Below are 70016 nucleotides of genomic sequence, written 5' to 3'. Positions count from 1 at the left end.
TGATGGTAAATTATATTTAATGTAATTAATCTCATCTTCAATCTATTATTTTGAATCTTGACTCATTCATTTGTAGAAGATACTTGAATTTTGTATCCAAAACCCATCATTTTCTACTTCAAAAATCTTTGTTTTTTGGTTTGGATGTTGAAGTAGATAATGTTAGTTATATGAAGTCTGTTTTGGCGACGAGTGAGCACCTACTCATCTTATTTTAATGAATCATCATTTTGTATAAATCAAATTATTTCTAATAATCTTAAGTATGGTCTTATGTTTTGAATTATCTTTGGTCCATATAACTTGTAATTGAATGAGAAATTAAAAGTTAAAATAGACTTGAAGAGATATGATTTTTTTCCAATGGTTTTATTCAATTAGTCCTACATCGCTCAAGGATGGAAATGACTTGAGGTTTTTAACCAATGGCTACTCTAGAGTGGGGCAAAGTATGTGGTACACCATATGGGAACCACACACATACACACGGACAGGCGGCGACTACCACCACTCAATTATTTTTTTAATTTTTTTTTTTTGCCCTTGTATTTGTACTTTAATTTGAGATAGTTTGTAATTTTAACTAATGACATGCCCCATTTGCCTTCACTCCCTCTAATCGCCCACCGGCCCCCTAATCTTTTTGAAGGTGATATTACCCCTTGACTTGGGCCTTCTCTCATAGATTAATTGAAAATGATCTAAATACTATTTTCTTCAACCTCTAACAAGAAAACTCTATATTTTTTCTCCAAGACCATTCAATTCCAAGCTCTTTTCAACCTTACCATTTACCATAGTTTGCCCCTATTACAAGAAAATCATGACTCTGTTCCCGCAAGTTGCATCGGGCTCAGCTCACAGGACATGGGATGAGAGGTCATGGGCCCCGTGATGGTTTTGTCTAATGATAAGTATCTTTTTATACAAAATTCCTTTACGGTGTGTTTAATTAGGCATAAGTTGAATTTCATTTTTCTACCTGTACTCATAAGAAAATGAAATTCATCATAAATTTTCATCCCTATATCAAAATCCTATTCTCTTTTATTCTTCTTATTCTCCACCTCTACCACCATCATCAATGTTGTCGCCACCTCCTCCTCTTCTTCTTCATTTTTCTTCGTTCTCGTTCTTTCTTTATTATTTTCCCTCCACGTCCACTTTCGCCATTACCTCATATTTCTCCCTTTATTTTATTTTATTTTTTTCTTTTTCCTCCATCTGCCCCAACCCTATCATACCCTTAGGTTTGTTAAATATCTTTTGTGTCAGGTTCAAAGACTTGATCTTTTTATTATCCTCTTTATAACTGTCCAACGTTCCAACACCATAGAGGACAACGGGATTCGTGTGATACATGTCACATACATGTTGCTATCCGTTGAATTATAATAATCTATAAAAGAAAGGGTTCCTCTCTAAAACAAACACATAATCTATCTTTTTTTCTATTTTTCTCTAGTATAGCGACGTGATTTGTGGTTAAGAAAAATCTCGTTACCACTTATATTTGGAGTCACCACCATGCAAGTTTTGAAATAGGTGTGAATGGGCACCCAATAAATGGTTTTTTGAAAAGTCATTTTTTTTATAAGATTGAAGTGACTCGCTAGTGGATAAAAGTTTGGTCTACCTAGAGTCTAGGAAAAGTGGTTCAATTAAATAGTGGGAAAAGTGTTTGCCACCCCACTCTCTCACTCTCTTCGCTCTAAGGTAATTATTTATTAACTTGACCATCTTTTAAGAAACAAATGTAAGATAATGAAGTGCAAGTGCAATCATGGAACGAGGGATGCACGAGTATGATAAAAACTTAAAAGTAGGCGCATATAGATGTAGATTTGGTGTATGCATGTAATCTTCCCTCATATCATAAAGGGGGTGTCGATGATTGGGGGGTGTCACATGTGATCACCATATATAAAAAAAAGACATCCTTGGCATGACTATGCCTCGAGAATGTATGCATAAGGGTAGTATTATGTTGTTTTAGGTTTTTAAGGACATTCTATTGGTAGAATCCCTTTAGTAGCATTGCCTTACGATTGCAAGCATAAATATGGCTAAAATTTTAGTGATTCACCTCATAAAGAGAAGACATCCTTTATCATCATTGTCGTGAATGGTGAATACACATAAAATATGTGTACATGATGCACGATACAATGGCAAGGGTAGGAAAGGCTTCAACCCTCACTTTGTTGGTCAAACCGCTTGCGCATTTCATGCACAAGATTGAAGTTCAACCTACAGATGGTGTTGAAGGGTATTTCATCACATCCTATGATTTATCTGAAAAGAAAAACAAATGAAGTAGGGGGGTAGATGGGGTAGAAAGGGGAGATAGGGAAATGCAAAGGTACTTAAAGAAAACCTATCCTAACCCACCTTAAATACTTGGATCTCTAGATTGTTCTTATATTTTCTTTTTTCAGAGTCTTTAATGGAGTTTTAAAGAGGAGAAATGTGAAGATAGAAATAATGTTAGAGAGTTTGAAAGCTATGATAAAGTGGTAGGATTTTGGAGTGGTTTTGGCATAAGTTGAGGCAACATGAAATTGTGTCTCAACTCATGGGAAATTGCTCCTTTCTATAGAGCTTCGGGATCTTTTTGAAGATATGAAAGTCAAATCCTAAAAACAATTGGAAAAGACAAGGATTTTGCATGAAATTTCTCATAATTTCTAACTTTTATGAGGGCAAATGTGGAATTTGTCTTAATCCTCTTAGATTATACCATATGGACAAACCCACATGGGCTATGCCATGTAAGAAAATCTTGATGGTGGAGGAAAAATCAAGTGGTATGTGAAAAGTGATTTTGAGAGAAGAAATAAGGGAGAAACACATGGAAAAGTGAAAAGTAATTTTTTTGGAGGGCATATGAAAGAAAGAAAGATACACATGGAAAGGTGGAGTAATAGGTGAAAAGTGGTATTGGAATGACAAACGAGAGAAAAACATGTAGAAATATGAGCTTTGATTTCCTTGTAAATATATCAGAAAGTATGGGCAAATAGATTTTTTAAAATGAGTCATCTTAGACAGTGAAATGTGACATAAATGACCAGGTATATGTACTTTAGTGCTTTTTACCTTTTAAGGGTAAAACTTTATTCCCATGTCTTTTGACATATTTATAAAAGTATTAAGCACTCTTCGAATTTTCACCTAAGGGGTGTATTAAGGGTATTTCCTATCAAATGGTTGACCCACCAATAAAAAATTAGTAATAACCCACCAATGAAATCTTTCCTCGGGAAATGGGCTCATGGAATGATTTTTGGAAGGACCAAGGATAAGGTCCAAGTGTAAAGTTTAATAATTCATTGGTCAAATTGGTTAGGTTATTGGAATTTGCATTCTCTTTGCGCCAAATATCCACTTTTGGGCTTTGTAAGCATTTTTGAGATGAGATGAGCCATTGGATTATATCATTCTTGTTTTTGTGCCTTGCACCTCAAAGACAGGTCATATCTAAGGCTCCCAAAGCCTTTTTATTGTTTGAGCTTGCATTATTTGGGATGTTTATATCAACAAAATGACCGGCTTCTTTTGACTTTTTCTTATTGTAATCAATTTTCTTTATTGGGCATACAATCTTTTTTATTTCTTGAAGTACAAATCATCAAAGGGTTCACAGATCCATACAACAATGCTTGTTGGTCAGAGATAGGTCGTTGTAACTTGGGAGGTGGTCATAATTTATTATCAGCATTTTATTCACAATTGCAATGGTGAATCTCACCTTAAGAGCAACAAGCAAAGTTTGTGCCTCGATCTGCATAATCGATAAGTTTTCACCTATTTTTGTTTATTTTTCAGATAAAATGGTTGAATATAATGTTGGATATATCTATTTGAAAATCAACATTTGAGGTAATGTTTTCTTCATTTAATTATATTTGTTCTTATTTAGTCAATTAATCAATCTATTTCAGTATTTCAGATCCAAGTTACAGTAAATAGAACCTTATGGTTGAAATTTTTGAAGGATGAAATAGCCTACTCTGAATGTTCAAAGTCAGTGTAAAAACCCTACATTGTCCAAACTTGGACAAACATGAGAGGCAACTATAAACACCCTAAATTGTTCAAATTTTGTCCAATTGTCCAAACATTAGACAAAGTTTGGATCAATTTACTTAAAATTAGTGGACTAGAGCCCAACAAAAATTCAATGAAAGTCTGATTCACTTATCGCACCTAAAGTCCAACACACTATATCGGACCAAAGATATTTCTTCCAGATTTTATGGTCCCCATTAGCCACTTGTCTTCTAGAGCCTAAGTTTGCTTTATACTTTCCACTTGCCTTTTTTCATTTATTTTTCACTAACAAATTAAGCAATCAAGGGTGTTTTTACCCCTCTAACCTTTCTATATTATTTATTACTAAATCCAACAATGCATTTAGGCTTGGATTTTACAATTTTACCTCTACCATATTGAAATTTTCTCAATAAAAACGTGTTTTCCAATGCAAACAAAAAAAAAATCCTAGGCTAGTTCTAGAATTTATTAATTGACTTTTTGATCCCTCAAAAAAGTTATAGAAGATCTGGATGAACATTTACCATCATAGCCCTGGTGATCTTGATTAACAATACATGAAGTGACAAATTACTATCAAAATCATATTGTGGGAGGTATTTTGAGTATACACTATCGGTTCAAATGAAATTAAGTACAACTTGTGATGTGTGGACCATTATAATCTCTACGGCATCCTAGAGAGCCTATAAATAAGGGGGGTCTCAAGACTTTCATAAAATAATTCCTTAGCTTAGAAACTCTGAAAAAATCTAATCTCATTCTCCCACCCTTGCGAGCTTTCTACCCCTCTCAAGTCTTTGAAGCAAAAGAAGCAAGGCAACAAAGATAAAGTATAGTGTAATATAGGCATAGTTTCTTAGGGATTTCTCATTCTAATCATTTTTTTTATAAGTCTTGCGTGTAAATCACCCTCCAACGTTATCAAAATCAACAGGTCAAGCCTTTTTGGGGATGGCCCTTGAGCAATGAAATCGAAAAAGGATGGAGGAGGGGTACCCAAGATTTAAAACCTAAGCTTTTTCATAAGATTCATCCACTAAATGTGAGATGAGTAGGCCCAAGATCTCTTTCTAGAGACAGACACATTTCCCCTTGCTAAGATAAAAAATCCAACATGTGAAAATTTTGCATTCATAAAGCAAAAACTAAATCAACATTTGAGGTATCGTTTTCTTCAATTAATTATATTTGTTCTTATTTAGTCAATTAATCAATCTATTTCAGTATTTCAGATCCAAGTTACAGTAAATAGAACCTTATGGTTGAAAATTTTGAAGGATGAAATATAGCCTACTCTGAATGTTCAAAGTCAGTGTAAAAACCCTACATTGTCCAAACTTTGGACAAACATGAGAGGCAACTATAAACACCCTAAATTGTCCAAATTTTGTCCAATTGTCCAAACATTAGACAAAGTTTGGATCAATTTACTTAAAATCAGTGGACTAGAGCCCAACAAAAATTCAATGAAAGTCTGATTCACTTATCGCACCTAAAGTCCAACACACTATATCGGACCAAAGATATTTTCTCCAGATTTTATGGTCCCCATTAGCCACTTGTCTTCTAGAGCCTAAGTTTGCTTTATACTTTCCACTTTGCCTTTTTTCATTTATTTTTCACTAACAAATTAAAGCAATCAAGGGTGTTTTTACCCCTCTAACCTTTCTATATTATTTATTACTAAATCCAACAATGCATTTAGGCTAGGATTTTACAATTTTACCTCTACCATATTTGAAATTTTCTCAATAAAAACTTGTTTTCCAATGCAAACAAAAAAAAAATCCTAGGCTAGTTCTAGAATTTATTAATTTGACTTTTGATCCCTTAAAAAAGTTATAGAAAGATCTGGATGAACATTTACCATCATAGCCCTTGGTGATTTTGATTAACAATACATGAAGTGACAAATTACTATCAAAACCATATTGTGGGAAGGTATTTTTGAGTATACACTATCGGTTCAAATGAAATTAAGTACAATTGTGATGTGTGGACCATTATATCTCTACGGCATCCTAGAGAGCCTATAAATAAAGGGGGGTCTCAAGACTTTCATAAAATAATTCCTTAACTTAGAAACTCTGAAAAAATCTAATCTCATTCTCCCACCCTTGCGAGCTTTCTACCCCTCTCAAGTCTTTGAAGCAAAAGAAGCAAGGCAACAAAGATAAAGTATAGTGTAATATAGGCATAGTTTCTTAGGGATTTCTCATTCTAATCATTTTTTTTATAACTCTTGCGTGTAAACCACCCTCCAACGTTATCAAAATCAACAGGTCAAGCCTTTTTGGGGATGGCCCTTGAGCAATGAAATCGAAAAAGGACGGAGGAGGGGTACCCAAGATTTAAAACCTAAGCTTTTTCATAAGATTCATCCATTAAATGTGAGATGAGTAGACCCAAGATCTCTTTCTAGAGACAGAGACAGCACATTTCCCCTTGCTAAGATAAAAAATCCAACATGTGAAAATTTTGCATTCATAAAGCAAAAACTAAGAGAAGACTCTTCTATAAGCCTATCTTCTTTTTTAACATTGCCAATATATATATATATTATATATATATATATATATATATATATATATATTTTTTTTTTTTTTTTCTATCATAAATAACATTTATTTTCTTGCATTTCCACTACATAGCATATTTCTCACGTTAATGAGATTATATTGCTAAAAACAGTGGATAAACCTAAAACAGTGGACTAAATTGGGACCAGGGTGAAGCTAGAAAGGAGTTGGTGGGGGCAATTGCCCCAAAAAACTTTGAGACACTCCTATATTTTCAATTAATTACATGTCCCATTTGTCCCTACTCCCTCAATTCTTTCCCCATTTGCCCCCACACCCTCACCTTCCTCCAATTTTTGCCCCCCCCCCCCCCTTCAATTTTTTGTTGATGACATTGCCTCTTGACCGGGCCTTCTCATATACTAATTGAAAATTACCTAAATATCCTTCTTCAACTTCTAACCAAAAACCTCTGAATTTCTCCCTAAAATCATTCATCTTCAAGTTCTTCAACTATACAACTAACCATAGTTTGCCCCCACTACAAGAAAATCCTAGCTCCACCCCTGATTGGGACAAATGGTTATCCCTCTTGAGAAATGATTTAGAACCAATTCCAACTAGAGAAGAAACATCCTGAGGTTAAATTCCTACTACCAAAGGGCATAACCATCTTTGGAGTAATTTAGGAGTTATAACCCGAATAGGAGACGTGTTTGTGCTGACAAAAAAGTCAAGAAAAACAACTTTCCAAATCTATAACTCCTAAGCCAGAACTCCAAATAGGTTGGTTATTTTTTTTTAATAGAATCACCTTGAAGTCTAGTTCATCCTAGTAAAAAATTTCTCTAATAGGAGGTGATTTTATCAGGTGTTTATAATGATTTTCACCTATGTGTCAAAAATTCAAATTGATGAAATTTGCATGCATTTGGATTCAAGCATGTCATATTTTGCATTTTTGCATTCAAAACACTTTCATGCACGTTTATTACTTATTTAAGTTAAAATAAACATGTTAAAAGGTTCCCCACACCAATTTGATCAACCCAAGATTTTTTTTGAAAATCAACATGATTCTTACAAAGAACCTATATTTTGTTTCAACGTTAAATTCAATCTCAAGTTTTCAAAATATTTTAAAATGAACAAGTTCCTAGGTAACCATCATTTTGATGGAGAGAGTGGTTGTCTAATACCTTCCATAGTCTTCAACCAAATTCTCTTACCCGAATATTTGTTTGACCTTTTGGAGTCACTTTTTTTATGGAAAAAGTTGTTATCCATTAAGATGTCATGTGCCTATTGATAAAATGGTGTCTACGTTGCAAGCTTTGTTTGGAGAATAAACACATTGGGTTGTGTGCACGATTTGTTTAGGAGCTTAAGGTGCTTCAAACTCCAACTAAAGCGTGCCACGTAGACACTGTTCCTATATTATAGAAAGGGACACCATATTGGTTCATGGGTCTTAAGGAAAATGTTTTCAAAATAAATTTCTATTTTGGGTGACCATTAACTCAAAAAAATCATGAATGGTGGCAACTCCCGAATCTTAGTTGTTTGAATTTTCTTAAGTGAAGATTTCATATAAATAGTTAGGAGGAAAAAAATTACACAATAAATTGAAGATGTTTGGTTTTGGGAAGGCAACTAGGGTATCTTATTATAGGTTGAACATGCATTTAGGTCATTTTGCATTAGTGGATATACAAAATTATTATTCCAAAATTTTAAAAATTATTACAAAGGGCAAAACAATAATCCATACCTGATTCAAAATTAGATCCATTCAGTTTATTTCTTAGTAAGAAAATAAATAACTACTTGTCATAGTATTACTTTCTTTTAATTTGAACTTAAACCAAAATAACAAAAAGGTTGAGAGAATTTGAACTCTTTGTTGAATTTAGGTAAGAGGTTTGATTTTATTCTCAATTAATTTTCGTTTGTTTTGTAGGTTTATTTTTACAGGTGTCTGTTGTAAGCGTGAAATGTTGCTAAAAAAATGAAACATGGCTTGCTGGTTAAACGACACATTCATGCCACTTCAACCACCAGTGCGCGTGTGCAACATTTGAATAAACTTAGAAGATATTTATCTCAAACATCATCAACAACCATACCCCAAACCATCTATGTTTTTATCTTTATCTCAGGAGATAGAGAGGAGGAAGTAGAAGAGTAGAAGTGAGTGAAACCCAAACTTAACTCCTTATGTAACCTCCTCTTTCTTTGTATCCTTCATCCACAAGAGTTATTTTGAATTTCTTAAACATCCACCTGTAATGGATTTTCCTTTATTAAATATTAATATTAGTATTTAATTCTCCACTTGTTCTTTCCACTGTTACCCATCTCTGCAACTTCCTAATCTTCAAATTTTACTAGCTTGTATAAGAATTTGAAGACTCATTCTTCAAATTATTCAGTAATTTAATGAAAAATCCATTTTTTTTTCAATTGTTGATGAAGCATTTTAAAGTTGTTGATATTTAGAGAAAGATAGATCTTCACAGTTGAAAGGATAATGAAGTTTTATTTTATGTTGAAATTTGATTCGCTTGAAAGTAAAAACTAAAGAAATGGGATAACTCGTAAAAATAAATATTTATTAAATAATTGGGAGTAGTTCGACAGACATATTAGAAATTAGATTGAAAATCGATGAATTACGACCGTTGGATCTGGTAACGTGGACAGTCAGATCTCATCCTAAAGTGAAAATGTGACTTACAACTGGTACGCATCATTCAACTTAAAATTGTGAAACTATTTGCAAATACCTCTATCATTTTTTTAAATCAATCAATAAAAGAAATCTGGCCTCTTTCCCTCTTTAATTTTCTTCACTACTCTTCTGAGATCTACGAATCCTAAAGTCGATTGAAGTTCTCTTCCAAGCCTCATATGAGATCTGCGACTCATTTTCTTCATTATTATTTTATTTTCTATTATCCCTCCCTTTCTATTTATCTCTCTGCCATCCATTGATGTTCATGAAGATCGAATCCTAACTCTTGGATTCTTTACGCTCTCTCACTGACACCGCAAAGAGAGAAGTCGATTGAAGCTACAAAAAATCAGATATTTGAATTGTTCTCTTTTACTGACATCACAAAGAGAACCCCATTGAAACATTTTCTCTCTCGTCTAAGATCTTTCCTATCTCTTAGCTATGAAAAATTAAATATTTGAATTGTTTGCATCTTCAAAAATTAGAAGGGGGATTTTGCTTGAGCGGTTTGGCAATAAGGTAACCTTTCACTAGGTAAGCCCTATCTTCGTTGATGCTCCTTTAATGGAAAATCTATAATTTAATGATCTTTGTTTATGCTTTTTTAAATCGTATCTTACATGTTGGTTGGCTCAAATTTCATTATTTGGTATGTTATACAAAAACAATAGTTGTAACCCCTCAAATTTAATGGGCCATTCATAGTACCTTTTGTTGTCTAGAATCCATTAATATGTTCTTTGTGCATATAAGTGAGGTATCCAAGAAGTCCAAAAGCATAAACTTTATCATGAGAAGCGGAGTAAAAGAATTAAGTCTACACAAAACAATATATCATATGTAAAACCTCGAGTTTTTTATTCGTATATCGAAAAAAAATAACAAATAGTGGAAGTTTGAGAAATCCTGAAAATGAGAATTAGGGTAAACCTTAATAATTTTATTCTAGACATTTTTAATGAAATCTGACCTCCCCATTGGATTCAAAATGGTTAGAAAACATACTTTAGCTTATTGTAGACACCCCATTTTTGCACTCACTTGATTAATCAACTTGTCAACCCAATCGCGATGATTCCCAATGATGGATGATTATTCCAATACTTTATTTGTTATTAGATATATTTCAGAAATTCGGATGAGGTATCTCAAACTAACAAAACTATAGAAACTACGCTATACTAGAAAAATATAATCCCAAAAACATAAAAATCATCATTTTACAGATAAAAAAAAGTTTTACGATAAAAATCACTTAAAAATGATCAAAATACCAAAATATCCCTAACATCAAAACATCTTTAGAGCCCCCCTTATGCTTAGGAAAACCCTTTCGAACACGTAAAATAACAAAGTGAAATCAAATAAATCATTTCATCAATTTTCACCAAATTTGACAAAATTACGAAAATGTCCCTCATAAGATTTTACAATCGTTTCATGCAAAAAATTTGTAAATGACACAAACTCATAATCCCATTGAATTTCTTACGAAAAATCGATTCCAAAATATCTCGGAACATCGAAAAATGATTTGAAACGCAAAAGTTCTCTTCAGGGGTAAAACGATAATTTTTCAATTTTAAAAATTTTAAATTTCAAAATTAATAAATAAACATTAATTAAAGTAAAGTGAAACCTTAATAAAATTAATTTAAAATTTTGAACCAAGAAAATTAATTAATCAAGCCCTCAAGCAAAATTGTTGATGGTTGTCCACTTATTTAAGTGGAGCCCCCTTTATATTTATTAAAAGACCCTTCTATCCGGGGGTCCAAATAATTAAATATATAATTAGGGGGTTTTTCACAAAAAATATATTCTTTCATTGTACGCAAGATTAAAAAAAACCTAATTTAAAAGAAACATAATCAATCAAATAAAACTTAAGTCAAAACCCTAATTAAAACCTTAATCTAAAGAAACCTAGTCAATCAAATAAGACTTAAGTCAAAATCCTAATTAAACAACCTTATCTTATCTAAAAGAAGACCTAGTCAAATCCTAATTCTTCCAAAAAATTTTATAAATAGAAGTCTCCACAACCTAATTTTGTAGGTCAAAATAAACCCTAGAAAAAGTAAGTCAAAAAGTCTCCCTAACTTCTTCAAACCTTAATTTTGAAGTCCTAACTCCCTACCTATCATACAAATCCCAGATTTTACTCAGAAAACACCCAAAAACCTTTTAAAAATATTCAGAAATTCTTAAAAAAATATAAAAAATACTCAGATCTAGATACCTCAACTTGGAGATCAGAAGCAGATCCAGTGACAGAAATAAAACAATGAATCTCATACGAGGAGTCTCTCCACCAGCTCTGAGGGAACAAATCGTTGTGATCATTTAGGTATACCTTTTATTTTTTATTTTATTTTATTTATTTGTTTTAAGTCTTTTAGTAATGTAATCATTTTTTGAAAAATAGTAGATACCGACGTTTGTCGGATGGGGTTGGTGCCTAACACCTTCCAATCCCGTAATGTGATCCCAGGACAATAGTTTCTTTTTATTTGTAGATTAGTTGTTTTTATCTATTTAGAGTTAATGCTCAGTTCCTAGACCGTAATAACTAGGTGATGACTCACAAACCTCAAAAATCAAAAGCGGATCCGCACACCCCGCAGATCGAGGGCGCTTTCAATAGTAATTCCACTAACGATTATTGAAGATCAAACTTGAAAAGCCCCAAGTATGAGAGCATTGCCAAAATGACCAAGTTATTTTTAGTTGTTTGTTTATCTGTTTATTTTTGTTATTCTTGTTGGCTCAATTATTGATCATTTGTTTGAACTTTAATTATTTGGTTTTGGCATGTTATTTTTTATGATTCAATCAAGGGTCATTTGGAATGACCCTAAGAACTTCAAGATTTCAAGATGTTAATTAAAGATGGAATGATGATCGTTGAATCGTGAAGTTATTTTTATTTTTATTTTATTTAGGCGTGTGTTGATCTATCCTTTGACAGTATTTTTTTAAAAAAAAAACTTTGTTTTTTTCATTATGTGTGTGATATCGTCCGTTGACAGCAAAAAAAAAAAAAGGAGAATAATTTGTTATTTTTTTAGATCACTATGGTCACACCAATTTTACTTGAAGCACATCATATCGTGATGTTGGTCAATACTTCTTTTGATTATGAATGTATAAGTCAGTATGACAATATGATATTTCTTTTTGCTTTTTTTTAGGCCGTGTTTTTAGTTTTTTTTAATTAGTAATAGTTTTTTTTTTTAAAGGAGCCATAACTTCTTATTTCAACAATTATCATTCTATCTTCAATTTAACATTCTTTGAAATCCCAAATTATTTTGGGTCGCCCAGAAGCAACCTTTGATTGAACCATAAAAATAAAAATAAAAATTGTTTGATTCATTTTTTTTTTTAAATTTGTGCATGTTAGATCTGATTGATTATTTTGTGTCATATTCATTGACTGTTCATCTAATATGTTGTGATCTTGACATACATATATTTGATGTACATACCTTGATTTCATTTTGATGTAGTGTATAATTTGTATTTCTTGATCAATATTTATCCTTGTTTATATGGTTTGATCTGGCCCATAAGCCTACTTATTTGAAAAATGCACGGGCACAACCCACTTTGTTTTGCACACACCTCTAGCACGTTTATCGCTTTGCACGCTTGCATATCCCTTATAACCAATGTGGCACCAGTGCGTGGTCCGATTTCTTCAGAGATGCGACATTATTCATGAAATTCACAAATCCAGTCACGTACCTTTATGGTATATAAAACTGGGGCATCAATACCGTTTGATCAGGTGACTCTGAAAGATATATCGATGCACCCAGGATGGGACGACTTGAGCCTTTAACCTATTGTAAGCCGTGCAGTCACATGTCCCGATTGCCAACGTAATACTAGTATGTGATCGGTCCCTTCGTAGGATGCTAAATCATTTATGAAAGCTACAACCCTAGACTCGTACCTATACGATATATTAAAGATAATCTACGTTTATCAATTGCATTTCTTGGTCAAAACCAGTGCCAAAGCGAGATCTTGCCCTGATGTATTACGGTACTAGGGGGATAGACTACGTCTATTCTAGAAGAAAAGTGATTTAAGAGTGTCTTTGCTCAAGCATCGCGCGCCACCTTTCAACTGGGGATTAAACTGGCTATTTTTTACTTTAGAGAAGTGGGTTGTAATTTTACATTATCACCTATACGGTATATCAAACTAAGTCACCACGTACCGTCTGATTAAATACGCTCAAAAGGTATATAGGTGTACTTCGACAATGGTGGCCAAATAAATTGCATTGTACATAGTAAACCTAGAGTCTAGAAACCTCTCCTATAAGTTACGACTCAAACTTATCGTGGGTGTTCCCGGGTTACTTGTTGGAAGGGACCTTACAAAAGATGAGATCAGGGTTGTACAGTTTTGTCCTCAAGGATCAATCTTTTCTGTTTAACCTGATTCGAAACTACTGTATCTTTGGGTGCACCAACCCAATAAAGAATCCATTTTAAACTTGAAAATGATTCATAATGACCCAGTCCATTTCGATCCAACGATCATGATGGGCCGAGCCATTTAAATCCAAATGAGATTCAAAATCTTTGTTAATTTGGATTTTAACCCATTTTAAAAGAAGAAAAATATTTTTCAAAAGAAAAGAAAATGAAGAAAACATAGTTTACAAAATGATCTATTCTTTCATGAAAAATGACTTACAAATATATATTACATGGAACTTGGAAATGTATTAAAATATCATTTTGTGTCAAACCAGGATGCTAGTCGTAGGCAATAACTCAATCGACCAGTTAATCATAACAACTGTCATGGGGATGCACCCTGTAGAGAAAATCAACTTTGTAAAATTCATGTTAAGATGTGCTCTATACTTCCATGAGTTTGAGATAGACTGGAACCTCTTACGCGCTATGGCTAAATGTTGGAATCCTTATCTTCATGTATTCCATATTGGGCGTATACATTTGTATTCCACTCATGAGGATTATTGTGGCATCACGGGGATATCCACTTCAGGACCTCTAGCCAGGCCCTCATTGAAGACAGGATAGTCTGGTGACCTCACCACATGACTGAACATTTCAAAAGAAGAAGTTACGGCCTTAGTCCATAACAGGAGATTGGACTTAGTACTTTTACTGGGCCCGTATTGCTCACGCAGTTATCTCGTCAAAGTAAAATCAGAAACCTGACGAGCCACTAAAGATTACCGTCTATGCTTAGGAATCTTAGCTCAGTACATGCTGACCTCCAAAAATGATGGCCAAACTATCCTTGAGTCCTTCATAGATATAGCCACTCAACTTTCAAGGAAAGCCCACCTAGTATCTCTCATCCTAGCTGAAACTTTCTCAGGTCTAAATGTTATAAATAATGGTGAAGCGGAAAGCTTCAAAGGAAGTCCCCACTTACTCTATATGTGGCTTTGTGACTGTTTCAAAATTGTAGATGTTCCCTCAAACCTTGAGTATGGACTAGAACACTTTTCCAAAAGAAACTTGATAGTGCTACACAACTTAGTCGAGACTTGGAACAAATGGTTAGATTCTCTCCTTGCTCGTCATATTGATTTCAGATGTCCTTGGTGGATGACCGATCCCTATGTTCTAAAAACCAAAAGATCTTATTATGTCCGTTTGATCAGACTAGAAGAAATATTTTTCTACAAACCTGAATTGATCCCAGAGCAATACGACGTACCTATCGAGTTATTTTTGCCTTAACACAAAGACTTCGTTCTTCCCGAGCCATTGACCGAAAAGCTAGTGCATCTCATTGAGAAGGCTTGGAACAAACGCACCTTAGGATATCCAGATGGACCAGCAGAATTCAAAGAGCCCATTTTTAGAGTCAAGAGGAGCAAGCATGATAGTTCTAGCAATCTTGATGACCATCAAGATAAAGTCAAACGTCCATGTAAAAAATAGTTTAAGTAAAAAAGATGTTATTCAATGAAATTTTCTTTGTCAACAATTTTCAATATATTCAATAAAGTTATTTTTCTTTTGAATAAATTTTTTTTTCTTTTGATAATTGCATGAATAGATTATTTAATGGATGGTGCACGTACTTCAATAAAATCTAAGGACTCGTTAAAAAGTTATCAAGGGAGTAATACTGAGTAACATTGAAATTGATTGAATTCACTTTTTATGAGAATCTAGGATTATCATTACGCCCAAACTCAAGCGTCCACCTCCTAGTTGGAGTCGTAAGTCCAGTCGATTAGAACGAACGTCAGTACCAAGTCAATAGGCAAAAAAAGCTTCAGAATTTGAGCTTACAGAGATCTGTAAGATTTTGGCAGCCTTTGCCAATGATATCAACAGTATAAAAGGTAAAATGAAAGTTTTAAAATAGATTTCAGAATCAATGGACAATCCCCTTGATAATCCAAAAGGAAAAAAGGTAGAAGAAAATACAACGAGACGTGCACATGAGGTCTTTGAACTTGACGGAGATGAAGAACATGTTGATGAAAATTCGGTGTTAGACAACAAGTGTCTCAGTTGGAGTCAGCCCTAAAGAGTATAAAGGGTATCGATGAAATTGCAGTAGGCATTGAAGTTTAAAACCGTATCCCTAGAATTCATTTGCCAGAGAAATTTGTAATGCTTGAAATGAACAAGTTCAATGGGGTAGGTTATGCAAAAATGCATCTTAAGGTGTATGTTACTAACATGTGCACTATGGGGCTCAGTGATGAACAGATGCCATTGTTATTTCAGTGGATTTTATCAGGATCAGTTCTACGATGGTTGATGTCTCAAGATCCAACTACAGTAGGTACATGGGAGAAAATGTCAAAGACTTTCTGGTATCAGTATAAGTACAGTACCAAAATTGAAACTTCTAGAAGGGATTTGAAATCAACTAAACAGAATAATGGAGAGACGTTTACTAATTTCATTGACCGTTGGGAGCTAAGGCTGCCCAAATGTGGGTTAGACCCTCGGAGAAGGAACAAGTGGCAATTATCTTGAAAAATCTTACATAAGGATACGCTCAACACCTAGTTGCCCAATATCTCCCTACTTTTGAATCGTTACTACAAGCTGGAAGTCAACTTGATGATACTTTTACTTTTGGGGTTCTTTCTAACCCCTCGGACAACAAGCCCAAGAAACCCTATGTTCCCAAACCTAGTATTAACCATGTTTACATAGTTAACACATCAGCTACCCAATTCAGCCTCCAGCCCGAACCAATGATCAAACTCACTAAAGTCAATCCCGAACTCCACGTCAATTTACCAATCTAGGGATGATTCTTACCGTAGTCTTTCAAAAATTGTTGAAAAAGGGTTTCTTATCCCGATCCAAGCCCGATCTTTACCAAATCCCCTGCTAGTCGGACATAACTCTAACTTGTTTTGTGAATTCCATCAGAACATTGTCCATCACACCGATTGATGTATCACTCTCCGTCATACCATTCAAAATCTTATTGATGCAAAAAAAAGATCACAACCTCTAGCCCAACATCACCAAATGTCACTACTAATCCATTACCTGCCAATCAACTTCCATCAACCCTGAACATGATTTTCAATACCCAGTTTCCATTCGACCATGTCTCTATCATCTATCTCATCCAAGTCAAACCACCCAGTTACCCCATTGTAGAACTAGCTTTCACCGACGAAGTCTTTACCACAAGTTATGAACCTTTCAAATGATGCATACTGTCTATCCTCACTTCATTTCAATAGCCCCACATTCACTAGTTACCTTTTGGCTAAAATGAACCCAAAAGTCCTGTCTCATTGATAGATGAAGATCCATACTTGTTGACTAAAGAAGATGAGTCTTCACCATTTCCTGTGATGAAGTTAAACATATGACCCGAGGAAGAAGATTCTTTAAGCCTCCAGAACTACGTGTTGACAATCTTGCAGCCTTAGCGAGGAAAAAAATGGATCCCATTAAAGTAAATATCGAAGAAGATGACTCTGTGATCAAGCAGTTAAAGAGATCAAGGGCTAATATCTCAATTTGGGATTTACTCATGGCTTCCACTACTCATAGGGAGGCCGTTCTCAAAGCACTAAGTATAGCCCAAGTCTCCCTCGATACTCCTCCAGATCAACTGGCCAGTATAGTAGGGGTAACCTATGTAGAGAATATCATATCCTTCTCAGACTCATATCTCCCAAAAGAGGGAGCAAGCCACACTAATCCGTTACACATCACAATCGAATGTAATGGGATGAAGGTACCTCTAGTTTTAATTGATAATGGGACTGCATTGAATATTTATCTTTTGAAGACTGCTACTTGCCTTGGGGTTTAAAGCTGAAGATCTCAAGCCCACTAATCAGGGTGTTAGGGCATATGATAACACCAAAAGGGATGTATTGGGTATTTTACACATTCAATTGTCCACAGGCATAGCTGAATTTCCTGTGGAATTTTAAGTCATAGACATCCAATCTTATTTTAATCTGTTATTAGGAAGACCATGGCTATACCAAATCAAAATCATACCTTCTACGCTACACCAGAAGGTCAAATTTATCAAAAATGGGTTAGTAATTACTCTTCATGGAGATGTTGAAATTGTGAAAATTGTAAATAGTACCAAAACTAAGACTAAGCCGTTACTTGAGATTCAACAAAAACAACAGGGGATAGAGCTCAGTGGGTTTGAATTTGAGAAGATCTGCTCAGTTCAATGGGATCACTCGATGAAAAAATATTTTCCTATTGAGAATACCTCCAATTGCTATATGGCTAACATGTTCAAGAACATGAGATTTTTCCCTAGTATGGGCCTAGGTTGCAAACAACAAGGTATTAAAGAGGCACCAGTGATCAAAGAAGTTATTGGCACATTCGGGTTAGGGTACGAACCTACTAAGGAAAATTGGGCCCAATATTGAAAAATAAAATGGGACAGGGCAAGTGCAAATAGACAAGGGCACACCATGGATCTAATTAAAATGATGTCCTATCATAAGATACTTAATGGATACTTCGTGAAAGCGATGGAAGATTTTCCTTACTGTAGTTTCTCAGAGCCATTTATTGATTACACCACGGGTACTCGCCTGCCAGGGTTTGAAATCTTCTTTGGTATAGACTGGCCTAAAAAGAAGCTAGCACAGAAATAGAAGAAAAAGAAGTTGAAAATTGGCAACTTGACATGGACTTCCTCAATATTGATCAGTTGTTCATTGAAAATCATAGTGTCTTAATGTTGTCAGTTAAGAAAGGGACCCAAAATCCTCAGTCTATAATCAAACCCGCCATCAGGTTTCTTGTTAATTATTAGTCCTATTAGTCCTGTTCAGTCCGACATGTCTGATGAGTCATTTACTTCTGTTGAGTCAGGTAAGTTTGTTATTTTTGCTGAGTCGAGTAAGTTAATTATTTCTGCTAAGTCAAATGAGTCTATTAAGTTTGTAATGAGTCCTGTTACCCCATCTCTTTTTAATGAAATGAAAAAAAATTTATCATCCTTAGTGTAATAATAATTTAACTTATAATCTGACGTCGGAGGGAGAATCTTCTAACGAAAAACTCGCTCCCCTAAAATAGTCAAACTACTCGAACAAGAAAATGAACATCGGGCTTAACCCTATGGAGGAAGTAAAGGTTATTAACCTCGGACAAAAGAAAATCCTCAAAAGATTCGGATTGGGATCACCTTATCTCCTGATGAACATAAAGGGATAGTAGACTTGCTCAGAAAGTTCAAAGACGTGTTCGGGTTTCTTGTTAATTATTAGTCCTATTAGTCCTGTTCAGTCCGACATGTCTGATGAGTCATTTACTTCTGTTGAGTCAGGTAAGTTAGTTATTTTTGCTGAGTCGAGTAAGTTAATTATTTCTGCTTGAGTCAAATGAGTCTATTAAGTTTGCAATGAGTCATGTTACCCCATCTCTTTTTAATGAAATGAAAAAAAAATTTATCATCCTTAGTGTAATAATAATTTAACTTATAATCTGACGTCGGAGGGAGAATCTTCTAACGAAAAACCTCTCCCCTAAAATAGTCAAACTACTCGAACAAGAAAATGAACATCGGGCTTAACCTCTAATGGAGAAAGTAAAGGTTATTAACCTCGGAACTAAAGAAAATCCTCAAGAGTCGGATTGGGATCACCTTATCTCCTGATGAACGTAAAGGGATAGTAGACTTGCTCAGAAAGTTCAAAGACGTGTTCGTGTGATCTTACGAGGACATGCCGGGAGTAAGCACATATATTGTTCAACATCGGATTCCATTATATTCTGATGCTCAACCAGTTAAGCAGAAACTCCGACGTATGAAATCAGAATGGACTTTAAAGATTAAAGAAGAAGTTACAAAGCAGATTAACGCTGGATTTTTAAAAGTAGCAGAGTACCCTGAGTGGATTGCTAATGTCGTCCTACTACTTAAAAATGATGGAAAAGTCAGAATGCGTGTGGATTTCAGAGACCTAAATAAGGCAAGTCCAAAAGACAGTTTTCTCTACCATACATAGATATTCTAATAGATAGTACGGCAGGACACGCTTTGTTGTCCTTCATGGATGATTTTTTGAGGTACAATCAGATAAAAATGGATCCTCGAGATATGCAAAAGATGTCGTTCATCATATAATGGGAAACTTTTTACTACAAAGTCATACCTTTCAGATTGAATAATGCTGGGGCCACTCACCGAAGAGCAACTATGACTTTATTACTCGATATGATACATAAGGAAGTCGAGGTTTATGTATATGATATGATAGTTAAATCGAAGGAGCGACTAGGACATGTTACTGCATTGGAAAAGTTTCTCATAAGGATTCAAAAGTACCAAATCCGACTCAACCCATAGAAATGTGTATTTGGATAATTTCTGAAAAATTGTTGGGATTTGTGGTTAGTCAAAGAGGGATCGAAGTAGACCTTGGGAAGATTAAAGCTATCCAAGAAATGCCATCGCCTAAGACTAAAAAATAGATTCGAGATTTTTTAGGTAAAATCCAATACGTCAGCAGATTCATCGCTCAGCTCACTAATGTCTGCGAACCTATTTTCAAGCTTCTTAAGAAGAATGAACGAACAATTTGGAATGAACAATGTCAAAAGGCCTTTGATCAAGTCAAAGAATACCTATTGAACCCACCTATTTTGCTTCCACCTATATTGGGTGAACCACTTCTTCTTTATTTATCAGTCACAAAAAAAACTATGGGATGTATGCTTGTACAGTATGACAAGGATAATCGCAAAGAAAGAGTCATCTACTACATCAGCAAAAAGATGTTAGAATACGAACAAAAGTATTTAACCCTCGAAAAAAATTGCTTGGCACTAGTATGGGCTACTCAAAGACTTTGGCATTATATGTTATCTCATTCAGTTATCCTGTTATCTAGGATGAATCCTCTCAAATATCTCTTCAAGAAATCGACACTGACAGGGAGAACCGCACGATGACTATTGTTGTTATCAGAATTTGATATCACGCATATTACTCAAAAGTCTATCAAGGGGAGAGTTGTGACAGAATACTTAACAGATCATCTAGTGGTAGAAGGAATAAGGCATGTTGATCAGTTCCCAGATGAGAATATCTTACATGTTGAAGAAGAGCCGTAGAATCAAACATGACAGCTATACTTTGATGGAGTCGCCAATCAGAATGGGTATGGAATATGGGCAGTTCTATTTTCTCTTGAAGGATGTCACATTTCGATTGCTATTAAGTTAGTCTTTTCTAATACCAATAATACAGTCAAATATGAGGCATGTATCGCTGGACTCAAAGCTGCTTTGAATTTGGGTATCACAGAAATTGAAGTATTTGGGGATTCAGCCTTGGTCATACATCAATCGTTGGAATAATGGAAAACAAGGGATGAGAGTTGAAACCCTATCATGAGTATCTATTGAATTTGGTGAGTAAGTTCAAAATCATCATGTTCTAGCACCTACCAAGGAAAGATAATAGATTCGCTGACGCATTAACCATTATCTCATCAATGATCCATTTGCCCCCTAGCATGGAATTGAAGCCAATCATCGTTGAAATCAAAGACAAACCTGCATATTGGCATCAGATCAATATTACTACTCGACTACCTGATGGAAAGTCGTGGTACACAAGCATCAAAAGAGTGTTGAAAAAATAAGAATTCCCGAAAGAAGCATCAAGGAATGAACGACAAACCCTACTAAGATGGCAACTCAATTTATCCTGTGCGCAAGAAGTTTATACAAAAAGTATTATAATGGGATTCATTTATTATGTGTTGATGAAGATCAAGCTAAACAGATAGTGGTTGAACTACATTCAGGAGACTATAGTCCTCACATGAGTGGAAAAATGTTAGTCAAGAGAATTATGAGACAAGGGTATTACTGACCCACGATAGAAATAGACTGTCATCACATAGTCAAGACCTGCCACAAATGTCAAGTACATGCAAATCTCATACATGTGTCACCTTCTCAATTAGTTGGTCTGACTTCACCGTGGCCATTTTCAATTTGGGGAATTGATATTATTAGTAAGATTTCACCTAAGACATCAAATGGGCATGAATACATTCTGTTGTTATTGATTGTTTTACTAAATAGGTCGAAGCTGCCTCTTATGTTGTCCTCATTGCATCCCGAGTTGCAAAGTTTATCCAAGCGAACATCATCAGTAGATATGGGGTACTTTCGGAATTGATCTTTGATAATGGGTCACACTTTAAAGTCGAGGTTATTACATTGTGTTCAAAGTTCAAAATCACGCATCATAAATTATCTCCTTACTATCATCAGACTAATGGAACAGTTGAAGCGGCCAATAAGAATCTGAAGACAATCATCAAGAAAATGTGTCAATCACATCAGGATTGGTAAGAGAAATTATCGTTTGCGCTATGGGCATATCGAACTTCAAGTCGATCTTCCACTAGAGCTACTCCCTACTCCTTAGTATATGGTAATGGAGTATCTTGCTAGTTGAAAGGAAATCCTGGCACTTAGGGTATTGTTGGAAAGTTAGTTAAAATTCGAACTACGTTTTTTGTTTGATCCCAAAATTCTAGCGTACGTAGGCAACCTGAGAAGTTAATTCAGGCTCGATCATATATATATTCATTCCCCCATGAAAAAAAATCAAAAAAATTCAAAAGAAAAAAGAAAAATTGTTAGAATGGGGAAGAAAATTCAAAGAAAAATAAAATAATTTTAAAAAAAATACCACACAAGGGGTATTCGGGTTTTTGAATCTCAAAATTCCTTTCTTTTTATGCCCAGTCCTAAGCTTTCCCATGAAAGTTCTCATAAGTACCGTGCGAAAAAGTCAAGAAAGGTGGCAAAGCATGATTAGACAGTAACTCCAAAAGTTCAAAAAAGAAGAAAAAAAAAAGCCTGCTAGGTTGAAAACCTAAAAGGACGATTAGGCAAAAATTAAGGCAAGCTCGCAAGGTTGAAAATCCAAAAGGATGGCCTTAGCAAATTAGAGCAGAGAAAAAGTCTGCTAGGTTGAAAACCTGAAAGAACGACTTAGGAAAAAATCAAGGTAAGCTCGCAAGGTTGAAAATCAAAAAAGACAACCTTGACAACAATCATAGCAAAGAAAAAGAAAAATTATAAGCTCGTTAGATCGAAAACCTAAAAAGGCGATCTAGGCAAAAGTTAGAGAACGCTCGATAGATTGAAAACCTGAAAGGGCAATCTAGGTAAAAGTTAGAGCAACAAAAGAAAAAAAATCAAAAAAAGATATTCGGTCCGAGTCAAAACATCAGAAGTCCGAGTGACCAAGTTTCAATACCCAGTTTAAACTAGGCAAAAACTCAAAAGCCACGAGTATCTTGTCTACGATTGATCTGAAATTTATTTGCTTCCTAAGTGAACTAAGAGGGCGAAGGGTAGATTCTATGATGAATCTCAAAAGGAAATATTTTGTTCTCTTGAGCCTGACTCAAAATCTTAAATATAAAAAGTCAAAACTAAAAGTTCAATCTTTATTGCGCTTGTGATAATCAAATATTTCAAACCTTAATAACAAGGGGTATTTCTCTTTTTTCTCTAGCGTGTATTTTTCCTCCTTACAATATGAGCATTTTTTCTAAAAATTGTGTTCAATTATCTCAAGTGCAATGTTTCCTATCAAACTAGGGGCATTTTTGTTCTCAAACTTGATCAATATTAATCCTAAAGGATAATGGGAACCCTGAATTTAAGGTTACCCTCTTGATAGTAATTTTTTGGAAAACCCCTGAGATTCAAAGGAAATTAAAATTCATAAAAAAATTTGAAAAAACCTTGAGGATTTAAACAAAAGCGTTTTTGATCACATATTTGGTTTTGTCAAGAGAATAGCTCATTACCCTTTCACCCAAAACCATAGATAAGGCATTCTTTCTCTCCCAGATTCATTCATTTTTTTCCAGATCCATTCATTCTTCCCAGATCCATTCATTCTTCCCTCATTATTTCTAGATTCATTTCCAGATTCATTTTCAATCATTCTTTCCCAGATCTATTCATTTTCAGGTTTAATCATTTTTTTTTTCAGATTCATTTTCAACCATTTTTTTCAGATTCATTCATTCCTTCCCAGTTTTACTTAGCCAGATGTCGCCGAGGATTATCTCGTATTTTGCTCAGCCAGTTTTACTCAACCAGATGCTGCCGAGGGTTTTCTTGGATTTTGATCAGCCAGTTTACTTAGCCAGATGTTGTCGAGGGTTATCTCAAATTTTGCTCAGCCAGTTTTACTCAGCCAGATGCTGCCGAGCGTTATCTCGGATTTTGCTCAGACAGTTTTACTCAACCAGTTATTACCGAAGGTTTTTTCGAATTTTACTCAGCCAGTTGCCACCGAGGGTTTGCTCAGATTATGCTCAATCAATTACCACCAAGGGTTTTCTCGGATTATGCTCAGCCAGTTGCCACTGAGGACTTTCTCGGATTATGCTCAACCAGTTACCACCGAGGGTTTTCTTAGATTTTGCTCAGATTTCACTCAAATTGTTGTTCAGATTTTACTCAATTTTTATCAGACTCCCTTGAGATTCATCTCATATTTCAAATGCACACACTTGTACTTTTTAGTCAGGAATAATTTTCAAAATTCAAGGATCTGACATGGTCAATGAGAGCTCGCACTCGATGACCTGACAATTTTTTAGTTCGGAGAGAATTTTACCCTTAAGGATCCGAACGCCTCGACGAATTGCTAAATCAGGCTACAAAATAAGTTGTCACTAGCTTTGGTATTTGTATATCACACTATCTATCAAAATAGATTTACTATCTAGTTTGCTTCAATCCTCTGCCAAAGAGGGGCAATTGTAGACACACCATTTTTTCACTCACCGGATTAATCAACTCGTCAATCCAATCGCAACGATTTTCAATGATGGATGATTATTCCAATACTTTATTTGTTACTAGATATGTTTCAAAAATTTGGATGAAGTATCTCAAGTTAACAAAACTGTAGAAATCACGCTACGTTAGGAAAATATAACCCCAAAAACATAAAAATCATCATTTTACAGATAAAAAGAAGCTTTACGATAAAAATCACTAAAAAATGATCAAATTATCAAAATACCCCTAACATCAAAATATCCTTAAAGACCCTTATGCTTAGGAAAATCCTTTCGAACACATAAAATAACAAAGTGAAACCAAATAAATCATTTCGCCAATTTTCACCAAATTCGACAAAATTATAAAAATACCCTCATAGGGTTCAATCCGAAAATGCCCCTTAAAAAAAAATATAGAAAACACTCAAATCTAGATACCTTAACTTGAATATCAGAAGCAGATATAGTGACGAAAATAAAGCAAGGAATCTCATACGATGAGTTTCTCCACCAGCTCTGAGGGAACAAATCGTTGCGATCATCTAGGTATACCTTTTATTTTTTATTTTATTTTATTTATTTATTTTAGGTCTTTTAGCAATATAATCCTTTTTTGAAAATTAATAGAGACTAACGTTTGCTGGACGGGGTTGGTGCCTAACACCTTCCAATCCCGTAACGTGATCCTCGGACCACAGTTTCTTTTTATTCGTAGATTAGTTATTTTCATTTATTTAGAGTCAATGCTCAGTTCTTAAACCGTAATAACTAGGTGGCGACTCTCAAACCTCAAAAATCAAAAGCAGATCCGTACACCACACGGATCGAGGGTATTTTCATTTATAAGCACGCTCAAATGCAAGTCCGAACAGAAAAGTTGTAAAATTCTCAATTTTCAAGTCGGACCAGGCTAAAATAATGATATTTTGCTAGAGAGAGAATTTTTAAAATTTGATCATATTATTGGGTTGATAATGAAAAATTATAGAAAATAAATTATTAACTTGTCATTTTTGAAGTCTAAAAAGTCGAATTATCGCAAAAAATGGAAACGATGTCAATTTTAGGGTCCCATCGGATCGAAAAAGTGAACTTTTCTTAGATAGAGAATTTGTATAATTTTACTATACCATTAGATTTGAAATAAAAATTATACAAAATGGAGTATTCATTCATCATTTTTGAAGTCCAGACAGTCAATTTATTATCAAACGAAACATTAGGTAAAATATTGATTTTGTCCCAAAAACTTACATAAATATTTTTTTAAAAATGAATTTACTATTCATCATCATTTTTAATCGTCCAAAATCAACCAAGGGGTTTTAACGAAAAAAATTTGTTTTATTTCCCAATCTTCAACTTGAATTTCGTCGCGAACGGGCCACCGTCGATTTCTGAAATTAAAGGAAAAACGTCTGCAACCTCGACCTATACAAAACACACCCAATTTCCTTTCATTTTCTCTTTTCTTTCGTCTCATTTCATAAAAAATCAACCGTATGTGATATGGAAGTTTCGATTTTTAAACCTCGGATTTCATCCATTTTAAGATCAAACTGTCATCCGTCGCAGAAGGAAGAAAGGACGACGACATTGAGATTTTTGAAACTACCGGGCCAGATTCAAAACTCAACCACCTCGAAGTTTGATCTGACTCGATTTTCGTGCACGCGCTTCAATCCTATCGCACAGAGATTTGTAAGTATTCTCAATTTCTATTGGTAACCATAAATTATGAAAATTGGATTTAGGATTTTTATCAAAAATTTGTAATGGATTTAAAAAAATGTAGAATTTTTTTCTTTATTTCAAATTCATGTCCGAACCTTCATATTTGATGTGTTTAATTATATTTTATAACAAATTATACGTGGGTAGGATATTTCAACAGGTTATTTCTATCAATTGGGTTCTGCGCATTGTTCGGACCCCGTTTTGATATAAGTTTTGTAAATTTTCAATTTAAATGATAAAAATAAATTTCAAAGTGTGAAAAATGATTTGATATCAAAAAATTAATATTTGAGTGAATGAATTCAAAATGAATAATGTGTTTGAAAATGTAAAAATGCAAGAATTGAAAAAAAAAAAGAAAAATGGATGAAACGATAAAATGTAAGGGCCTGTTTGGATTGACTCCTCTAAGTGCTTTTGACTCTTGCGGGGAGTCAGAAGCACTTACTCTATCGTTTGGACATCTGATGTTATGAAAGAGTAACTTTTTAAAATAGTCAAAATAGTACTTTTATGAGAAGTACCGAAATTGGTATTTCTCAATTTCGTTTTTGCATAGAATAATTTTTCCATAAATTTTTTTTTCTTATTATTCCAATTTTACCCTCCATTTTTTTAATATCTTTTTCCCCTAACCTAACGAAGCTAAAACAGAACGAAGAATCGTAATTGCATAAAACAAAATGACTCCATACGAAGAATGAACAAATCGACTCTACACCATATCACGAAAGAGATCGAGAGGAAACTCGTTCGATAGAACCCTCGATAGAGTCTCGAGAGTGCTCTATCTCCCTCCAACTGCCTTCTCCCTCGGGCGACTATAATTGTTGGTTCTCCATCAACGAAAACCTTCAATGGAACCTCTACAGAACTTTCTTTGGTGGCGAGATCTCTTTGATCTTTGAAACCCTCGATAGAACCCTCTACTGAACCTCGACAGAGAGAGGTAACCCTCGTATGAACTTTCTTTTTGTAAGAGTTCTTTTTATTCCCTTTTTGATTTTTTATTTCCACTTTGAAATTCTCGACTGAACCTCGACAGAGAAAGGTAATGGATTGAGTCTAATTTTCTTCTATAATTGATTTGTTGTCAACTAAACCTCGATAGAGAGAGGTAACTCTCATTTGAAATTCTTTGAAATTCTCAACTGAACCTCGACAGAGAGGGTAAACTTTTTATTTTATAAAAGGTTGAAAGATTGATACAAACTTTCATATATGTTATATGAACAGAAAGATTGATACAATTAGACTGATACCATTAGAATGTTTATATTTGTTATATGGGTGATTCATATATGGCTTGTGGGATGTATTGATTTTCACAAATTTGCATAAATAATAAAATCCCTATATTCTAGGATGATTTTTGTGTTTTGATCTAAAACATGATTTTTTTTTCTAAAAAATGTGGCTATTATTCGGAATTTCAGCTTCAATATTATTTTTTATTAACAAATTGATCATGAATAGATTGCTTCTAATTTTAAAGCTTTTTAACAAGCATCATTGTCTTCTAGTAAATTGTTGTCGTTAGGATAAATTCTCGAGTTCTATCCATGTCTTTTAAGTTTTTTTATGGTATAAGAGTGGTACATGGTAGATTTTGAAAGAGAATTATCACATTTTAGAGGAATATAACCTCCTATGATTAAACGTTTTAGATAAGGAGAAGATAATCCTATTTTATTGATATTTATTTGCTCAATTTGACTTGAACAACTAGCTCGTTCTTATGGATTTGTTTGTTTGGTATGCTTCCTTTGCCCTCATTGACTAAAATATTGGAATGAAATTTAATTATGTTCTATTAGTGTGCAATTTATGGCATTAGTTAACTTTTCCAAGCTTAATTTTGTTAAAGAGTACAACTAAAAATCAGTCACCAAAGTGCATTGTCAAACATGTGGGACAATTGCATGTTCTATTTTTTATATAAAAGAAACCTACCTTGGTGGTCAACGATCGCTAATTATTTTCTTAGCAGCTGATCCTATATTTTAGTTCACTTCATATCTTGTATTTCTCTTTGGATGTCAATCCATCAAAATATCTTTCAACTTTTTTAGAGGAAAGAATGCTCAAATGATTGATATAAATATTCATCATTTTTATAGCAATATTTTGGAGATAATAAGTTTCGTTGTAAGGCATTGGAACATAGAGATGAGTTGGATAAGTTATTTGGTGGTACCACAACTACCGAATCTCGTATTCGATCTTCTACAACGACAAATATGATGAATGAGTCAATTGTTGTTAATGATGATGATGATACTCCTGAATACATTCCAACGACATAAGAAAATATACTCTCAACTCACCCCGATGATGATATTGATGAATCACCAAGTTCAAGACCATCACAGAGAAGATTGTCAATAAGTGGGGATTCTAGATCAAAACGCAAAAAGGAAAGAAAATCTGATTTATTTGAGGTTGAATTCAATCGTTTGGCGGATATTTTCTAATAAAAAATTCATAGGGATGAACTTTCAAATGAGCAAAAAAAGCTTACTCTCAGTGAATGCTTACCACATTTTAATGAATTAGTGGATAAGATTCCTATAGGTAGCGATCGATATTGTTATGTGGTATCCAAGTTCGTGAAGAGTATAGATTTTAGGAATGCTTTTCATAACTTGTCGACAAATGATGCTCGTCTATCGTACATTAATTTTAAATATCGTTGTTATCATGATGATCACTAGAACGTAGCAAAGTTTTTTTTATGGGTCGATTTTTTATAAACCCTTTTTTTGTGGACTATGTGATTAGCAAAAGAAAGTTTGTTTTATAGATTATGGTTTTGATTTATTATGTATGGATTATGTTTTTATTTATTTCTGATTTGTGGATTATTGATTATGTTTTATGGATTATGAATTATGGTTTGATTGTTAAAAATATTGTTTTAATATTTTATGTGACTATTTATAGATTGATATATTTATGTGATTGATAATATGAAATATTAAATGATATTTTTTTATTAATAATGTAAACAAAAATAAGATGGATTATTCAGATTCAGACAATAAGATTATATGTATGGCTACACTTGCTGCAACAAATCATTATCGTACGGTTCGTAAAAATAAATTAGTTCAACAACCCAAGACTAATTGTAATTTTACTGAAAAAAATTATATGAACTATGTTTTGTCTGGGAATAATACAATACGTCATGAACAATTTTGGATGGAGAAACATGTTTTCGAGAAATTATGCAATACTTTACACGAAGTGGTGGGTCTTGAAATAACAAGGAACGTTTCTTTGAAAGTATTCTGAGGACTGTTCATAAAGATATTGGGATAAAACGAGGGCATGCGAAGTGTTGATGATCGATTTCAACGTTCTGAAGAAATCATAAGTAGATACTTTCATAGAATCTTGAAAGCTGTCATAGAATTGTGCAAAATTTTTATTGTGCCTCGTTCTTTGGATAAGATTCCTCCTCAAATTCGCACAAATCAAAGATTTTGACTTTTCTTTAAGGTAATTTTAAAGTTAAATTCAAAAAAATTATAATATTTAATTTTTAATATAAAATTTCTTTCTATATGAAGGATTGTGTGGGAGCGATTGACGGTACTCATATTGGGGCATGAATTCCAATAGCAAATCAACTTCGATATTTAGGTCGAAATGGTATAATGCAAAATGTAATGGTTGTATGCTCTTTCGATATGTTCTTTACATATATAGTTGCTATTTGGGAGGGACAAGCAAATGATGCGAACGTGTTCTAAAAATCATAAATAATCCTAATTCAGGATTTTTCTCACCTTCTGTCAAGTTGGTATCCAAAATTTACTTACAAGTACATTCAATTATACGTTATATATATAAAATAATGAAATTATTATTCATTTATAGGCAAATATTACTTGGTTGTCTCTGGCTATCCATTGATAGATAAGTACATGACACCATATAGGGTGTCTGTTACCATTTACTTGATTTTCGACGGGATGTATGACAGAAGAAAATAAGGAGTTATCTAACCATCTTCAATCCTCATTGTGCAATATTATAGAGATGTGTTTTGGGGTATTAAAGGCAAGATAGCAATTATTAGGGATATGCACACATATTCCATTGATACTCAAAGGGACATCGTCATTGCTTGCATGAGATTGTATAATTTCATTCGAAATGAAGCTTTGACAGATGTTGAATTTACTATATACGAAGAATTAGATTATATAGATGAAGTCGTCCGTAGGAGTGTAGATGAGCCTGGACCTGTGAGACGTTCACAATAAGAAGGACATAGAGAAATGGAACGTATGAAAGAAGTCATAGTTGAAGCTATAAAAGAAGCTTATGATCGACATGATATAATTATATAATTTATGAGTTAGAAGTTACTATTAACTGAATAAATTATATTTTTGGGTAAATTTAGTGCGTTTCTACTATATGAACATCTTTGTTTATTGGTATGACGATCTCATATAAATTTTATTTATCAATGTTTTCTTTTCATTTTACATATGTTAGTACGATTATTACATATGATTTTATATATGATGATACAGGTTTTATTATATAATAGTTATCATGTCTTTATATAGGTTTTATTTTTCATATGTCCAATATTTAGGTGAGGTTCTATCGAATTTTTAAAAAATAAGAATAAATATATTTTGAGTATAAAATGATGTTATAGTGTTTTTATTTAATAAAAAACTGTAACTGTTACTTGTTTTAGCACATTTTGTTGAGTTATAATGTTAAAAACAGTAATTATTACATATAAAAGTATTCTAGTCATTTTAACAGAATACAGAATAGTTTCCTAACACAAAATTCTATGAAAAATACTTCTAGCAGTACTTCTCAGATCCTACATCCAAATGTACAACACATGTCCAACTACTTCAAATAGTACTTCACAAAATACTTCTGGAAGTACTTATGTTTTAAGTACTTCTGGTTCCTATATCCATACGGGCCCTAAGAATCACACCCGAGGGGTGATGTCTGCATTTTACATTGTAATGTTGTGTGTAGGTTGGTGAACAAATATCCAGAGATAATGATATTGGTTGCATATTTATTTACTTTCTGTAGCACGAGGTGCAGTTTATGTTTCTGTTCTTTTATTTAATTTAAGTCGTATGGCCACAATTGTATGATAGGAAACTAGATATCCATTCTCAACTCTGAATATAAATTTTCTATTTGTTTTCAAAGAAAAAAAATGATATATATATATATATATAAAGAGCTTACGAATACCTGAAGGGATAGTTTGTCATATCATCTGGGGTGATATACTATCTTGGGATGTACGATAGGGACAGTCAAACTCATACGTGGTATGAGACGCGTATGAGAGTGGAGTCATAATTGGAATTCAGGTTTATTCTTCTCTATATTTATTAGTGAATTTGTAATGTAAATGTGGTTACATGTACGCCTAATAGGCATAGACGAAGATGATTAGTAGTGATCACTAACAATCTATGGTAGTCAAACGTTCTGACACATCAAAAAGAGACCCATTACTTACGATCACGTCAAACGGTTAGCCTGAACCGGATAAATAATCCCACAAGTATGGTAAACAACGACTAGCTACAAAATTAAGAACTAATACTTTATTATGAAACATCATGTCCCGACTAGGAAAGATCTAGTCATGAATCCTAACTCTCTAATTTCATTACTCCGCTATTGTGTATTATATATATATATATATATATATATATATATATTGTCTCATTTTGATATATAAAATGAAATGCATGTTAAATGTTTCCATTTAGTCAATTAGATTTGTATAAAAGAAAATATTATAGTAAGTACTGTTGATTGATGTAACGTGAGTTTTAAAATATTTAGTTGCTCATCCCTTATTATATGTACCAGTTAATCGTAGTTTCTTCTATAAAACTTTGCATATGTTAAAATGATTTAGTGTGTTTATTCATTCATGTTAAGAAAGATTATTGGTAGAAATTATTTGTTTTCCTACTGGGTAACTATTGTTACTTACCTTTTCCTTCTTCATTTTTTTAGTTTTAGATCCAGAACTATGTGAGGCAGGTGTAAAACACGAGTGAAAACTATCTGGTAAGTCAAATATTGGGGTTATACCCCCTAGTGGTGTTAGTTCGTTCAGGTAGTATTATGGGTCTTGCACTGAGTGATAAAACTTTTGTTAAAGTGAGAAATGTTTGTATAATCCTGTATTTTGTTTATCCTTCCGCATTCTGATTCGTACGTTATTAGATGTATATATACTTCCACTATTATTGTATTTTATATGTATATATATGATATTATGGATGTTGTTTATCAGGTAGAACAGTTTGAATACCTTTGAACGCTAACATAAACAGAGGAGACTATGCCGAAATTTCGAGGCGTCACCTAATACCTTGAGATCTAACATGGGGCTTTGTGTTAGTATTTCGGGGGGCGTCACATCATGGATGTCTTTCTATGGACGTCTTTCTATGGACGTCATTGAAGGAAAAATTACAATAAACTGTAGATGGTCTTCTCTAACCTCAAGCGATATAATTAAATTCATAATTGAAATGGAGGAATATGTATATTTCCTAGGAATATCAGTATGTTTCATTAGGGAATCCTACAACATACTTATATATTGTAGCAGTATTCTCCAACTTTTCATGTGTGATGTATATTAAGAGAGCTTCAACAAAAGAATAATCACATTGACTATTTAACTCTTATTTATAGAAGAGAAGAATTTTTACCTATTTTTTATAGGATATATTTTATTAATCAATATTATTATATAATTGGGATAATAATTTAAAAATCATAATTCTTTTTTTAATGGTGAATTGAGTTATTGTTTAATTGTAATTTGAGGAGTACAACAAGATGATATATCTAGATGTCAACTAGTAAGAACACAAACAAAAACTTATAATGAATCCAACAATAAAAAAAGACTTAGCACAGTTCATAGGAGAATATTATGATCAAATGTTAACAACCATTAATAATTTGTTTTTGAAAATTATTGTTTTCAACGATTATCATATTATAGATTTTAAATCTTATTGTTCTATATCTTAATTTTGAATTTATTGTTCTATTATTTTTTCAAGTGTCCACTAGAACAAATGTATTTTCTTCAACAAATCTTATTTTGACATGGTCCTACTTGTTATTTATTATTTGGAAAATAATATCATATTTGTCAAATACTTTAATTATTATATATCATCATGCATATACTTGCACTAAACTTAAATCTCTCGCTCAAGAATCATTACGGGATAATTGTGTACTTTATCACTAAAAAATTAGTTTGTATTGCCACATATTCAATCGAGGAATTCAAATTATTATGAGATGATTACGATGAAATGTGTAAAAAATTTATTAAACTTGCATCTCATGTAATATCATATTATTTAATTGATGCAACTGTAAATACAAGTGGGAAATCCATTAATAACTAATCTGAATTGTCTCAAGTGTTACACTTAGATTCGAATATCTCACAAATGAAAGTATAAAAAAAGATGAAAGGGAAAAATAAAGGTTCTCAATCTTGGTAGATTGAAGAGTAATGTTGAATTGGTCTACTAGAAGAAAAAAAATGAAATTTGTATTATGTCAGAAATTCGATTATGACAATCAAATTTATCCTAAAAATCTTAATAGAAAGAAGATTGAATCTACTATCCAAGGTAAATAATTTTATGTTCGTAAAATAAATTTATTCCTTAAGAAATTGATATCATATGAATTATAACATATTATTTTTTTCTTATTAACGAAGTTTCAGATAACAAAATATTAAATTTTCCATAATGCATTCAGATTTTATTTTTTTACTTATATGATTTATTTAAATTTTATTTAGTTATATGTAATTATGTGAAAGTGATGTTACAATGTTGTTAATCCTCTATTTTCTTAATGTATTGTGTTTGAACATTTGTACTTATGTCATAATTCATATATATTAGAACTATTTTGTATCTTAGCACAAAAATATAAAGAAAAATAAAACAAAAAGTATTTTAGTTTATTTTGAATCAAATTTCATTTGCTTACTACAATTATCTTTGCCTTAGCTTGCAATTTGTATTTCTTTTGTCATTATGTTTTATCTATACATCGGTGTATTATATTACAATTTTAATAGCATAGGTAAATCCTCTCATGTTATCTAATGATAAAGATTAATCCAATTGGACAAAGGTCAATCTAACCTATAATATTCTTTAATGATTTGAGAACCATTGAGGACAATTTTTCTCAATAAGCCATTAGGTAAGGTAGATCATGTTATATTTGACATTTGTATGCATAATTTTAAATTTTGTACTATGAAGTAAGGAAAGTGTATGCCTTGGAAGAAATGATTTCAATTTTTTATCATTTCAGTAAATCATTAAGATGTTGCTTTGAATGCAATATTTTTATTTTATTTTTGTAATTTGATTAGTCTAATGTTTTTTTATTTGCTTACTCAGTGTTGCTTGAAATGGAATATGGTGATAAAATTGATGTCATGTTGTACCAGATTGGAAAACACCGTGACCATCACCTGTTGTGAAGGTCTTTTACTATGAATAAACTATAAGGTAGGGATAAGACTCTTATTAAAGTTTCAACTATTTGGTTAATGTCTTAAAACTCTCATGTAAAGAAAAAAAATATCATTTTTTTTAAAATCGAGATTGTTATACTATTTTGTTAAGTAAGTTTGGTGGGTGGGATTAAATTGTTGTTTATGTTACACCTAATTTGAATTGTTGTTAAGTAGTTTTTATTACTACAAGTGGTTCACTTATTATTTACAAAAAATAGTCTGAGTTTTGAATTGGAATGTAATATAAGTATTAATTTTTGTCACTATTAATCAAGTGGTACACTTAGTATGAATTGTAATATGAGAGCTTAGATTTTATAATGTTAGATTAAAAAATAGTTAAGGAGGACATTTTCGAATGGTGGAAATGGTAAGAAAACTATAATTAAATTAATTTTAACATATTTTATCTAATCCACTAATCAAATATCTAATTATTTCCTTAAACAAGTTCAACATGCACCATTTTAATAGCTCCTTAAATCTACGTAATTTGAAAAATAGGTATGAATAAAATGAGAAAGGGTAACAAATTAACAAAAAAAAAACAAAAAACTTAATCAAAAGTAAGCTCACACGAGCACTCATTAAATAATACATGACATTTTGCATGATAGGATTGCTTATGCGTAATTAAGACATCAAAATTATATACTAATAATCTTAAGAAATTGTTAATAAATGAGCATTAGAAAGACATCAAAAGAGTAATGGTATCATAAGGAATCCAACATTCTATTTAATCTCTAATAAAGAGATGAAATTCAACAAAAGTAACGTATTACTTAGGAAAAATTTATTCAAAGTACAACTTAAAAAAATACAACTATTTCCTTAAAAATAATTGCTAAGTTCAAAGAAAATATATAATTATGAACAAAACCAAGATGAAAACAACTATAAAAAAAAAAAAAAAAAAAAATTTGCAGTCTTTTGAATCCATTAGAATTATTCTTCAACTCTGCATGCTCCACTTCATGGAATTGATACCTCACTTCTTGTAATTTGTCTTTAATTACACTATAAGTACATTTATTTTCAATAAAATACCTTTTGACTTTTTCACATATTGGTGACATTATTTTTAAGATGAAAATATCCGATCTTTCTCTCTACAAATACAATATAAAACTTGGTCATTTTAAAAGGAAAGTAACAAAGTAATGTATAAAGTTAAATTTGACTAATAAGACTTATCATACGATATCATATATATCATATTAATGAAAGTAATCAGTGGTTCTGATCTTTATTTGACAACATGGTGATCGTGAGTTTGATCTCATCTGTAATTTCAATAGAATTACAGCACAATATAAATTTTCAACAATAAATACAATACTCCCTCATTTTAATTTATGAAAATGAGTTTTTATTTTCTACAACCAATAGATGTTTCACATTTTCTATTTTAGTTTCTCTAATGAATTGGGTAATTTTAATCATTAAATAGAGGGAGTAAAAAACATGATGGGTTCAACCCCAAATCAGGGTAAGGCATATGATAATGTTGTTGCTCAATACTTGATTCAAACTCAAGGAACAAACACAAACGCAACGATTTTTCATTTTCAATAAAAAAATTTAAACATAAACACAACAAAAATTCTAATAATATTAAATCAAATGCTAAGGTATTATTATAAACACATAGTGTGCACAAAAATTAAAATATATATATATATATATATATATATATATTATATGATATAAGGGTAGATTAAACTCACCATACAGTACATGTAACATTTTGACGAATCAATTTGGGATCGATAAATTGATGGATCACATTCTAACATTCTGATTTTCTTAACATATTGGTTTAAGAAAATCATAATTGAAATACCAATTTTTTTTTCTACAATAATTGAAATTTTTAGCAACATAGTTTGATTTAAAATAGTGAGAGAATAATAGAGAGAGAATGAGGTCATACTTGAGATGGTACATGTGCAATGTCAATGAAAGAACGTAAAGAATCCAAGGGTTAGGGGTTCGACCTTTGCGAGCCTCAATTGATGTCAGAGACATTAAAGAAGACGAGTCGCAGATCTTAGGCAAGGCTTAAAAGAAAGATTCAATCGGTTTTAGGATTTGCATTTATCAAAAGAGTAAAGAAGGAAATATGTAATATCTCTTTTGTTGATTGATTGATTTTTTCTTTTAAACGAGGGAGGTATTTGCAAATTCCTTAAAAAATTTAAGTTGAATGATTCGCACTAGCTATAAGTCACACTTTCGCTTTAGGATGAGATTTGATTGTCCACAATGCCATATCCAATGGTCATAATCCATCTATTTTCAATCTCATTTCTAATAGGAAAAATTGTAAAAAATCTAATTAAACACTTACTTATAAAAAAAAGTTAATATTTTTTTGTAAAATTACAAAAAAAAAGTAATCAAAATCAATACTTAAAGTGCTGTAATATTTTTTTTAAAGATCTGACACTTCAAGTACAACAATGTTTTTTTTTTTTTTTTTATTAATTCAGCACTTGAAGTGTCATTTTTTTAATAAAAGAAATCTAACACTTAAAGTGCCGCAATCTTGAGCTCACCTTACTTTATGAATTTGATTACCATGACTAACTTGATAAGAATACAAATCTTATCAAGGGTCATTGGGTCTATATGTATTATTAAATTAGCAATCTAACAACATAGACTTCTAGATTTCATAGACAAACTCATAATCCAAATAAAATTTTTAAAAAACAAATCTTTTTGAGCTCGATCGTAGATGTTGAAAATGAATGGCTATCGAACTCTCAAATTCAAAACTTAAATTCAATGATGAAAATTAATTATTTTATTTAAATTCTTATTTTAAAGCTCTTAGACTTTTGTACTTTAAATCAAGAATTTAAAAAAGAAATAGTTAATTTCCACCGTTGATTTTTAGTTTTGAATTTGAGAGTTCGATAGTCGTCCATTTTCAACATCTACGATCAAGCTCAAAAAAATTTATTTTTTGAAAATTTTTCTTTCAAATATGAGTTTGTCCATAAAATCTAAAAGTCTGTGTTATTAGATTACTAATTTAATAATAAATATGGGCCTAATTACTGTTAGTAAGATTTCCAATCTTATCAAGTTAGTCATGGTAGTCAAATTCATAAAGATTGATGAATTAAAGATTGTGGCACTTAAAGTACTAAAATTTTTAAATAAAATAAAAACGTTGTGGCACTTAAACTGTCTAATAATAATAAAAAATGTTACGACACTTCAAGTGACTATTTTGATTATTTTTTTCTTGTAATTTTACAAAAATTAGTACTTTTTTATAAGTAATTATATATTTAGAATTTTTTAGAATTTCCCATTTCTAATATGTCTGTCGAATTGCTCCTTAAATAATTATAATTTTTTATTTTTAATAATATATATTATATAAAAAAATATTTATTTATCTTACTATTAATATTTAATTCAATACTTTCCTAACTATTAATTATTATAATAAAAAATAGACAAAATTTTATAATTATCAATATTTTTCTAATTATTAATTATTTAGTGTCTTAAAATGCTTACATAAATAGAAAAAACTATACCGAAATTTTGAGGCACCACCTAGTACCTCGAGATTTGACATGGGATTTTGTGTTAGTATTTTGAAAGCGTCACAATTACCATCAGAGATTTGACATGGGATTTTGTGTTAGTATTTTGAAAGCGTCACAATTACCATCAGAGGGTGACCAGAAACTCTCGATCAAAATCTAGACCCAACTCAAAAAGATGATTACGACGCAATGAACCTAAGACCTTTATCAGTTTTTCGAATTTTTGATAGACCTTGAGTTCCAGTGGATTGTAGTGGCACGTCCTATTTTCTATAATTTTGCCCCTCCCAAATTTTCTTAGGCCTCGTTTGATTCAGCTGCCTGAATCTGCTGTCAGCTTCTACTGTCAGAATCTGTTGCCAGAAGCTGAAACACTAAAAAGCTTGTTTGATAGAGCTTTGTAAAAATACTGTGCTATTAACCAGAATCTAGTAATTATTATTTGATACAGCTTCTAAAATATATTGTTTAGGATAAAATGACCAGAATACCCTTAACGTTGATTTAACACTAAAAATTATTAGAATACTCTTATAAATATATAATTACACTAAATATATATAAATATAATAAAATTATATAAAATTTTTTAAAAATAATTGTATTAATTTTAAAATATTTATAATTCAAAAAAAATTATAGAAAAATTTATAATTCTACAAAAATTTAGGCAGCATCTCCTTTTAAAAATGGACATATGAAATTTTCCTGATAAACAAAATACCTGTATAATACACAATTCAACATTCACGTTACATCATATATACATAACATATCCACATCACATCATATATACATAACACATCTACATAACACATCTACATAACTTCTAATTTATATTCCGACATCATTTAAACATAATAATCATAGTTAATATAATAAGTAAAATTGAAATAAATAAAAACATGAAAAATATATATCCAACAAATGCATACAAAATATATTTTTCATTCTTCTTATTTGACTCCGTTACTTTATCTTGAAGAACATTATCATTGATAATGTCAACTTCATCTGCCCACACAAAAGACCCTGCATGTCTCTATAAAGTAAAATAATACATTAATTAATATCAATCTCACTAAATATAAATATGTACCCAATATTAATATCAATAACATATTACCTGCCAAGATGGACACTTATAAAACATCCTCCCATAATTTTATTTTGTTTTAACTGTGATTAATATTATCACTCGACCACATGAACAACATGGTGGATACATATAATGTAATACCCCAGATTTTTGACTCATATCTCGAGAAAATTAAATGGTGAGATTTGGAGGGAAATATCGAAGGAGAGACTTAGAGTAGAATACTCGAATATTGTTATGATTAATTTCAAGGAAAATTGATTTCGTCATTAGATTTAAAAGGATTGAAATATATATATTAACTTGTAAGCAAGTTCGAATTTGAGTTCGGATGAAAAAATTATAAAATCCTCGAATTTTGTGTTAAATGGGACCTAAAATAGTGGAATTTCGTTTAATTGAGAATCGAAAAGATTTGATGACATCGTTAGGTCCGTAATAAAAAATTATTCGAAATGGTATACTCACTTGTCAATTTTCGAGTCTGAATGGTTAAGTTACGATCGAAATTAGAAATGATAGGAAAATTACAAGTATGCCCTCAGCTTTGTTATAAAAGAAATCTGATTTTCTTTTATTTCATTCATTTCTCTTCTTCTCCAAAGAACCAAATGATAGTCACTTTTCAACCTAAGGATTTCGACCCATTTCTATCAAGTTCTAGCGCGATCAAGGCCGAGTTGAACCTCGACGAAGAAGGCAAAGTTGTCGATCACGACGAGGGCTACGACTTCACCATCTTTGGTTGTCCATTCTCGTTCATTTTCCCTACCCTCCATCAATAACTAGTCGTATAGTGCGAAGGAAACTCTACACCTTCTATCCAAAGGTTCCATTGAGTAAGAGTTAGAGTTACCTTTATCGTAAAAGCGAAGAAGAGCATCGTCGTCAAATGCTTTGCAAACCCTCGCCTATTTTGCATCCAAGTCAGCTCAACCTCGACTCTCGAGCCATCCAACCTTAATTTGTAGTGCTAGTTTATATCCTTGGCATCCACAACGGTAGGGGACTTTCAATTCCTATTGGTAACTTTAGATTTATGAAAAATGTGCATTTAGGAATTTTTATTAAAAAGGTGTTGTAGTTATAAATCGTAGAAAGCTTTTGTTTAGTTTTAAAATTTATGGTAAAAGTAGTTGTTTTGATGGGTTTTATCAAATTTTGATAACAAACTCGTGGGTGGGTTGAATGGTTCGAAAAATGGAAAAAGAATTCGAAAAGGGGATCGAAAACTCGAAGGTTCGAGTGAGGCTCAGGACTATCGGCGAGAAGGGTCGGTGCAACCGGCACCTGCCGAAGGCATTATGTCGGTCCCACCCACAGAATGAGGCTTCTACCACCGACGAAATGAAGAACCGCGAGAAAATTTTGTTCTATCGGCAGATGCCGTCGGTCCCACCGACACCTGCCGATGAGTATTCTGTCGTTCCACCGACAACATCCTGATTCTGTCGTCGACAGAACACAGTTCTCTTCAAAACTGAATTTTGACTTTTGCCTTGACCTCCCCATTGCCTATACTTGATTTCCTACCCTTCATTTCATTAAAAATATTTAAGTAAATATCATTTACTTTAAGTTCTTTAATAAAATTAAAGTTTTACCCCCTATTTCGAAATAATGGGAATGATTTCAAGATCCAAATCTCAAAAGATTAAAATTCGAATTTTGGTTTCAAGAACAAAACGTAAATTTCGATGTTTTCGATAGACTTTCAAAATGTAATAACTTTCGCGTTACTTTGAATTAGGCTATAAAATTTATATGATGTCAAATCTCGTGCTTGAGGCTTTCATTTCCAAAAACCCATTTTCAATTTTGAGAACTTTGAAAAATTGAGTTTCCAACACTTAGCCAAATTTTTACCAGCTTTTACCATTTTGGCCAGCTTAGGTACCGTGCATCACGGGACCTCATTTTGAATAAACTTTGATGATTTTCAATTGAAAACTAAAAAAAATGGCTTTGAAAGATTAAAAATGAATGATTTGATTCGAAAAGACGAAAAATTAAAATACTGAAAGAATGGGGAAATGGATGAAATGGTAAAATGTCAGAATCATACCCGAGGGGTGATGTCTGCCTTTTACATTGTATATTGTGTGTAGGTTGGTGAAAGGATATACATGTTATTAATGAAAGGGTTGCATGTTTATTTAAGATTATGTCAGCGCATGCGCTGAGTGCTGTTTTTATTTTAGGCCAGGTGGTCACAGTTGTATGGTAGGAACTGGATATCCATTCTCAACCCTGTTCTATTAATTTTGCTTTTGTTTTAAATGAAAAATCATATATATACGTAACTATTTTATGAGCTGTTAAAGGGTTTGTGAATGTCTGAAGGGATAGTGCGTCACATCATCCAGAAAAGGTGTACTATCCTGGGATGTACGGCAAGGACCACTAAGCTCGTTTGTGGTATGAGATGCGTATGAGAATGGAGTCACAACTAGAATCCGGATCCATTCCTTTCTTATCTTTACCAGTGAACGTGTATTGTAAAGGTGATCGTATACGAGTGGAGTGCTATTTTGGGAATCACATGCACGCCCGATAGGTATAGACGAAGATGATTAGTCAATGATCACTAACACTTTAGTAGTAGTCGAACGTTCTGACATATCGAAAAGAGACCCATTGCTTACGGTCACGTCAAACGGCTCGTCTGGATCACTAACACTTTAGTAGTAGTCGAACGTTCTGACATATCGAAAAGAGACCCATTGCTTACGGTCACGTCAAACGGCTCGTCTGAGCCGGATAAATGATCTCGCAAGCGTGGTAGACACGACCAGCCACAAAATCAGGAACTAAAAGACAGATTTACATAGTAACATCATGTCCCGACTGGGAACGATCCAGTCGTGAATCCCAACGCTCAAATTCCATTAGTCCATCACTTGTATTATGTATCTGTTGTTATATTTCGAATTATAAACTGTAAAGCATGTCTATTATTTTAATGTTGTTAATTGTATTTGCATAAAATGACAAATGTATAATGAGTATAAATGATTGATGTTATGTGTAACTTTTAAACTGTTTAGTTGTTTATCCCTAGCCATATGTACCAGTTAATCATAGTTTCAATTGTAAAACTTGCATGTTTTGAAACGATGCAGTATGATTATTCGATCACGTTAAGGAAGGTTATTAGTAGGAATTGTTTGTGGACCTACTAGGTAACCATTGTTACTCACCATTTCCTTCCATTTTTTTTAGTTGTAGAGTGGGTGCTTGGGGAGGCGAGTGTTAAGCCATCAGTCGAGGAACATCTGGTTGGTCAGATCGACGACCAGTGTCCATTACCCGATGAGTATTGGGGTTACTTCCTTTAGGAGTTTGTTCGTCCTAGGAAGTGTACATAGTGTTTAGGACCCAGTGCTAGGACTATGATCTCGCTTATGATGTTCATAAAAATTTTCCGTCTTCCGCTTCTTATTCATTGTTGATATATTGCTTTATATTGGATTGTTTGCAATTGGTTTATCAGGTTTGAGTTCCGTGAAACGCTAACATAAATAGAGGAAACCATGCCGAAATTTTGAGACGCCACTTAGTGCTTCGAGGTGGTCTTGGGATTTGTGTTAGCGTTTGGCGGGGCGTCACATATAATTTGCCATCAATGCTATTCATCATACACAAAAAATATAAATAAATAAGCATAAAATCTTTGAAATATAATTAAAAATAGTATAATATTTATTCCAACATCGAATAACAGTATTTATAATTACAATATAAAGTAAAAAAATTTAATATGAAAATGTATCAATGATTGCTAGTAAAAATGGCATCAGTTATTGAATCCCTATGCATTTTCATTGTTTGTTGACTCTAACGATCTACTGATGGGAGAACTGGATACTCTTGATTAGTTATCCCATCTTCTTTCTCTTTCATTGCCCCTTCTTCCTCGAATCGAATAATTCTTCATTGGCAATCGCATGTTTTCTGATAAAATTGTGCAATACCATGCAGGCCACAACAATGTTTCGTTGTTTGTCCAAATTATATGAACGTATCATCTTTAAGATAGGCCATTTTGCCTTCAAAACCCAAAATGTTCGTTTAATTACATTTCGAAGTGAAGAATGTAAATGATTGAATATTTCTTGTCGACCATTTGCCCGTGACCTCCTATAATTTTGTAGATGGTATCGAACACCTCAGTAAGATGCGAGATAACCTTCCATGAGCGGGTACCCGGCATCTACCAGATAGTATTTACTTATTATCCAAAAAAAATTTATTTGTAGAATTAAATATAAATATATATAATTGACAAACTTTTAAATACAGACCTAGTAGAGGATATGGAAAATTTAAATTGGGAGTATTCAATGTCTCAAAGAAGACCCATGAATCATTAGCCGACTCTTCCCAACCAACTACCACATGAGTGAACAATATGTCAAACGAATTGAGGTATTGGAGGAAAAGATAAGTATGTTATCCGGTATAGTTGATGGTATTACGCGAATAGATGATCGCCACCAGAACACGCTGGAGGAAAGAACCGAGACGTTCAGAACCAGAATGACTGACCTCGAGGAAGATACCCGAGGATCCATGGCCATGTTACAGGAACAGATTACGGAGCTCACTACTAAAGTAGGCCTCCTGGTAAGAGCCGTTGGTAACGAGCAGCCTACCGGTAGTGAAGCTTCTCCCTCGCGCTTGCGAGTCCCCGAGCCACGCGCCTTCAGTGGTGCACACGATGCGAAAGAGCTCGAGAATTTCCTGTTTGATATAGAACAGTACTTCCGTGCAGTTCGTCCGGATTCAGAAGAGGTAAAAGTAACAACTGCTTCTATGTATCTTGCAGGTGACGCTAAGCTATAGTGGCGAACGAAGTACACCGAGATGGAGAGTGGCCAATGCTCCATCGATACATGGGAGGACCTCAAAAGGGAGCTGAAGAATCAGTTCCTACCCGAGAATGTGGAGTTCATTGCCCGCAGGAAGTTGAGGCAACTCCAACATACTGGTACCGTGCAAGACTATGTCAAGCAGTTTTCCGCCTTGATGCTTGATATCCGTGACATGTCAGAGAAAGACAAGCTGTTCTCGTTTACAGAAGGGCTTAAGCCTTGGGTTCAGACAGAACTACAGAGGCAACGTGTGCAAGATCTCACGACTGCTATCGCCACAGCTGAGCGGTTGACAGACTATTCTCCCGTGGATGGGAATAGAAAGAGGGTATCCAATCAGTCGAAAGAGTACTCTTCGCAGAGTGAACGCACCCATGGGTCTTCCAAAGGTAAAAATGGAGGATCTAGACACAGTCCAAGCAAGAGATCCCACCGGGATTCCTCCCCTTCGAAGAACACCGGTAACCAGTCCAACAATCACCGCAACAAGATTCAGTGTTACTTGTGTGGTGGTCCTCATAAGACGTTCAATTGCCCGCAAAGAAGCAAATTGAACGCATTGTTAGCTTCCCAGAGTGACCCTAGTCACGAGAGTTCAAGTGAGAAAGATGAGGATGAATCTTCTCATATGGGAGTTATGCATCTGTTGAATGCAATGAAACAGACCTCTGAGACTAAGACGATCTGTCAGCGTAAGGGTCTCATGTATGTTGATGTGGAGATTGGTGGTAAGACCACCCAGGCAATGGTTGATACGGGAGCTACACATAGCTTCATTGCCCCTGCAGAGGCGAAGCGCCTCAATATCCGGCTCGAAAATGATTCAAGCCGTATGAAAGCTGTTAACTCCGATGCCACTCTTATACAAGGGTCGGCCAAGTCTGTGGCCATCAAGATAGGTCCATGGAAGGGTAAGCTAGATCTTCTCGCAGTTCCACTCGATGAGTTTCGAGTTATCATTGGGATGGACTTTCTGCGACAGAACAGGACCGTTCCGATGCCATTTGCCAACACTTTGGGCTTGCTAGGTGAAAGTCCAAGCTTCATTCCTCTCTCTACAGGTAAAGAAGAGGGAAAGATGATCTCAGCCCTTTAGCTGAAGAAATGGTTGAAGAAAGGTGAGCAAACGTTTCTTGCTACCTTGCGAGTTGAACCTGATGATCAGGACCATAGTTGAACTCCCCCATTGGTAAAACGGGTTTTGACTGAATTTGATGATGTTATGCCAGAAGAGCTTCCGAAGACCCTACTGCCACGTAGGCCGATTGATCATCAAATCGAACTAATACCTGGTGCCAAGCCTCCTGCAAAGGGGCCATACAGGATGAGTCCTCCAGAACTAGCTGAGCTACGCAAGCAACTTGATGGACTTCTGGAGTCTAGATTTATCAGACCTTCGAAGGCACCTTATGGGGCGCCTGTTTTATTCCAGAAGAAGCATGATGGGTCATTGCGACTTTGTGTAGATTACCGAGCGCTGAATAAGGTTATCGTCAAGAATAAGTATCCGATTCCACTGATTGCCGATTTGTTTGATCAACTTGGGGCAGCCAAGTACTTTTCCAAGTTGGATTTGAGATCAGGGTACTATCAAGTACAGGTTGCAGATGGAGATGAGCCGAAAACTACTTGTTCTACCAGGTATGGTGCTTATGAGTTCTTAGTCATGCCCTTCGGCCTCACGAACGCACCTGCGACATTCTACACCTTGATGAACGACCTCTTCAGACCGTACCTCAACAGGTTTGTTGTGGTATATCTTGATGATATCGTAGTATACAGTTCTACCTTAGAAGAGCACGTTCAACATTTACGCAAGGTATTCCAAGTGCTTCGCGACAATCAGTTGTATGTGAAGCTAGAGAAGTGTTCATTCACTCAAGAGCAGATTATGTTTCTTGGCCACGTTGTGGGTAATGGACAGATCCGGATGGACATGGAGAAAATACGAGCTATTGATGAATGGAAAATCCCTTCTACTGTCACATAACTCAGGTCATTCCTCGGTCTTGTGAACTATTATAGACGTTTCGTCCAAGGTTATTCCAAAATAGCCACACCTCTCACAGACCTGTTGATGAAAGATCACACTTGGTCCTGGTCGGACAAGTGTCATGAGGCGTTTGAAGACCTCAAGCTTGCTGTTATGCAAGACCCAGTCTTAGCTCTACCCGACATCACAAAGCCATTTGAAGTTCAGACAGATGCATCTGACTTTGCTATTGGAGGAGTGTTGTTACAGGATGGGCATTCGCTTGCTTATGAAAGTCGGAAGCTCAATGATGCTGAGAGACGCTATACCGCACAGGAGAAAGAGTTGTTAGCCGTCCTCCACTGTTTGAGAGTTTGGAGACATTATCTGTTGGGGTCACAAGTTCATGTGAAGACTGATAATGTGGTAGTGAGCCATTTCCTAACTCAGAAGAAGTTGACACCGAAACAGGCTCGTTGGCAAAAATTCCTCGCATGACTTGGCCTTGAATTATAAGCCAGGAAAGAACAACAGCGTGGCCGATGCCTTGAGTCGCAAAGCAGAGCTAGCAACACTTCAGCGACAAGTTTCTCAGGTTACCAGCACTTTACAGCAGAGAATTCATGATGGTTTGAACAGTGATCCCCAAGCAAAGGCCATATTGGACATGGTACAGAAGGGGAAAGCACGCCGTTTCTGGATTCGTGATGGGTTGTTATATACCACTAAGAGCCACATGTTTGTTCCACGTGCGGACGGGCTAAGATGAGAACTAATGAGAGAGTGTCGCGACACTCCATGGGCTAGCCATCCGGGCTGGCGCCGCACATTAGCTCTCTTGGAGCGAGGATACTACTGGCCGAACATTCGTGATGATGTGTTAGATTATGTGAGGACCTGCCTCATTTGCCAGCAAGACAAAATCGAGCGCGACAAACCAATTGGGCTGCTGGAACCGCTTCCAGTCCCCCAAAGGCCTTGGGAAAGTGTTTCTATGGACTTTGTCTCAGGTTTGTCGAAGGTTGCAGAGTATGGATCCATCCTTGTGGTTGTGGACCGTTTCTCCAAATATGCTACATTTATACCGACCTCGACATATTGCTTAGTAGAAGAAACATCACACTTGTTCCTCAAGCATGTCATCAAGTATTGGGGTGTGCCCAAGAACATTGTCAACGATAGAGATTCAAGATTTACAGGGAGATTCTGGACCGAATTGTTCAGATTACTTGGATCTCAGCTTGACTTTTCGACCAGCGGACATCCTCAAACAGATGGGCAGACTGAAAGATTTAATGCCATGTTGGAGGAGTATCTCAGGCATTTTGTCACTGCCAACCAAAAGGATTGGGCGAATCTACTTGATGTCGCACTTTCTGTTTCAACCTTCAGAAGAGCTCTTCCTCCAACAAGAGTCCTTTTGAACTTATTACTGGCCAACAACCTTTAACTCCTCATACTATTGTTTCAGGATATCAGGGACATTGTCCAAGGGCGTACAAGTTTGCTAAGTTTTGGCATGACAATAATGAAATTGCCAGATCTTACCTTGAAAAAGCGTCGAAGCGGATGGAGAAATGGGCTGATGAACATCGTCGACCAGATCATTTCAAAGTTGGTGACTTAGTTCTACTCAAGACAGATTAGTTGAGAAGGTTCAACCGAGTACAGCAAGCACACAAGGGACTACTACAGCGTTATGAAGGTCCAATGCTTATCCTCTCTCGAGTTGGCAAGGTCTCCTACAAGCTGAAGTTACCGCACTGGTTACGCAACATCCACCCTGTCTTCCATGCCAGCTGTCTCAAGCCATTCCATGCAGATCCAGCACGCAGCATTCCAACACGTTCACCTTCTCGTTCAACAATCCAGCCGGAACGTGTTGTCGACCAAGTTCTCGCCGAGCGTCAAGTCAGCAGCAGTTCAAGCAAGCAGCAGCACATGGAGTACTTTGTCACATGGAAGAACTTGCCAGAATGTGAAGCCACCTGAGAAAGAGCAGAGAACCTACAACCATTCAAGCAGAAGATTGAAGAGTTTGTCAAGGACAATGCGACGAGGACGTCTGCAGAATAGGTAGGGGAGACTGTAACGGCCATGTACTCTGACACCTAGAGTTTAGGTGTAGCTCGCCCTGGAGTCACCCGGGAGCACCCATGTAATTCTATGTAAGGCTCGTTATGAAGCTATGTCAGCCCCCGTACCAGGGCATATCTGTTAGCTTAGGGTACGTGTCAGCCCCGTGCCAAGGCACACTTGTTAGCTTAGTGGCATTTTCGTAATAAGGGAGTATGACCGGCCTCTACTTTTGATGTTTCCTTCTGGAAATCTAGTAAAGACTTAGCATACACTTTGTAGGAAGGGTGTCAGCGCTATCCCAATCCCCGGCCTACACCCACGTTGTTGAAACCCTTGAAGCCCAGCTCCGTGGAAGTCCCGCATGTCATAGGATCATCATTTGCTTGTAACGCATCTATTGCTTTTGTAACGCGTTGCACCGTGTAATTCAATATTATATCAACAAAGTTGCCTCCGGACTTTGCCTCGTGTTGCCTCGTTTACTTGTTTGCTAGCTACGTGTGTGTGGTGTACGATCATTTTACAGGCTTGCAAGTGGATTTGACCCCCTATCGCTTCAATATAATCCTACATATTTTTTAATTATATTAATCTATAAACATTAATAAAATAAATATATTTAAAGTGTATGTATATAAGAAATTACCTTAAAATATGGTAAAAAACGAGGATTGTTACGGATGTGCGGAGAGACTTCATTGAGGTCGGGAGGTACAATTACGGACATTGACAAGTTCAATATCGCCAAAAAAACTATGTTGAAGTACTTGCTAACCGTTTCAAGTGAATGAACAAACAATCTACAATTACTCTTTGTCCTTGATTATGTCCTATTATCAATAGGAACATCGCTACTTGTTCTTGAATAGTAATATATCGTTGCATCTTTAGTAGATCCCGTTCCTCCAAAATGAAATATAAATTCACAAATACATGGCTTTCCATTATAAACAATGAGTGGCACGTCATATTATCATTCAACGTTTTTCGCACAAAATCAATCCCCTTGAACGGACAATTACTATGTTCCTCCCTATCTAAGATATTCTCACAATAAAATAAAGAACCTAGGATGACTCTTCTCGTGGCTATATTTAAAACACTTGACTTAATAGTATTATTGGTATCATCATTTGAATCCATGGTATCAGTCGTATTAACAGTATTTGTGGTATCAACATTTGAATCCATTTGACCTATTTATGGATCCATATTAGTTGTATATACACCCAACTTACAATACATAATAAAATGATATCCACCACATACAACAAAACTCATTATCCACAATATTAATCACAATAAACATTCAATAGTGCAAATAATATCCATCTAACAAAAAATATAATATACGTCTAACAAAAATTAACATATCTATCTAACAGAGTATATTACATCATATTAGTGCAAAAAGTAACCAATATATATTGCACCCTATAGGTGCATCATCAAACCAACATAAATATAAAAGTAACCAAGTGTATTGCACCCTATAGGTGCATCCCAAAACCAATATAATATAAAAATAACATGAAAAAATGTCTAAAAATCTCTCCCAGCTAGATAATCAGTCATCTCGTTCTCTAACCACCTAAGACGAATATCTGTTGATCGTAACCCACAAAAAATCTCTCTGAATTGTTTGTTCTTCATAAACATCTTCAACGCAAAATGATAAAGATCATTGTTGGGGGTTACATCTGTTAGCTGGTCTAAAAGGTCGATTGACTCTTGAATATTGTCTTTCTTAACAGGAGTAAGATTGATAGAAGCAGATGTTTGATTGTTAACTGCATCTACGAGCTTCTCCAATGACTGGCCAATTCGCATAGCAGTAGTCATCTTCTGCCTACGACCCTGAGGTTGTAGAGTATCGTCACTTCTACGTCGAATAGGATCTGTGGGTGGGGGTACAGTAGCGGTAGTATCATCCCCAACTCATCAGCATCATCAGGAGTAAAGTCCAGAGGTGTCTGAGACTCCGGGGACAAGGTCTCCATGACATATTCTAGATTATCCGCATCAAGATTATCTGGTTGGTTTACTGATGTAGATGGCATTGTACCAGATGCAGGCGACCACATCCGGCTACCAGTAGCATGTGTGCCTCCAAATATTACATCTAATTGCTTCGCAAACATCAAAGGCTTCGATCGAAATATTACATCTTTTGGATGATGCTTTAAAAAATAAAAATTCTAAATTATATATAAAAGAAATAAAAAAAATTTTAATAAATAAAATAAAGAAGTAACAAAAAAATATACCTCTAACCACCCATCCCACCACTCCTCACACTTGCATCTAATATACCAGTCTCAACATCATAAGAGACGCTAGTATTTGTGCAAATCTTATTCCAATGTTCCCAAAGTCTTTTTTGTCTATCCCACTTATTTTTCATTTGCCCTCTATCATAGTAAACGCCGGTTATCCTTTTAAACTCCTTCACCAATGTTTCATATCCGATCTTATCAAGTACTTTATGTGGTCTCCTTTCCTTTTTAATTAATTCATAGCATATCTCGACCCAAACTTTATGTTGTTTGGGTGTCCAATCTGCTTTCGCACTTTTTGAATTGTTATCTTTCATCTGTCAATGGTAATAACAACAATAGTGCATGGAACAAAACATATTATATTCTACTTCAATCTCATCATCAATCTTTTGTAAAATCTTTACTTCACAAACAAAAAAAAAATAACGAAATAAGTAAGAACAATAAAAATACTGTTCTCAGTCCCACGGTGAGGGATCCCTATGTTCTCTATCTTTGACTGTACAGAATATAGTAATTGACGTGTGTGTGCGTGTGTAAGTTAAAGAGAAGCGCACATATATATTTTGATTTTTGCACAATGTATAATTAAAGAGAGAAATCAGGAGGCAATGTCAGGCTATCCTATAGATAGTCGGAAGAACGCACAGTTCTCAGTCCCACGATAAGGGATCCCTGTGTTCTCAATCTTTGACTGTACAGAGTACAGTAATTGATGTGCATGTGTGCATGTGTAAGATAAAGAAAAACATTCATGATTCAAAAACAAACGACAACCGACAACCACCACCAAACACAAACATCAAACAAACATGATCCAGTTCAAACTTAAAAAAAAACCATCACAATTCAACAACATCCAACAAACATGATTCAAATATTCAAACTTTAAAACTTTGTAAGACTGCCACTAAGGACTCTTTTGCTTAAAGCTAAAATCCAGTCCTTACTCGAGCAAACCTTACATTATGAATCATGCTACTATTATGAATCCAGCCTTTATTGGAATTTCAGAAACTCTTGAAGCTAACTATTGTAATGCATGACTATTTAATTCAACCATGAATATGTAAATAATAAACACACCCACATAATAAACCCTTAAGAAACCCAAACCCTACAAAAAATTAAATAAAATTGAGAAAAAAAATTCTTTAATTTGTTTAAATAACAAAACTATAATTACGTAGATCCTAAATTGATAAAAATTTTTTTCTTAAATATCCATGTTTATAGGGTCAGAAAAATCAAACCAAATTAAATAAAATTGATCAAAAAAAAAAATTTGAAATTTTCATGTTTATAGGGTTAGAAAAATCAAACCAAATTAAATAAAATTGATAAAAAACAATTATGAAATTTACTTAAATAACAAAACTATAATCACGTAGACCTTAAAATTGATAAAAAAAAATTCTGAAATTTCCATGTTTATAGGGTTAGAAAAATTAAACCAAATTAAATAAAATTGATAAAAAAAAATTCAGAAATTTGCACAAAACTATAATCAATTAGACCCTAAAATTGATAAAAATAAAATTATGAAATTTCCATGTTTAGATGGTTATAAAAATAAAACCAAATTGATAAAAAAAAATTCTGAAATTTGCTTAAATAACCAAACTATAATCACGTAGACCCTAAAATTGATAAAAAAAAGTTCTAAAATTTCCATGTTTATAGGGTTAGAAAAATCAAACCAAATAAAATAAAATAGATAAAAAAAAATTCAGAAATTTGCACAAAACTATAATCAATTAGACCCTAAAATTGATAAAAAAAAAAAAAAAATTATGATCCATATTTAGATGGTTAGAAAAATCAAACCAAATTGAATAAAATTGATAAAAAAAAAAAAAATTATGAAATTTGCTTAAATAACAAAATTATAATCAACTAGACCTTAAAATTGGTAAAAAAAATTCAGAAATTTTCATGTTTATAGGGTTATAAAAATGGAACCAAAAATCTTGTTTGATTCAACTGTTTGTCGAGAGAGAAGAGATGAAATTTGCACAAAACTATAATCAACAAAATAATAATCACAACTATAATCAAAGTAGACCCTAAAATTAAAAAAAAAAAATCTGAAACTTCCATGTTTATAGGGTTAGAAAAATCGAACCACAAATCCTGTTTGATTCCGCTGTTTGTCGAGAGAGAAGAGACGAAGTGGAACTCCGGCTACACGCAGATCTATGTGGGGCTCGACAGAGAGAGAGAGCTTCACGACGGAGAGATCTTTGCAAGATCGAGACTGAACAGCTGTGCGCAACTGTGTGAGAGGCTTCTAGACAAAAAAGAAACAAATATAAGCAGAGAGAGAGAGACCGTGAGATAGAGAGAGAGGTGTGATAGAGAGAGAGAGAGAGAGAGGTGAGATCTGTGAAAGCTTCTGTTGAAGAAAATAGAGTAAAGGGGCTGGGGCAAAATCGTCTTTTCACTTCAATCGTTTATTCGATGTTTTATCCCCCCACAAATGCGATTAAAAAAGCGTTTCAATCGAGCTTCTCCATTTTGCGTTTCAAAACACAATTACAAACCGCAGATTTTTAACACTATTTTTATCAAATGGTAATTACGAGTGAAATCATAGTTTTTCACCGCAAACGCAATGAAAACCGCGTTTTGAAACGATAACTAACACCTTACTTTCTCTCAGCAGAAAATATTTTGTAAAATTTTATTCCAATTATAATCTTGAAGCCATTTTAAGCCTGTCCAAAAGTTTTCATCGTTTTTGGTGCCTACTTGGCCACGGCCCGGTGTTCCCTTTGGATAATGAACAAAATCTTCCTTTAAAATTAAGAGCTTGCTTGCTTAACTAATTAAATTAATAAAATTTAATCAAATTTGGCCACGTGCTACCTTAACCAGTCTTCGAAAATGACACCAAAACTGGTTGGGAACTGAGTTCAACCCCGACTCGAATCTTACTATTAGACTCGCAATCGCTCGAGTTGTATACTGGACTGAGTGGCAAAAATCGGCGCATGTCCACCATTTGTGTTCATGTATTAGGGCTCACGAACAAACCCTCGTCTCTATCACATTGTGTCTCTGTGGATCGAAGAAGAACAACAAATTAGGGTTAGAATTATATTGAAATGGCGGAAAATAATGAAATCCCTCCTCCGCCTCCACATCTCGATCTGAATGCAAAGTGGGACGCTTGTCTCGATCTAACGGTTCGTCGATTTTTCTACTCTTCTTTGGCTGGAGCTTTCGCTGGTCTCCTCCTCTTCAGTGAGTTTTTTTTTCTTCCCTTTTTCTTCTTCTAGGGTTTTGATTTTAATTTCCCATGTATCATCTCTATCAATTAATTTTTATTTTTTTCATTATTTATGCGTCTGTTTGGAATCTTGATCCACAAGTAATTGATCACATAAACATGTCTTGTAATAGTTTTTTGGGGAAAACAAGACGTTAAATTCAATTTAGTGAGGTATCGATCAATAACTTAGGGGCTGTTTTGTTGATATTGAGGAAAGTTAAGCGCGCTTATGAGCATAGTAGTCAAATTCGGATTCGGCAATTACTTTTCCTTAAATCTATCATCTTCAACCTCCCTAAGAGCCTTAATTTTTTTTGTTGAGATTTACAGGTCCATAAAGATAAAAAATTCAAGGTTGAAGGGTAAAAATGTTGCCCTATTAGGTGACTAATTGTTGATAATTTCATTGATTTGCCGATTTAAGCGGTTGTTTCTTATTCGGATAATTTTATGATCTTTTGGGAAAATTCGGAGAATTTATGACTATGCTTGGGAGAATTTCCCCCTCTTTTTAAAGATATATGTGGATAACGCTTTCCATATGTTATTAGTCATACACTTTTAGATTTTTTTTATGATCTTTTCTTTGGGAGAGTTGACATTTTCAAGAATCTTACGATCGTCCTCTAGTAGATGAAAGTGGATTTGAGAAATATTATTTTATGGGATTCTGGATAGGGTTTGGATCTGTGAAGTCATGCAAATATGTGACCACATTTCAGATATTGTATTTAAAGTTAACGTTTCATATGTATACACAAGCAGATTTTATCTCTAAAGAGTGTACTTCATTTATTTATTTTGGTATTTGGTATGAAGGTAATTCTCTTCTGTACTCTTTTTTAATTAATCTAAATTTACTTCATGGATTAAGATAAGAAGATATTTTTTTTGGTAGCAATGAATTTATAATTTCTTTGCGAAAAAATTAAATAATTGGGTCACTATTCACAAATTTCCTGCGTGGAAATCCATTGAAGATGACCACACCAAATAAGAGAGGGGGACAAGCCAAAGGAGACAAATGCATAGAGCTGTTACTAATGTGAAGAACACGATGCATCATTTTGAATATCCTACTAGATAACCCCCCCCCCCCCCCCCCCCGACAAACTTAATTGATTGAAAAAGAATGGGGAAAAAAGGAAATTGAGAATGATCAAAGTGATAACAAAGAGAACATCGATTCTTATAACATTTTTAGAATTTTAATGTAGCATGAGGAAAGAGATCACAATGTCCAAGGAATTGGTGGAAAACTGACATGGGATCTATCAATATCATCGTCATCTATGCCTCATCCAAAATATTTGGGCCAAAAACATGCGTCTAATTTATCTATTCAACTTTATATAGGGCTATATGGGATTGAAGCCCTAATGGGTATTCTGTTATGCTATCATTGCCTGGCCACTTCGCCTATCTTCTTCTCATGGTCAGGTCATTCTTCCTTCCTGTTGTTATCAAGGAGATATCTCTTCACATGCTGACCCTCTAGTTATTTCCACTTATGGGATGAAGGTGGGAACTCAGGGCATAAGGGTGTATCTCTATATGTTTTTTTTCTTGTCAATTAATCATAATTTACTTATTGTCCATGAGTCTTTACTAAAGTTGCATTGTAGAAAAAGAAATAATCGTAACTATAATCTAATTTTATTTAAAATTGAATTATAATATAAAATACCCTTAATTACACTCTAATCCTGCTAAAAAACAACTCCAAACTAATTTAAAACTCTAAGAAGCATCCAACTTGTAATAATTCCTTTAAAATCCTTTGTAGATGTATTCGTTCTGTAACCCACCTTTCCTTTTTATTTTTAACTGGGGGACTGATACTTTCCAGTCTTTGAATCCAAAATCCAAACTTGAAAACCTCAATATATATATCGGTAAAAATATCAATAGTTTTGGAATATGTAAAACTTTAATTCTTGTCATTTTCCCATCATATATAATATAATTGCATTTACATTAGGGAAAATTATAAAAAAAACCTATATTTTAAATTATTTATCAAAATAGTAACAAGTTTTAAAAAATTATCAAAACAATACTAAATCGACACTTAAAAGTGTTGATTTTTTTTTAAAAGTCCAACCACCTTGCCATATGTGAATTAGACCTCAAATCTATATTCCCTATGGTAGAACAAATGGAGAAATCAAGCTCACTGCCCCTCCACTTGTCTCTGAAAGTCCGAAATCGATTGTTGTCTTCAAATATCCCAAAAATCTCCAAAAGATGATCTAAATCATAGAAATTGTGGGGGGAACAACAATGGATACAAAATGCATCAAGTCCAACCACCTTGCCATTGGAGAATTAGACCTCAAATCTATATTCCTTATGGTAGGAATAAATGGAGAACTCAAGCCCACAACCTCTTCACTTGTCCCCGAAAGTCCTAGATCAATTGTTTCCTTCGAATATCTCAAAAAGCTCCAAAAGATGTCCCAAATCATAGAAATTTTGGAGGAAACAACCATGGACACAAAATGCATCAAGTCTAACCACCTTGCCATAGGCGAATTAAACCTTAGATCTATATTCCCTATGGTAGCAACAATTGGAGAACTCAAACCCATTGTCCATCCGAATAAGGTGATATAATGTTATCAGGAGACGCTAGGCTTCGGAATAGAAAAATGCTCTCTTTCTTTTTTTTCGTAAGCGGATTTCGCTCATCAAGTTCTTGTTTGATCTGCCGCTGTTAGAACACCACACCACAATATTCGTCCTTTTGGGGTTAATGCTCTCAATGGTGAATCGATCATTCGCTCCCCTTTTTGGAGGCCTTTTGACTTGACTTTTTATTTTTAGTGGGCATTAGCCTTTTTGTTCCCTTCATGCCTTTATCTTTATCCTTTTTTAGCGCCTTTTTTTGGTCTAAAGGGGCATAGGCCTAGTCCTTTTCTGGTACTTAGACAGGGATTAGGGATTGCCAGTGGAAAACTTATGGCTTCAAGCGCATTTTACTCTGGACTTGGCCTGAAAGTCTCAAATTGATTGTTGCCTTTGAATGTCCCAAAAAGCTCCAAAAGACGTCCCAAATCATTTAAATTGTGGAGGGAACAACAATGGACGCAAAATGCATGCCATATGTGAATTAGACCCCGCATATCTATATTCTCTATGGTAGGAACAAAAGGAGAACTCAAGCCCACTGTCCCTCCACTTGTCCCGAAAATCCTAGATCGATTGTTGCCACCGAATGTGTCCCGAAAAGCTCCAAAAAATGTCCCAAATCATAGAAATTGTGGAGGGAACGACAATGGACACAAAATGCATCAAGTCCAACCATCTTGCCATAGGTGAATTAGACCTTTGATTATATTCTCTATGGTAGGAACAAAAGGAAAACTGAAGCCCACTATCCTTGCACTTGTCCCCGAAAGTCCTAGATCGATTGTTGCCTTCGAATATCTTGAAAAGCTCCAAAAGATGTCCTAAATCATCGAAATTGTGGTGGGTACAACAATGAACACAAAATGCATCAAGTCCAACCACCTTTCCATAGGTGATTAAACCCGAGATCTATAATTCCCTATGGTAGCAATAAAAAGGAGAACTCAAGCTTACTGTCCCTCCACTTGTCCCCCTGAAAGTCCCAGATCGATTGTTGCCTTTGAATGTCCTGAAAAGCTCCAAAAGATTTCCCAAATCATAAAAATTTAGGAGGGAACAACAATGGACACAAAATGCTGCGGGCCAAAGGTACTATATAACAATAGTATGTACCTAATTCAATATGTCGCTTTGTGGACTGTCATTTAGTTCAAATAAGCATTCTGGTTTGACATCTATCTATTTTAAGAAATGAAATTTCAATTTTCTCTCTTGCACACACCTAAATGCAGTCAAAACTCAAAAGAAAAGAAAAGGTAAGGTAAATTCATTTGCCTTTCCCCGCTAATTCAGTGCCATATACTTAAAGGAGAGAAACATTTCAGTTCTCTGTGACTACTTTGAAATATACATCATAGAACTAGACATTGATCTCATTCTCACTAGCACTTAGTTGGAAAAAGTGGTATGCATCAAACAATATTGCTGAATGCTGTTCGCCCTGTGTGTTTATAGTCTATATCCAAATAAATTCGTACTTAAAATCTATATTATACTAATTCTTTAATCAACAGTTTGTAAAGAAATTTCAGTCTGCTAGTGCTATGACTAGTATTATAATATTGAGTTTATCAAACTATTCTGATTTTCTGATTTGTAAAACCAGGGAGCCCTGTAACTCGATGGACATCTCTAGCTTTTGGTTCTGGTATAGGTATTGGATCGGCATATACTGAGTGTTCTCACAAATTTGGCGGGTTTCCTCCAAAGTGGACTCCTCCTAAAGTTTCAGACATTCCTGCTTCTCAGGTAATTGTGGATTTTCACTTTGAATTGTTACCAGTGTTTTAAAAAGCAGATTCGAGCGGCTGGTCGGACTGGTTGGACCAGACCTGCTAGCTTCTATAGGTCGAGTTGACCAAAAAAACCCAATTTTTAAAAAACCAGTTAGCCCACTCGATTCAACCAGTTTGCCTGGTCGGGTTTGTGAGAGGATTGGTACGACTTTTGGGTGATTTTTAACATACGCCTCCACAATTTGGTGAATATGATTTTGTTAGTTCTGAGTTTTTTGTTTTATTGGTGTAAAGTTGGATGTAGATTTGTAAGGGGTTTTCTTTGAGGAGTTTGTATTTTGATGGAATATACTATTTTTGTACCTTATTTTAGGAATATACCAAAAATATTTACTTAATATTTCATTTTTGGGTCTGACCGAATTGACCCTGCTGGTCGGACCACTTTGGAGCGACCAGGTCAATCACACGGGTCAACAACCGGTCCGATTTTTAAAACATTGATTGTTACGCATTGTAACTTAGTGTCTCTGTTGAAAACTTCTATCATGGCAGTCGCTGCAACTGTATCTATGATTATTTAATGAAATATCTGTTGTGGCATGCATGTTTGAGAAAATATTATATGTTGACTATTGACCATTGTCAAAGGTCTTGAATCAGATTGTTATGATGGGTTCAGATTGATTGATGTTGTGAGTCTAAATAGGTTGAGTAGAAACTTTAGCAATCATGGTTCATTCATGGTTTGACACCAAGTTTGAAGCCAGGACTTAAATGAATACGGGAGGCAAAGCATTTGCATTGACTGAGTTCATCAAATGAGATTTGAGATGATTCTTCCCCTAGGTAATTGCCAACCAGAATCAGAGGTCATAGTGCCTTGATTACCTAAATCATGGCTTAGAATCGATCTCTGTCATACCCGTTAGGGAAATAGAAATGATGATCAAAACTGTCATTGACAGACTAATCTCTTGGATCATCACCATTTTAAAAAGCCTTAGAGCATCTCCAATGGAGCTATTAAAATCTACAAGTTAAAGATGCCACGTAGGCACCTTCATCAGATGTTAGCCCATTTTTAACAAGTGAATTTACTTAGCCCATTTTTGTAAGTGTTGGTTATTTTTAAAATTTTAAACTAATAAAATAGTCATTGTTGACTATTGTTTTCAAAACTAACACATTAGTAAGCTGATGTGGCTAGCCAAACTGCTAGCGACAGTTAACACATACATTAGCATCTGACATCCTTAACATGTCCACTAACTTGTCTGTTGGAGCTATTTTGATGGCTAAATTTTAGCTTCTGACACTAACATGTCCACTAACTTTCCCCTGCAGATGCTCTTACATTTCCTTACACATTTTACTGACATAGGAAATCTCATATTTGGGGACTCCTTGATTTGATGTGTTTTAGAATTTCATTACATGTCTGTATCTTGTCAGATTACATTCTTTTGATTTATCATTTCCTAATCATGGCTGTATATCATTTTGAGAGCTTCTATTGGAACACCAACTTTTACTTATTACACCCCACTTTAAATAATAATAATAATAATTTTTTAAGTCAATGGTTGAGAAACAGTAAAAGTTGGGGTTCCTGTTTAGATTTCTGATGGTTAGATTTAGAATTTTATATGAGCTTAATCCTAATTGTAAACAACTGCTGAAATTGTTTGAATGTGTTATAATCTTTGTAATATTGAGGTAATAACCTGAATCGAAACTTTCGTAATGTTTGAATTGTGTGTTTTAGTCTTTAACTAGGTTGTGAAATAATTTAAGAAATAGAACTGTGATAAGTAAAAGTTGTGGTGTCAATAACAGCTCTCTTTATTTTTTCGTTACAGTTATTCAAGAACTAGTATATGATCATGTGTAGAAAAAGCATTAATTATGTTGTACTATCTTTACAGGATGAACAAGAATGAGATTGGATTCTGTTGGAGGGACTCCAGAGCTATTAGGATTTCCTCAAATTCTTAGCGGATTTTTGTTTCGTTTTTCTGTAATAGCATACTGGGGTTGCTGCTCATCGATTAATTAACAGCTCACCAAATGTTGACAAGTTTCTTATAAAATCTGTTGCCTTCAATTGCGGATTTGTCTGAAAAGGATAGATATTGTGCTTTTTTGGAAGAATAAGCTATGTGAGCGCTGTTCAGATTCTTGCAGGTAAGAAAGGGCTCATTTTTTGCTGGAAGTTTTAAAATGTCATCTCAAGGCAATGTCTAGGTCTGGCAAAAAAAAATTTGAGAATTTGTTCGACTAGGACACCTTGACAATACCAAAATATATTCAGTATTTTGGTCTGATTTCAATTGAAATTGAAACATCTTGGCCGAAGGCCAACCTCATGTTCCTTAACATAGGAGATTGGCATGTCAGTCTCCAGTTTATGTTGGTCACTTCAGGTCATGGTAACATGTTCAGATTTGTTAATTATTCGGTGTGGTTGGGGGTTCAAATCGGTAAATTCGAAAAAGTTTCATAATTTTTTTTTTTCAGAGGTTATGCAAAACATGCTTTTGGATTTCTCACCAAAATCCATTGTTTTCAACCTCTCTAAAGATATTATCTTCTTGATAAGAAGGGAAAAAAATGTTAAACCATGTTCCATATGATTAATTGAGGAATCATTGATTAATCGGATAATTTGTCAATTTAATTGGCAACCATTAATATGCCGATTTAATTCGTTAACAGTATGAGAATTTTTTGATATACTTGGAGCATTTTGTGATGCTTCTGTCCGACTCTTAGGTTTTGTTTCAATTGAGAGAAGAGAAATCCATTAAGAGAAGAAAAGAGGAACTCAATTTCTGTGCACCTTGTTTGAATCAAAGGAGAAAAATTGAGATAATTTTGAAACTTTAAAATATTTTTAAAGAGATTTATGGACAGAGTTGAAATTATAAAATATTTTATCAGGATTTATCTCCACTTTTGGATGGAGAAAATTCACCTTTTTTTTTTCTCTTTCTCTTAGATTCTTTTCTCTTCTTTCACCACTTAACAATCCAAACAAGAGAAATGAGAGAAATTCCTTTATTTTCTCTCTCTTCTCTCCAGTTCTCTCAATCCAAGCACAGCGTTAAATTACAGAATTTGAGAAGTCAAAAGTATCTTAAGCTCGAATTCTTGAGAGTTGTTTGCTTCAGGTTTTTAGAATGTAATCCTTGCCATAATCCAATTTTAGAATTCAATTTTTGGATTATGAAGTGATCAACTAGAACAAGACAAGATTTGTTTATGTGATTTGAAAAAATAAATAAATCTGGTTGTTGCATTTTTGCGCTAATAAAATAGGGTCGGGATCCATATACACATAAAGTACTCATATATCCACAAATCAACACAGCCGTTGGATAAAAAGATGATGGATGGCGCAGGTTGCATCCAAAGACTAATAAACTCACGTGCCTAGAGGTTCAGTTGAAACTATGAGTAATTGCAAACACCTCCCCAAAATCATCCAACTCAAAAAATCCAGGAAATCTACTTCTTCTCTATTTTCCATTGACGATGCCCTAACCCTCTCCATTAGAAATTCCTTCAAATCCGATGCCGTTGATGCCCGAACCCTCTCCATCTCCATTGTTCTCTTTTTTTCCATCTCAGAAGACGACGACGATGGGATCTAAAGACGTACAAATTAATTCAAATAGGATCAACGTTGATGTCCTAATCCTCTTCATCTCCATTGTTCTCTTCTCTCATCTCAGACGACGACGACGGACTTGAAGAACTCGATTTCTAATTTAGACAAACAGGTATTTTGCATAGTTTACTTCAAATAGTAGATTCTTTTATAATAAAACAAATATATTTTGAGATCGTGTTTCTGTTATAATTCTCACTGTACAGTTCTTTTGCTAAAACCTACTTTGTTAATGTCGGGAACTCGATTTCTTCATTAAAGAAGTCCACATTGCAGCATTAAATGGCATAACAACTTTAGCTACTGATCTATTCAACAAACCAAATCACTCAAATCCCCCAAAAAAATTCAGCAAAAACAACACTCCTACATCTCTCAATATTGCTTGGTTTCTCTCCGAATTTCTATATTTTAGATATGTTTTCTTACTTAAAAAACCCAAATCATTCCTTCAAAATCCTTCTTAGACGCATTAAAGGAGCATTTTTTGTTGTTTCTCCTTCATGGGCTTTGTTAAACTTAACTGAAAAACCCCATTTTTCCCATGAAAATGCTCTATTTAACACCCCAAGTGGCACTTTCGTGCAATTTCTTCTCTGTTTCTTTAATGGGTATTTCTCCAAATATTTGAAAATTTTGTTAAGAGATTCAATAGTGGAAAACTCTGTTTTGTGCATGTAAGGTAAGAATCTTCAACTATTTTATCTTATATTTTCTTTATGAAAACAACTTCATAATTTCTTGGTGGTTTGCCTAATCAAATCCTTGATTTCTCAGTTTATTTATCTAATCTTTCTTATACTAATCTCAAATCTGTCGATGGACAATTTCCGTTGCCAATGTGTTTTTCCATTGTAACTTTGTATGTGTATTTTAAATCAGCAATATCAATGTTTCTTATTTTATTCATTCCCAGATTATTATCTTGGATTACATTTAAGGGATAATTATCGAATCAACCAAATTTTGGACCTGTTTAAAAAGAGATTGGACTAGAGATTAGTTTGTGCTATATTTAATTTCTTGGCTGTTTGTCTAATTGCTTCATTGATTCCTCCCTATATTTGTTCAACATTTGTGAGATATTTGAGATAAATAAAAGTTGGATTTGTATATTGAAAGTTATATTAATTTTATAAAATTACAGTTGAAAAGTATAAAAGACATAACTAATATCAAATTTATTTGAAGACTAAAAATATGGTTTGTAGAATATAGACCCTTTTTAAAATATCTTGGAGTACGATTCTCATTAGCAAATCTCTATGTTGAGGATTTAGAGCTTAGTTAGAAATGCTCTAAGATAATTATTTTGTTGCCTATGATTTCAATCTTTTAATTCTCATGTTGTGGTATAAGCAAATAAAAATAACTTTCATCTATATTAGGTATTCAGATTTTTGAAATCGAATAGATAATACACGTATGAAGCATACACCTCATATTTTTCCATTTATCAAATTTTCCTATTTTCCTAAAATTGCTTGGCTTCTTATAGGCCTTGAAGAAGGCCATCTTAATTAATCATCAAGGACCTAAAATGTTTATGATCAGGACTAGAATTTACAAATTAAATAATAAGAAATTTTCACATGATTTCTTTACAAAATCCAAGAGTTAGTCCACTGGTTATGCAATTCAGATCAATAACTAGCCACGTGTATGTAAGATTATTTTTCAGTAGGATGATGAATTCTTGGTCGTATATTTTGTCAATATTGTCCTCGTAACTTTTCTGATCAGAAATAAACATGCATGGTGTAAACAAACATGCATGCCCACAAACATACATACCCACAACCACGCAAAATGATGGTGGACCAAGCGGCCATATATTTTGTCAATAAATACATAATATCATCTACTAGAAAAAAAAAAAAAAAGACGAGCTACAAGGGAAGTAAAGTGACGATGTTTATGCAAAATCAGTCTGTGTCTAAGTTAAAACTGAAGTAGATAATGCAAAAATTGTCATAATAATGACATACATATACCTCATTTGTATTAAGAAGAGAATTGTGAGTCTTCTTGAAATCTATGGAAAGTCAGCTCCATCTTGTATATGAGATTTTTTAGTCTTGGGCATGTCTGGGAAATTCAATAATCTATTTTGAGTTTTTTAGTCAGTAGTTGTAATATTTCATTTTAATTTTTCATGTTGGTTAGTGTTTTATGATGTTTACCCAACTCTCTTTTTTTTTTTTCTTTTTTTTTCATATTATCTTCTCAAGTGTTTGAGATATCGATGGAAATAAAAATTTCATGTGCTTATGGCAAAGGAATTTGTCAAGTATGCATTTCAGGAACTTCAAGAAATTCAAATCGTCATTATCTTAAATGTCCAAATGCAGTAAATTTTAATTATATAACATAGGCTTTGATAAGAAATTATTGAAACTTTATGAATTCTTTTCTCTGTTTCTTCTAGGTTAGAACTGACAATAATTATGGATATTGGATTTTGATGGATAAACTAAAATGATGTAAATGTGGGTGTGGACCTTGCAAATTAATAACTACCATATCAAACAAAAATGTAAATAAAAGAATTTTTTTTTTATTATTGTCTTAAACCAATTGTAAGATTTTGTTTAATTTATTTGTACTGAATCAACATGTAGTTTAAAGTGAATTTTTTTTCTCAAACTATGTCTTCTTATGTGAATTTTTTTTTAGTAGGAAAAAAATAATTGCGAATTTTTCATGTGGGATAAGGAGTTGAAGACTAATGCATCAACAAACATAGAGGATGGTAAAGAAATTCAGAAGGAAAAAAAATCGAAGATCTTTGTGACAATATTGTAGATCATTGTATTAATTTAAAATAAAAAATTAGATAAATTAGAAATTGAGAACTAGAATAGATATTTATAATCTTTGTAATTTGTATTTAAAGTAATCATTCAAAACCACTTGATATATACTACTTAGGGTATATTATGGATCCATTTTACTTGTAATGCTTGATCTTCTTTAGATGATTTACATTGCTTTTTTTCTTTATAAGTCTTGCATTTGATTAATTGAAAATGAGTTTTTGTTTCCATAGGTTTTGTGAGATTGATATCTTTGGAGATTTGTTGAGATTTTAGTATCTCTTGTTTTATTAAAAGTCCTATTATAAAAAATCTCATATACAAGATGCATAAAAAATCCTTTATGTGTCTTTTGCAGGAAGGCCTATGGATCACTAATAAAAAAAAAAACTTATACAAAAGAAAGAATTTTTGTTCATATTAGATTCACAACATTTAAAAAAAATATATTTTGTTGTTACTTGACATTTATTTAAGGCTAAAAGTATTTTCCTGAATACTAAATGCTGCAAACTAAACAAAGCCTTATTGGAAGAAAAAAAACTCGTAAGTAGACTCTTTTGCACATTTTCTACTAGCATAGGTGCTATTGCATAAAAAATCTTATATACAATATTCATAAAAAATCCCAGACATGCTCAAGACTAAAAATCTCATATAGAAGATGCATAAAAAATCCCTTATAAGTTGTTCTTTCAATTCAACCAACAATGGGAAATAACCTAAATAGCAATGAAATAAAGTTGATTTAAGAACATCAAATCAAAATGATTAGTCTTGATCCATTTCATGCAAGCAACTCCTCCATACTCCACAATGCATTCGTTTCTCAGCTTCTTAATGTCAAGATAAACACGACGTATCCCCCTGTACTACAAAAATATTGAACCTACAATAAAGTCATAACAAAGTTGTGTGAAAGTAACCCGAATGACTTCAATCAAATAAAAAAAATAAATTAAGAATGACCTTTAAAGTAGATTTCGCATATACCATTTTAAAGTAGACTTTAATTCATACCTTAGACTCATAGTATGCCTAAAACGTAAAGTTGGAATGGGATAAAATCACTGCCATGAAAGTCATACCATATACTCATAGCCTTCCAAATCTATCGTTTTAAGTTTTGAACTTATTCTAATATAATATGAGAGAGTTGTTGTTGGCACCCCAACTTTTTCTTATTACATACTAATTTCTTAAATTATTTAGATTGCTGCTATTGTCCATCATCCTTCCACTCAGCTTTCCTTACTACTATCCACTCAACCTTCCATTCAGCCTTCCTCACAGCCATCCCCTCAACCTTCCACTTTGCCTTCCTCACAACCATCCCCTCAACCTTATACTCAGCCTTCCATACAGCTTTTCACTTAGCTTTCCTCATAGTCATCCCCTTACTATTTCATACCAGTTATCAAATAATGACATTTTTGTGTAAATTAAACGAGAATAATTAATAATAAAATAGACATCATTCACATAAAATTAAGGGACATTTCAAAAGAAAAATGAAGTCAAGCATAAGGATGGAGAGATAGGAATGCTTATAAACATATGAAAGTAAATTTATCAACTATCTAATGCAAAGAAAGGCTTCGTGATCGCTCTCAATGTCTTGGCCCAATTCTTCTATATCATCAATTTTTTAGGAAAAATCATAAATAAGATTATGTTATAATTTATTCAATTAAATGCTTCAAATTAAGTCATTAGTTTATAAAGAGAATTACAATTACCTTAAATAGAATATTTTTTCTTTCTATTTAGATTCATAGGACATATTCACTTATCGTGTACAAGTTTATGGTAGAATGTACACTTTTTTTTTCTTTTATTGGCTCAACTCAATACTGTTTTTCAATCTACCCGTAGTACGAACATTTTCTTATCCCTTCTTATCATTTTTTCTACCCTTTGTTTGCTAGATATTCGGGTCTAAAAGTAACAACTGAGGTAGGTTACATTTTTTTTCATGTGCCTCTTCAATTGTTGGACCACAGTTTCTGTCATTTCTTCAATTCAAATTATATAAATTTGTTTGGACATTTCATTGACGACATTCATGAAAAATGTGTATGCCTTCATTGAAGGTGATGCATGATTGGCCAATGTATTATGTTGTTTACACATATTGTCATATCTCAATGCTTTTGACAGTTCATTCTCATCGATTGTTACTTGTGTATCCATTACCTTAAATTTGTTAGTCCCTTATCTCCATCTCTCAATAATAAAGTGTGATGGTATAATATCAATGTCAAGGTGTGCGAATACCTTTAAAAAGTTTCAACAAATAATTTCAAGAAATTCAAATATTTTGTACTCGCATGTATCTTTGTAGGTATCCATATTTATTTTCAAAACAAAGTCATCAGGCTTGCCAAATTTAGTTTTCACTAAAAATGATTGAAATCCTTCTTCCATTTCGCTTCTTTCAACTTTATATCAGAAAACTTGGACTCATTCATCCTTTAATTTTTTAAATATACTTTTCTAATAAACTCTTGCTGCATGTTTCAAAAGCAATTCATTGTCATTGACACATCAAAACTTGTTTTTTGTCTCATAATCTTGACCACTCTCATTTTTCATAATATCCTTCAATGCTTCCTCATACTTTATAACAAATTCTCTGAGATTTGTTGTTGAATTAACGAATCCATCCAAGAATGCATTGATGCTTTCGCTACACCCAAGATTTTCGTATTTCAAACAGGTATTGAAGTCATTCATTTTCTTCTAATCCATTTTTCTGAATCATATTCTACTATTATTTTTCGAACACTTCCCCAGTATATGTCGATCAAATACATTTTTCTATCTTACTTTTGATAGTAGAAGTTTCAAAGTATTTATGGGACAACTTCTTTGCAAACTTTTTCCTAATATAACAAATGCATAAATGATGAAGGGTGTTGGAGAAAACTTTGGCAATTGAATTCTTCATTGTCAAATCCTGGTCTATGATTATTGAAATTGGATGTCGTTCTCTCATAGTTTTAAGTTAAATCTCAAACAACCATACAAAAGTAGCCTCTGTTTCATCTCCTAGAAGAGGGCATCCAAATTCGATAGACTGCAAATGATGGTTTATTCTTGTAAATGGGGCAAACGACATCTCATACTTATTTGTCCTATAAATTATGTCAAATGTCACATCACCAAAATATTTATATGATAGTCTTGACCTTGCATCCACTAAAAAAAAATTAATTGTTCTCCCATTATCATCATATTGTATCCTATAAAAAAATTATAGATTTTTATTTCATTTTTCAATGAAATACTCTAGTACACATTGGGCATCGTCTCTTTCCAACTCCTTACACCTAACATTTTGAAGGTGATTGTAACAGTCTACCATCAAAATTGATTATATCTTCACAAAGAATTGATGAAACTTTATTAATTTGAAGGTTTTCTTTATGTAATGTTTCTGTTAGATCCTTAACTACGCTCGACATATTTCGATTCGACTTCATGTTTCTGCTTGTGCTTATGATCATCGTTGAAAAGTAACACTTTCCATTTTACTGCATATTAGTCAAATACAATGCGTATGTATGCTTCACATCTACATTTAAAAGTGAAATAACTTCTTGTAACTCTCTTCTTCCCCTTTTCATTCTCATTTGTCATCGCATTTTCTTTCACCTTTGATTTATGTTTGCCTTCATGTATGCAAATATATGTTATCCCAATCACCTCATATTGTCTTTGAACTACTTCGAACACGAATACAAAATCCTTCCTGACGTCTATAATCTTCATAGTATTTTTTTGCTCCTTTAATTGAATAAAAAAATATCCTAACATATGGTGTACTTAATTTTCAAACATCTTTGTTTGGACTAAGGTAATCAACACGTTTCCCACTATCTACTTGGATGGTCGAAGATGATCCCATATTTTCATTAATAGGTACATTCCCACACTTGTCAATGTCAATCATATTCATGAACAATTATCTAAAATAAATTAACAATTAACAAATGAGTATCAAAATTAATGACATTTAACTTTACACATAACATAATACTGTGCATAATTACGTAAAAATAAAAAAAGAATAAGAACCACAAAATTTAAGACTCTTTATTTTCATTTTTGTTTAATGTGATAGTTATTCATGAGAATTAAAAGGTTGAAGTAACAATGGCCAATTCTTAAAGTAAAAAAAAAAAAATTGAATTCTATTTTTCTAAAATCCAATTAGGGCCACTCTTTATTTTATTTTCCTTAAAAAGAAAATTGGAAGGGTTCTTCTTTGAGTGATCCATATTTAAATTGGAAATCCAAACACTATTGTACTAACATGAGTTTAAATCTTGAATTTGAGTGTTTGAAATCGATTGATAAATAATTAAGATTCCTGAAGACAAAGTACCACATTCCCTACCCTTCAAACACAAATCAATAAAAAAAAACCAAATAAAAATAATATCGAAACCAACCTAAGATAAAATTGAATAAGAGGAGCTGAAAACTAAAACTAAATAAAGACTTTGAAACCTAAAATCAAACTAAGAACTTTGTAAATATCTCACAAAAAAATTCAAGAAAAAAAAGATTTCGTTAAAATCCAAAACAGATTTCGTTCTTTATTTTACCTTTTAACAAATTACAGAACTCCAAAATAGGTATGTACTTGAAGAAAATCTAAAACTCAGCAGTTTTTTCTTTCATTGTAACTTTTTTCACATAAAACTAGATATGGGTAGTGAAATACACTTAGAATAATCCAATGGGTATCCTTGAATTTTTAGAAATAAGTAAGAAATTAAACTTATTATGGAATAGCACCCCAACCTCAGCATCATTTGTAAACTAGATATGGAGAAGAACAATACAGTGAGAATTATAACAGAAACAGGATTTCAATTTTTTTAATATTATAAAAGAATCCACTGTTTGAAGTAAACTATGCAAAATACCTATTCGTCTGAATCAGAAATCAAGTTCTTCAAGTCCATTGTCGTCGCTTGAGACGAGAAAAGAGAACAATGGAGATGGAGAGGGTTGGGGCATCAACGTTGAT

The 70016-nt window shown here is 33.6% G+C and overlaps 2 protein-coding genes across 2 annotated transcripts; both read left to right on the top strand.

Annotated features, from left to right (window-relative positions):
* The first annotated feature begins 44039 nt into the window (after positions 1-44039).
* On the top strand, positions 44040-46505 carry LOC147404547 (uncharacterized). Its single transcript, XM_086437859.1, has 5 exons — positions 44040-44435; positions 44745-45207; positions 45304-45576; positions 45745-46001; positions 46116-46505. Exons 1-5 carry the CDS (start codon positions 44040-44042, stop codon positions 46503-46505), a joined length of 1779 nt encoding a protein of 592 aa, XP_086293985.1.
* A 7300-nt stretch (positions 46506-53805) lies between these two features.
* On the top strand, positions 53806-60593 carry LOC147404546 (MICOS complex subunit MIC10-like). Its single transcript, XM_086440556.1, has 3 exons — positions 53806-54091; positions 58357-58499; positions 60415-60593. The coding sequence occupies exons 1-3, from the start codon at positions 53953-53955 to the stop codon at positions 60427-60429; spliced, it is 297 nt and encodes a 98-aa protein (XP_086296682.1). The 5' UTR covers positions 53806-53952; the 3' UTR covers positions 60430-60593.
* Positions 60594-70016: the final 9423 nt, after the last annotated feature.

The sequence above is a fragment of the Akebia trifoliata genome, chromosome 4, assembly GCF_017979445.1.
Source record: "Akebia trifoliata isolate Shusen 1 chromosome 4, ASM1797944v1, whole genome shotgun sequence".
Classification (NCBI taxonomy): domain Eukaryota; kingdom Viridiplantae; phylum Streptophyta; class Magnoliopsida; order Ranunculales; family Lardizabalaceae; genus Akebia; species Akebia trifoliata.
The sequence above is the reverse complement of the archived record's forward strand: the minus strand, read 5'-3'. Positions and strand labels throughout refer to the sequence as shown.

What these genes read in the sequence shown, in the direction of transcription:
- LOC147404546 (XM_086440556.1), top strand. Translation starts at nt 53,953, where the DNA reads ATGGCGGAAAATAATGAAATCCCTCCTCCGCCTCCACATCTCGATCTG. An exon ending in CGCTGGTCTCCTCCTCTTCA is followed by an intron (nt 54,092 to 58,356) that starts GTGAGTTTTTTT and finishes TTGTAAAACCAG; the next exon opens with GGAGCCCTGTAACTCGATGG.
- LOC147404547 (XM_086437859.1), top strand. Translation starts at nt 44,040, where the DNA reads ATGAGTGAACAATATGTCAAACGAATTGAGGTATTGGAGGAAAAGATA. An exon ending in TTCGTCCGGATTCAGAAGAG is followed by an intron (nt 44,436 to 44,744) that starts GTAAAAGTAACA and finishes CCTTGGGTTCAG; the next exon opens with ACAGAACTACAGAGGCAACG. An exon ending in CTTCATTCCTCTCTCTACAG is followed by an intron (nt 45,577 to 45,744) that starts GTAAAGAAGAGG and finishes ATGTTATGCCAG; the next exon opens with AAGAGCTTCCGAAGACCCTA.